At 40.0% G+C, this 67,614-nt stretch overlaps 9 protein-coding genes across 19 annotated transcripts in view; 4 read left to right on the plus strand and 5 right to left on the minus strand.

Moving 5' to 3' along the window:
- The window catches only part of LOC127776488 (uncharacterized), a 10,908-nt gene extending 8,583 nt beyond the window's left edge, over positions 1 to 2,325 (minus strand). For 2 of the 3 annotated variants that reach the window (XM_052302876.1, XM_052302875.1), the window contains exons 1-3: positions 1,370 to 2,325; positions 587 to 625; positions 1 to 225 (exon numbers count right to left, since the gene is read on the minus strand). The exon at positions 1 to 225 is cut by the window's left edge and continues 276 nt beyond it. In XM_052302876.1, the coding sequence (XP_052158836.1) occupies positions 1 to 225; positions 587 to 625; positions 1,370 to 2,242 (1,137 nt within the window). In that variant the 5' untranslated portion in view covers positions 2,243 to 2,325. The remainder of the gene's footprint in view (positions 226 to 586; positions 626 to 1,369) is intronic. The other variant, XM_052302877.1, reaches the window with a different exon arrangement.
- Positions 2,326 to 4,323: 1,998 nt separating this feature from the next.
- On the minus strand, positions 4,324 to 7,943 carry LOC127776350 (ATP-dependent zinc metalloprotease FTSH 2, chloroplastic). Its single transcript, XM_052302707.1, has 5 exons — positions 7,738 to 7,943; positions 6,056 to 7,198; positions 5,414 to 5,727; positions 5,073 to 5,313; positions 4,324 to 4,828 (listed from the first exon to the last, which is right to left on the minus strand). The coding sequence occupies exons 2-5, from the start codon at positions 7,187 to 7,189 to the stop codon at positions 4,487 to 4,489; spliced, it is 2,031 nt and encodes a 676-aa protein (XP_052158667.1). The 5' UTR covers positions 7,190 to 7,198; positions 7,738 to 7,943; the 3' UTR covers positions 4,324 to 4,486.
- A 294-nt stretch (positions 7,944 to 8,237) lies between these two features.
- Positions 8,238 to 13,565, minus strand: LOC127776349 (conserved oligomeric Golgi complex subunit 7). The gene is made up of 10 exons (XM_052302705.1): positions 13,031 to 13,565; positions 11,996 to 12,085; positions 11,771 to 11,890; positions 11,580 to 11,681; positions 11,242 to 11,492; positions 10,941 to 11,086; positions 10,575 to 10,773; positions 9,796 to 10,462; positions 9,138 to 9,470; positions 8,238 to 8,869 (listed from the first exon to the last, which is right to left on the minus strand). The coding sequence occupies exons 1-10, from the start codon at positions 13,316 to 13,318 to the stop codon at positions 8,588 to 8,590; spliced, it is 2,478 nt and encodes an 825-aa protein (XP_052158665.1). The 5' UTR covers positions 13,319 to 13,565; the 3' UTR covers positions 8,238 to 8,587.
- A 308-nt stretch (positions 13,566 to 13,873) lies between these two features.
- On the minus strand, positions 13,874 to 19,939 carry LOC127776351 (protein REVEILLE 6-like). Of its 4 annotated transcripts, none has more exons than XM_052302711.1 (9): positions 19,526 to 19,939; positions 17,599 to 17,656; positions 16,878 to 17,001; positions 16,624 to 16,782; positions 16,427 to 16,531; positions 15,878 to 15,987; positions 15,306 to 15,365; positions 14,626 to 14,723; positions 13,874 to 14,542 (listed from the first exon to the last, which is right to left on the minus strand). In XM_052302711.1, the coding sequence occupies exons 1-9, from the start codon at positions 19,816 to 19,818 to the stop codon at positions 14,527 to 14,529; spliced, it is 1,023 nt and encodes a 340-aa protein (XP_052158671.1). In that variant the 5' UTR covers positions 19,819 to 19,939; the 3' UTR covers positions 13,874 to 14,526. The 4 variants fall into 4 exon arrangements, with proteins under 4 accessions (XP_052158671.1, XP_052158670.1, XP_052158669.1 ...); XM_052302710.1 differs by having other exon boundaries at positions 16,427 to 16,537; XM_052302709.1 differs by having other exon boundaries at positions 16,624 to 16,791.
- A 2,295-nt stretch (positions 19,940 to 22,234) lies between these two features.
- LOC127776352 (OVARIAN TUMOR DOMAIN-containing deubiquitinating enzyme 11-like) lies at positions 22,235 to 26,101 on the plus strand. Of its 3 annotated transcripts, none has more exons than XM_052302713.1 (10): positions 22,235 to 22,453; positions 23,557 to 23,761; positions 24,031 to 24,104; positions 24,200 to 24,254; positions 24,555 to 24,629; positions 24,702 to 24,775; positions 24,853 to 24,901; positions 25,324 to 25,408; positions 25,516 to 25,572; positions 25,705 to 26,101. In XM_052302713.1, exons 2-10 carry the CDS (start codon positions 23,591 to 23,593, stop codon positions 25,746 to 25,748), a joined length of 684 nt encoding a protein of 227 aa, XP_052158673.1. In that variant the 5' UTR covers positions 22,235 to 22,453; positions 23,557 to 23,590; the 3' UTR covers positions 25,749 to 26,101. The 3 variants fall into 3 exon arrangements, with proteins under 3 accessions (XP_052158673.1, XP_052158674.1, XP_052158672.1); XM_052302714.1 differs by having other exon boundaries at positions 23,590 to 23,761; XM_052302712.1 differs by having other exon boundaries at positions 22,238 to 22,453; positions 23,546 to 23,761.
- Positions 26,102 to 28,350: 2,249 nt separating this feature from the next.
- On the plus strand, positions 28,351 to 35,569 carry LOC127776748 (molybdenum cofactor sulfurase). Of its 2 annotated transcripts, XM_052303280.1 has the most exons (22): positions 28,351 to 28,852; positions 29,274 to 29,372; positions 29,479 to 29,537; positions 29,895 to 30,055; positions 30,363 to 30,538; positions 30,939 to 31,050; positions 31,143 to 31,245; positions 31,326 to 31,371; positions 31,573 to 31,611; positions 31,706 to 31,862; positions 31,934 to 32,036; positions 32,240 to 32,356; positions 32,783 to 32,860; positions 32,947 to 33,048; positions 33,155 to 33,248; positions 33,335 to 33,445; positions 33,546 to 33,610; positions 33,852 to 34,000; positions 34,236 to 34,468; positions 34,665 to 34,795; positions 34,903 to 35,013; positions 35,097 to 35,569. In XM_052303280.1, exons 1-22 carry the CDS (start codon positions 28,741 to 28,743, stop codon positions 35,211 to 35,213), a joined length of 2,475 nt encoding a protein of 824 aa, XP_052159240.1. In that variant the 5' UTR covers positions 28,351 to 28,740; the 3' UTR covers positions 35,214 to 35,569. The 2 variants fall into 2 exon arrangements, with proteins under 2 accessions (XP_052159240.1, XP_052159241.1); XM_052303281.1 differs by lacking the exons at positions 28,351 to 28,852; positions 29,274 to 29,372 and adding an exon at positions 29,752 to 29,837 and having other exon boundaries at positions 29,494 to 29,537; positions 29,924 to 30,055; positions 35,097 to 35,567.
- A 16-nt stretch (positions 35,570 to 35,585) lies between these two features.
- Positions 35,586 to 39,312, minus strand: LOC127776749 (protein JASON-like). Its single transcript, XM_052303282.1, has 8 exons — positions 39,101 to 39,312; positions 38,905 to 38,962; positions 38,744 to 38,817; positions 37,524 to 37,616; positions 37,382 to 37,452; positions 36,608 to 37,286; positions 36,431 to 36,513; positions 35,586 to 36,193 (listed from the first exon to the last, which is right to left on the minus strand). The coding sequence occupies exons 1-8, from the start codon at positions 39,236 to 39,238 to the stop codon at positions 36,148 to 36,150; spliced, it is 1,242 nt and encodes a 413-aa protein (XP_052159242.1). The 5' UTR covers positions 39,239 to 39,312; the 3' UTR covers positions 35,586 to 36,147.
- An 11,594-nt stretch (positions 39,313 to 50,906) lies between these two features.
- Positions 50,907 to 54,000, plus strand: LOC127775909 (myb family transcription factor MPH1). Its single transcript, XM_052302221.1, has 5 exons — positions 50,907 to 51,234; positions 52,216 to 52,292; positions 52,456 to 52,649; positions 52,766 to 52,853; positions 53,303 to 54,000. The coding sequence occupies exons 1-5, from the start codon at positions 51,111 to 51,113 to the stop codon at positions 53,540 to 53,542; spliced, it is 723 nt and encodes a 240-aa protein (XP_052158181.1). The 5' UTR covers positions 50,907 to 51,110; the 3' UTR covers positions 53,543 to 54,000.
- Positions 54,001 to 56,167: 2,167 nt separating this feature from the next.
- Positions 56,168 to 67,614, plus strand: part of LOC127777135 (peptidyl-prolyl cis-trans isomerase CYP59) — a 15,675-nt gene continuing 4,228 nt past the window's right edge. Inside the window, exons 1-14 of one of the 3 annotated variants that reach the window (XM_052303665.1) lie at positions 56,168 to 56,342; positions 58,472 to 58,576; positions 58,710 to 58,827; positions 58,950 to 59,000; positions 59,104 to 59,195; positions 59,327 to 59,426; positions 59,732 to 59,851; positions 59,944 to 60,021; positions 60,266 to 60,312; positions 60,395 to 60,450; positions 61,726 to 61,766; positions 62,121 to 62,226; positions 63,692 to 63,824; positions 63,901 to 64,713. In XM_052303665.1, the coding sequence (XP_052159625.1) occupies positions 56,245 to 56,342; positions 58,472 to 58,576; positions 58,710 to 58,827; positions 58,950 to 59,000; positions 59,104 to 59,195; positions 59,327 to 59,426; positions 59,732 to 59,851; positions 59,944 to 60,021; positions 60,266 to 60,312; positions 60,395 to 60,450; positions 61,726 to 61,766; positions 62,121 to 62,226; positions 63,692 to 63,824; positions 63,901 to 64,321 (1,566 nt within the window). In that variant the 5' untranslated portion in view covers positions 56,168 to 56,244 and the 3' untranslated portion in view covers positions 64,322 to 64,713. Of the gene's footprint in view, positions 56,343 to 58,471; positions 58,577 to 58,709; positions 58,828 to 58,949; positions 59,001 to 59,103; positions 59,196 to 59,326; positions 59,427 to 59,731; positions 59,852 to 59,943; positions 60,022 to 60,265; positions 60,313 to 60,394; positions 60,451 to 61,725; positions 61,767 to 62,120; positions 62,227 to 63,691; positions 63,825 to 63,900; positions 64,714 to 65,837; positions 66,197 to 66,722; positions 66,828 to 66,906; positions 67,025 to 67,171; positions 67,223 to 67,319; positions 67,412 to 67,549 lie in introns of those variants that run through there. The other 2 variants (XM_052303664.1, XM_052303663.1) reach the window with 2 other exon arrangements.

A 67,614-nucleotide genomic window follows, 5' to 3' on the forward strand; every position in this document is an offset into this window, starting at 1 on the left:
TATCTCCTGAACCAGCATCAGCCTTTGCAATTCTTTCACGAAAATGGGATTCTTCTTACAAGACAGTGTGCTTGGAACATCAAGACAACAAGGTCGATTCCTTCTGAAAAAAGACTGCCGTGTGCTTTCATAATAAGTCTCTGCAACAAATGACCCTGGTTCACCTAAGCAGAAACTGAATTTCTCGCTAGAAGCAATATATGTTCCTTCAATGATCTCATTAGCCTGCAAACTTAAGCTATTAGCATATTAGGTGTGCCTAAGCCATAGCAACTTAACCAACTTAACTACTACCAACTTATGTGATTTTCTTGCCAAATTATAATCAGTATGTAAAACAAGCCTGAACACCAATACACCACATCAAATGGCTAGGTCAACAACAAAGTTCATATAGTAACTAACAATTGTTTGATTCATTAGTTATAACAAGTCTAGTAAGGGCACATTTGTTGCAAAAAGGAAGATTAATTATCAATCCACGTGTATAATGGAACAGAATAAGTCCAAAAGGTTTCAACTAGTTATGCTATATCTAGGTGAGAATTGTGGGTACATCAAGTCATACAGGCCAAAAGTAACTTACTTGTGTTAGCTTGGTAGTAACTATCACATAAAAGCAATCCTATAAAGACAAACAAAATATCTGACTCAACAAAACTTCAAAATCATCTTTATCAGAAACAAACACCAATAAGACGTCATTATTTGATATGATTTTTAGAGCCCAACCTTGTTGGGGAAAAAATGATAGAGTTGAGCAAAAGAGTTATTCTTTTCTTCTATGTACGTAAAGTACATAACAACAAGAATTCCGTATATCATTTCCAACGCCAGTAAAGCATAACTAATGCTTAGTTTGATCACCCATTCTTTAGATGATAGCAAAACCTTGAAATCTTTCCATGGAAAGATTCATAGATTTTCCCTTCTATTCAATAGCCCATTAAATCTTCTTACTGACTTAAAATCAAACCTACATTGTAAAAGTTAGCATTAACAGTTTAACACAAACCAAATCATCACTTCTTTCTTTCCCATGATTCCATGAAAACTAGGAAGCACACGTTTCTACAGAGTTGTGGAGCGCATATTCAGCTTGTTTTCCAACAACTGATTTTAGAATAGCATAACTATGCATCAGTATCTTTGCAAATGTTACTTTGATCACATATTTGCTTTATTTCCGCACCACCTTTCTCACAATCGTTCCTTTTACACACAAAAAATGGCAAAGCTAACTACCCAAAATACAAGCATCGATGCTTTCGACTTCCATAGAAGATACAACTGAGAAATGGAAGCACTGCAGTATTCTAAATCCATGAATGCAAATTATTTCAAAATGCAGTACAAGTAAGCATATTACCAGTGCTGTAGTGCCCTTCCCAAAGAATGCTCCCATGATCCTTGCTCTCACCCTCGGCTCCAGCCTCATCCACCAATCCACATACCCTTTCTCCCTCCAGAACGCATTTGCTGCCAATCCAGCTTTCTCCTTGACACCCTTCCCAACCCTCACCGCCTTCCTCCCCCCACCTCCACCTCCACCACCTCCCCCCGCCGCCGCCCACGACATCCGCAGCGCGATCTCCACCCAATTTGCCACGAACTCCTCGATCACGTAGTACCCCTTGGCCTTCAGCCAGGGCAGCTCGGGGAACTCCTCCCCCGCCATTGCCACCAGGTCCACCTCCCCGTCACCGCATAGGAACCTCCCACCCGAGATCTCGTCCATGGCCGCGACGAAACCGTCGAGGTCGCCGAGGAGTTCCTCCGCGACCGTGATCGCGTCGAGGCGCGACGACGACGCGGGGGAGGAAGGGAAGAGGAGGAGGTGGTCGAAGACGAGCCCCTGCCCGCGGGATGCCTCCGCGGCGCGGGCGAGGAGGCCGCGGGAGAGCCGCGAGAGGACGGTGGGCGCCGCCGCCCCCTCCTCGGCCACCGCCGCGGAAGAAGGGGAAGGAGGATGCAGCACGAAGAAGGAGGAGTGGCCGCGAGCGCGGAGGCGGCGGAGCATGGAGAGGAGCGCGGCGGCCGCGGCGGGGGTGAGGAGGGAGGTCGCGGCCGCGGCGCGGCAGGGCGGGGAGAGGGAGGCGAACCACCGGAGGATCGCGGCGCGCGGGGAGGAGGAGGAGGGAGGGGGAGGGGTCGCGGTGTGGTAGAGGGAGAGGTGCGCGGTGAGGGCGTCGGCGAGCTGCCGCGCGGTGCGCGGCGAGGCGGAGGCGGAGGCGGAGGCCATGGTGGTCGCGTGGTCGGAAGTGGGGAGGTGTGCGGCTTCGCCTCCGGTGGGGTTGGTCGGGACCTGGGAATTGGGGGAGGAGGGAGGAGTATGGCCAGTGTGGGCTGGGCCTGCGTCCGTAGACGGGGGAGAGACATGTGAAGCTGTGTGGCTGGCAGGTGGGGCCAGTGGGGACGTGAGGCAAAATTCTTTTGCATTTTTCACCTGTTGTTCGTTATTCCTTTTTCTAGACTTGGATTGATGGTTCCAAATATTTTGCACTTATTTTGTTTTTTTACTAGGTGAAACCCCGCGCATTGCTGCGGGAATTTAGTATGATAAAAAAAAATAACGTGTAAAATAGCTAGATAACATCAGATTAAGTAAATTAATGTGGTTTATGATAATTTAAATTTAAATAGTATGTGGAATGGTGATTCAAATGTAAAAGGTAAGGTGGTATGATTTTATGGAAGAAGAAAAATAGGAAGATAGTTTGGACTGTAGATTAATCATCTAAAGGCTAAAAACAATTGATGTGATATGACTTAATTAGAGGAAAAAAAGGAGAAAGATAATTTGGACCGTAGATTAATCATTTAAGCACTAACTAAATAAGAATAAACTATATAAGTATATAGGATATCATAAAACATAATAAATATATACATTGAAACATTATGTTAATTATGTTGGACGATAATTTAACATGTTTGTATTTGAAAAGCTCTTAAATTATAAAAACTATAAAAATATAGCATGTTTGCACGATGTTTAAATGTGATGATTGTTAGTGGATGATGATGTGGCATTTTGTTAATTAGTGGATAATGATGCGGCATCTTGTTAGTGAAAGATGATGTGGCATCTTTGCATGTTAAGCTTAAGAAGTTAGTGGGGGATAACTTTATAGTAAGATAGGATTAGAAACACGGTACAAACATAGACGCTTAGGGCCCCTTTGATTTGGAGGAAAATCATAGAAATTTTGGAGGATTTTAATCCTATAGGAAAATTTCATATGAAGCCCTTTGAAACAAAGGATTGAATCCAATCCAATCCTTTGAAATTCCTATGGAATGGACAATCCTATAGAGATTTTGGAAGAAATTTAGCAAGAGCTTTAATCTCTTGGTAACTTTCCTTTGAGTCTATCTCTCTCATCCAATTCCTACGTTTTTCCTGCGGTTCAATCAAACGTTCATTCCTGTGTTTTTCCTATGTTTTGCAATCCTCTGTTTTACACTTACATTCCTATCAAAATCCTGCGTTTTTCCTATTCCTACGTTTTCTCAATCCTGCAATTCAAAGGGGCCCTTATAGCGCACACACACTTACCTTACCCTTATTAAATGTAGAATTTGAATCCAAGTGGACTGGTTTCGTCAAAAAAAACCTAACTAGTTGAGCTACGCTAACTTCGCTTTTACTTTTTGTTTTTTTTGTTCCTTTTCTAGAAGATTGGTGGTTCCAAATTCCAAATCTAGAATTGGCACCGTGACCGTCCACTAATCTGGTAACCTAGTCCTTGTGAACTTCTCTCTTATATTAAGATGGGTGATCAACTAATTGTTAGATGCCAGACTTGAGTAATTTGTGGCTCAGGCCACGATTTTCATTGTTTGTGGTTCAGGCTTGAAGAGTGATCAAAACCAACGAAGTTGCAGGTTTGATAGTGTTGACAGGTTTTGGTACATTTTTGGTAGAACGAATGCACGATCAACTAACCAATATAAATTTAACGCCAACATTAATCACATCAAAACTGTGATCACAGCTCAGATATGATCCGTTGGACAAAATTTGTCGTTGCATGCAAAATATATCAGGGACACAAGCACAGGAAACCAAACATGATCATTTTGTCCCTGCATAGTTGATATATTAAATGAAGTTGCATTGACAATAATTGCTGATGATGTAGGAGTACTATAAATGTGATAAATTGTCGAATTTACTAAGGTCAGATTGGAACATCAAAAAAGTAGTAATTCCATCCAAGCCATTAAAAAGCACGCACAGGATTGCCTGTGAAAGGCACACCCTTTGTATTCTACCATTGTACGAGTCCATCACCATGAATTTTCCCGGTTAAGAAGTGATTGCAAGAAACCTTTTTCAGCTAATTACATTTTATAATTAACCAAGAGTAAGTTACATGTAGTATGCCAAAAAATCCGGCCGGCAAAGTAAAGTTAGTGTACACCAAGAATCGAAAATATGAACATCTTACAACATGTTCCATTCCTACAAAACTAGTGGGATTTAGGCAGGGAGAGCTGCTGGCGTGGCTGGGGGAACCCGGTTCTCGACAGGGATCTCCGTGAACTCGGAGAGAATCGCCCTGAACTCGTCACCACTCAATGTCTCCTTCTCAAGGAGCACCTCCACGATCTTGTCCATGGCCTCCCGGTTGCTCCTGATCTGGCTCAAAGCGATCTCGTAGGCCTCATCGGACAACCGCTTCACAGCGGTATCGATGTCCTCCGCGAGCTTCTCCGACATGGAGTTCCTTGCCATCATCCTCATGATGACATCGCCGCTCTGAGCTCCTGAGTCCATTAGCGACCACGGACCGATGTCCGACATACCGAATGTAACCACCATCTGCAGAAGCATTGTGACCCCAGGTGTAATTAGCAAAAGAAAGAAAGGGGAAGGACTAAGAACAGATGTTTAATATATATGTAAATGCTGTCAGTTTTTCTAGCATGTTATTTTGCAGCAAATTTATCCTCCAGACTGGTTTGTAAGTTATAAAAGGTGCAGAAGCAGAACAGATTACATAGTCTACTGCTTCAAAGTTTCTGTAGATCAATTAGCAAAGTTCTAGAATAGAAATATAGCGTACCTGCTTGGCTAGGCCAGTAATTTGCTGCAAGTCACCAGCAGCTCCTGTGGTCACCTCAGGCTCCCCAAAAATGATCTCCTCAGCAGCACGACCGCCAAGGCCACCAACAATTCTGGCGAACAGTTGTTGCCTGGAGATGAGCGTTGGGTCGTCCATTGGAATGAACCATGTGAGACCACGAGCTTGACCCCTCGGGATCAAAGTAACCTTTTGGACAGGGTCGTGGCCAGGCGTCAAAGTTCTACAAAGAATACATTTCCAGATATGAATAGTTGCACGAAATTTTGATATGCAAGTAATAAACAAAAGCACAGTTAGCAAATATGCAGATTATCTCTTACCCACAAATTGCATGCCCAACTTCATGGTAAGCAACAAGACTTTTGCTCTTCCCATCTGTCATCACAGTTCCTTCCATACCAGCCACTATTCTGTCAATTGAATCATCAATCTCCTTTGAGGAAATTGCTGTCCGACCACGTCGGCCCGCTAATATGGCTGCTTCATTTAGAAGATTTGCCAAGTCTGCTCCACTAAAGCCAGGTGTTCTCATTGCTATGACTTCAAGAGAGACATCAGTATCGAACTTCTTGTTGCTACCGTGCACCTTAAGAATCTCTGTCCTTCCGCGTACATCAGGAACATCAACACTTACCTGTGCAACAAGTTAAAAGGTATATCCATAATGTTAGCAAGGTTTTGGACATATGAGGATAACAAAATTCTAACTTTGAGAACACTCAAAGATAACTCAAGCTCGAAACCAAAAGCATCCAAACTGATTGCGTGAGTAAGCTACAACCAAGAACGAGTATTTATTGGACTTCTAGCCTAAAACCACGTGAGAACTTCAATAATACAGAACAAAGGTAAACGCTATAGCTGAAACATTTTTACTTAATTGTGTCACAATTGAATGAGTTAAAAACTAGAATACAACAGATGTTCACATCCAAAAGAATGTTCAGTGGATAAAAACTAACCTGTCTGTCAAAACGTCCAGGTCTGAGTAAAGCAGAATCCAGGATATCAGCCCTGTTGGTGGCAGCAATAACAATGATTCCAGTGTTCCCCTCAAAACCATCCATCTCAGTCAGCAACTGATTCAAAGTCTGCTCCCTTTCATCATTTCCACCACCAATACCTGTCCCTCTTTGCCTCCCAACAGCATCAATTTCATCAACAAATACTATGCAAGGAGCATTCTCCTTTGCCTTCTTGAAGAGATCACGAACCCGGGAGGCACCAACTCCGACAAACATCTCCACAAACTCAGATCCTGATATCGAGAAAAACGGCACACCAGCTTCCCCTGCAATAGCCTTGGCAAGCAAAGTCTTACCAGTTCCAGGAGGACCAACAAGCAGAACACCCTTAGGGATGCGAGCACCAACAGCGGTGAACCTTTCTGGTTTCTTCAAGAACTCAACCACTTCCATGAAGTCTTGCTTTGCTTCATCGACACCAGCAACATCATCAAATGTAACACCAGTGTTGGGTTCCATCTGAAACTTGGCCCTAGATTGACCAAAACCAAGAGGAAAGCCAGGACCGTTAGGTCCACCAAGGCCACCTTGTGCTCTTCTTGACAGCAAAAATAGACCACCAATAAGGATAAGTGGGAAAGCCAAGTTTCCGATCAGGTTGAACAGAAGAGAACCAGAGTCCTCCTGGTTGCTGTGTGCAGCAAAATCGATATTCTTTTCCCTCAACTTCTGGAGAAGCTCCTGGCTTAGACCAGGAAGCTGCACACGAACTCTCTGCACACGGTTGCCGAGCTCAGGAGAAATAGCCTCTACAATGGCAATCGTGCCATTCTCAAACAAATCAACCTTCTTCACTCTGTCCTTGTCTAGATACTCAAGGAACCTCGAGTAAGACATTCTCGACGACGAGACACCTTGCTCTTCAGCAAGAGCTCTCTTAGCACCCAACAAGGTGGGAAGCCCGACCCCGAGGTTCCCAAGCGCGAGCTTTAGGAACTTCCTTCTGGCATCATTAGTCTTGTGCTCGAGGGAGGCAGTCACAGAAACTGGCCTCTGTGCAACGCCACTCGAAGGAAGTGTCGAGAAGGGAAGCGGCGTCTTTGCAGCAAGGCTCATGGATGTTGGAGCCATCTTCGCTCACTGTTAAAAGTAATGAAAGGGAGATCTTGTCAAAGTGTTGTATGGCAGAAATTGCTTCATCCGATACTTCAACTAAGCTAATCACTTCATATCAATCCAACTTAGCTGTAACTAGCAAGCTGTCCTACCGTAAGTATTCAAGAACAAAGGTAAAGCATCTCTTCACAATCACCCCTACAAGTAGAAGCTATTGTAATCCCTTCTCGAACTACAAACAGCTACAACCATCATCCCCAAACCAGTATGAAACCCGAATTCAGTAGCTCACCGTAGCTTCTACTTGCTGATTAACCTATCGATTGGAACGAACACGCTAACGATCTCAGTCCCACCATCTTTACCAGTAAAAAGCTAGACCAGTACTCGAAATTCCGAAAAGCATACTGGCTAACAAACAGAACATCCGCATCGCATCAGAGACCAAACGCCACACACCTACACACTGGATTCAAGCTAGAAACAGAACCAGACGCACGCACCCACGCACGCAAGCGAAATCGTAAAGGGAAGCACTGAATCCAAAGCAAACGAGCACGCACCTGAGTGGATCGGAGCGGGGCGTGGAGGGGAGAGGGGGGGGGGGGGGGAGTGGGCCGAACTAGGAAGGGGAGGGAGGAGGGAGTGGAGTGTATAAATAGCCCGACACCGACGAGGAGGGTAGCGGCAGATTGATTTTTCCTCCTCCGCTCGCTTGGCCTCTCTCTCTCTCTCCGGTGCGCAGTTGCGTGGGGATTTGGGGAGGAAGAGGAGGAGAGGGGGATGGGGGCGACGTGGCCGCCTCCGTGCCCACAGCGTCGATAAGGAAGAGATGAGCCCACATAGACGGATGCCAAAGCCCATGGAGACGAAGTGAAATATCTCTCCGTCCTGGTGAAATTGGCAAATGGCTCGTATTTTTTGCGTGCCATTTTCGTAGCCAGTGGGGTTTTCCTCCGATGGCTTGTAGTGTCGTGGCTGCTGGACTCACGGCTCACGCAAGATTGGACTGCTTGGAATCCTGGAGATGTGAAGGCGACACACTGGTCAGAGCATGGCAATATGACATACTAAGTTGCTGCCAACATTAGTTATTGGGTAAACAAAGCCAGAGCCGTCCATTTCCCTTGCACGACCTGCCGACTGAATTTTTTTCCTCGTCGAATTTACACATAGTGTAGAATTTTCTTCTATGATGATATACTAATGATTATTCTCTATCTGTAAGGAATACGATTACACAGGCAAAACTCTGTAGCCAAGATGCAGAATGGTAAAGAATTACAAGCACATGTCAAACTGTCAACCACTCGTCGGCAGGATCAGTTTGCTCAGGATGTGGGAAAACGGTGGAGGGATGGATGCACACGATGTTACAGGGCGTGAACAAACCAAGGCAACCTTTGTGTTTCACTAATCTGATGACGAGATGCGCCGGATCTTGCAGACCAGATGAGCGGTGGGGAGGTCGAGCTGGCTGCCGCCGTCAGACTTGATGAGGTCGCGGACCTGGTCTCTCGGGGTGGAGATGCAGGTGTGGAAGGTGGCGAGGAAGGGTGGGATCGGCATGGACAGCGCCGAGAGGACGTTGCTCAGGTACTCTATGTCCGCCGCCAGCTGCTGCGCGCCTCGGTCGGTGATGTAATGGATCCCTCGCAGCTGCTCCATGAACAACGCGGTGGCGCCTTCGGCGACCTGGTTCATCATGGAAACAGAGATCAGAAACAGTTCTAGATTAATTCATCAAAAGATTGGGTTTGGTGTTTGTGTTGTGATCAGATTATTGGGGTTTTATGTAATGTTCTATTCAGTTGCAATGCATGTAATTCTAAATGGTTGACTCTTCTGTACAGAATTTGCGAAAGTTGCACAATGTGAAGTATGAATATGGTTTTGTTGATGGCATGTTGCGACTTGCGAATGTACGCAGCATGATGAAAAAAAAATGCTTTGAATATATTACCTTAAATATCCATTCAGTAGCGAAGAACTGAGCCTCCTCGTTGCCAGCCTCACCGCCTGAGATACCTTCTGCAAGTGGCTCCAACTGCTGGGGTAAAGTTAGGAGATACTCCCCGACACTGGTCACATATGCCTGCGGGTAGGCACTGAAGCTTGGAAGGGGAAGGCCACCCTGTTCCTCCACCGATGACCAAATTGGGAGGCGAGCAACCTCATTGAGACGCTGTCGGACTTTAGATATGAGCACATCATAGACGAGTTCATTTACTGTGTCTGAGAAGGCCGCAACTCTTTGTGATGTCAGAGGTAGAGCATGGAACCTTGGATCTTTTGACTGTATAACAGAAATGTTATCTTTAAATTAGCCATGAAGACAAACAAAGAGTTACTTGTGGTACTTGGGAAATTGTAGGCCAAAAAATAGGTTCTATGCCACATATGAGTAGCTTAAAAAAATGCATAATAGAAAAGGAAAGCTAAAAAAGATCTCCGAATTTCCTATAAACCCAGATAATCTAGCTTAATACTACCACCTAAGTTTGCAATCAGGCTGTTCAAACAAATCATGGACTTGCTAAAAGACCTAGAACAATCAGAGAAACATTTGATAACTCTAGTGTTGTGACACTAGCAAGATAATTTAAAAATATATAACTTGCCTGTTCTAGTACAGTGAAGAGCTTCTTAGACTTGTCTGGTAGATCGGTGAGGCGAATAGCTGCAATATCAAGTGCTGCCCTCCCTGTGATAGGCACTTCTGCATTCTCATCACCATTTGCTGCAGTTGATTTATCTAGGCTAGAACCAAAACCAGAAATAGAAAAGTTGGTTCCAATCCTGGCAAGAGTAGCCCTTAAAGAAGCTTCAAAAACGGAGGTTCTGCTAGTTAGGCAATCAGCAACTGTAAGAATCTGCAAAGCACCCTGGACAATAGACCATTCTTCCTCTTCAGAGACATCGACCAATCGTTGTGCTTCTTTTTTCTCTAGTCCTGCTTCCTTTTTAGAGGAATCACTATGTGCAGTATTATCCACCCCACATACAATCCTAAGGGATTTTAAAGTTTCTTGTAGGTTCGATATGTACTGCAGCATAATGTCATCTAGAGCCAATACCAGTTCATCTGCCTCTGAACCACCAGTAAGACTAATGCATCTCTCGACAGCTGCTTCAAGAAGCACTATAATTTGTGGGATGGATTCCTCCATTCTACGAACAGTTTCACTCAGCTCTATACCCTGTGCACCCACACCACGAGCAATGGCCCCACGGATATCTATACCAGCCATCTCAGCAGAAAGTAAAGCACGCTCCATTTGTCCATACCTACATAGCATGAAACACCACTGGCTGAGTACTACAGCAATAGCAACAAAAAAAAAATCTCACCAATGCAGTTAACTGCATGCAACAGAATTTTTCACAAGTTTTTTTTTACCTTGCTTTAAAAGTCTCATATGGGGAGTAAATAGCTTTCAATGTATTCAGCAGAACTACAAGATCTGACTCTGAAAATAAATGTTGGATGTTCCGAGCAAAAGTGCCCGTCATGTTGTGCAGGTCGATCAGTGCTCCAAGATGCTTATTCTGCAATTTGGTACTTTTTGGCAAGTCACCTGATAGAACATCTAGTATACCTGGGTACAGAGGACATAAAATCAATTTATTGTTACGAAAGTACTCATATGTGGCAAACAAGTAATATCCTTTTTTAATTGAACAGAGAAAAATAAAACATGTAATTCAATCATGAAATTAGTATAGACATACAAAAATTAAATAATACGAGAAGTTTATGCATTACCTTTTGCAACAGATCTAGTTTCAGGAACAGCATCTCCAGTTGCTAGGTTGACACGAGAGACAAAGCTTGAATTCAACTCACTCATGGTTTCAACAAGTACTTTTGGGACTAGTGATTTGTATTCTTCAGGGAAAGCAGTCAGGCACCTTCAGCATTAGCATTGTAGGACATCCATTAATTTTTGGTGGAGCAAAAATATTGTCCGAATACAGCTAAAAGATGCTGCCAAAAACTGGCTTCTGTTTACAAGGGCAAACATTGCTGATTCAGAACAAAAGACAACAGGGTACAATGAACATACCACTTCCATTCTTGTTCAAGGTAAAGTAGTGTCTCATCATAGAAATTTGGAAGCCAGCTAGCAAATGAGAGACTGTTTATGCTTTCTCCACCATACTTCTCCATCTCTACCCGCTTAGCTCTCTGTTTTAGATCAAAATCTTCCCAAAGTTTCTTTAGAGGCTTGACATGGATCTTAGTATATTGCACCTCCAGTGACTTGAATCTGCCAATACGTATCAGTATTCCACGAAGATCTTGCACAGCATCGACCTTCCAACCGAAATTTGTAGGCTTTAGATGAAATAGAGATGCCTGTACTACTGTTTGACAAATATAAATGAGATTAGTAAGAAAAACCTTGCAGTTAGAAAGTGCATCCACCAAACGAGGTTGAACCATGTCATCTAGCCGTTCTTCCAATACTTCAAGCTGCTTTCTCACATTAGCGAACTCTGCAACCTGAAAGCAACTTTTACATAAGCAAAACAAATAGCTTCTGTATATAAATTACAGTGTACTGTGCATGTTTGTGTGAGAGAGTACAATACCTCACCAACTGCCGACAAGCAATGTCTCATGGTTGCCAGGGTTTCTGCAGCTTTTGGAAGATCACCACTAGAAAATACATCCTCGACACTTTGGCTCAACTGAGCTAGTCCAGCCGCATCCTGCCATTCCAACCAACAAGCTGTTAAATCTATTAAAAGATAACCTACCACTGTGAGTGAAGCATTCACTTCAGTAACATGCACCATAGTCCACATACAACTTACCTGTAATGTTGCATACGCCGCTTCCATGCGTTGTTTCACAGTATCAATTCGTGCTAGCGCAGTTATTGACTCTGCAGATGAGCCCTCAGCCTGATTGAAGAAATCATCATCATCAGTACTTAGCTACCTACAGAATTTATGAAATGTAGATGGGACTGAATACCTAGTTAGTTGATCATACATGCATATGTATGTCATATTTCATTCAGTAACACCCAGTATTCAGCATTGGCCATTAGAAAGAAGGAATCACTCAGTCCAAAAAAAAAGTTCTAGTGCTAGCAATTCATTCCAGTTTATTCTACGAAATGTCAAGCTAAATGCTATGAGAATATAACGCTACAAGTAACAAGAAGTACATGCTACAGGAGAAAATGTTTTGCTTGCAATTTGATGTAGCATCCTGACCTATCACCTATATGAACTAAACGATATAAGCGACGGTATTCCATTATAATGGTATAGGCATAGTTTTATGGGCATCACTGAGCTGCTGGATTTGAATGTCCTCTACAGCAAACTAAAAGTTTACATGCACATGACTGCATTGCATAAGTACACAGCATTATAACATCCCGACACATGCAAGGATTTTGCCAACAGAGCTCCAGCTTGGTTTTGCCAAGCCCACGCAAATTCTGACATCAGTTTCAGTCAACAGAGATGATCAAATTAACGTCTCATTTGATAAAAGCGTACAACGATAAAATTGACATGACTAAATACAGTTCTAGCTGTACGCACTGTTCAATGCAAAGCGTACAAGGATAAAATTGACATGACCAAATACAGTACGTGAGATCCAGATCCAAGTGAAAAAGAGGGGTACTAAAAGCGGCCAGAGGCTGAATCATACGCATAAATGAATCAAACTAAAACCTATTGTGCCAAATTGCTTCATCATTTGATCATTCGCACCAACTATTATCGCAAGTTCGTAATCCTCAATGATCTGGGTTTCGCGTGATACACGTACAATTATGCACGAATGAACTGTGAGATCTAGATCCAACTAGCAGGCGAGCGGGGGCGCACCTGGGAGAGCGACTGGAGGACGGAGGCGAGATGGGACCGGAGCGAGACGGCGTCGTCGCGGAGGCGGAGCGCGTCGCGGCAGGCGAGCGGGACGCGGCGGAGCGCGTCGGCGCTGTCCCGCTCGAGCGCTGCCGCGGCGTCGTCGGCGGCCGAGCGGAGGCGCTCCTCGGCGTCGGCGAGGAAGCGGTCGAGCGGCTCCGACGGGTGGCGCGCGTCCAGCGCCGCGTTGATCCACCGCTTCGGGTCGAACCCCTCCGCCCCGAACTCCGACGCGTCCACCACCACCATTTTCCGCCTCCCCTCCCACTCGCTGCGCCTCCTCCTCCGCCGCCGCCGCTGCGGCTCGCCGTGGACTTGGGCGAGGGAGACGAGGAGGAGTGGCTTTGAGTTCGCTGGATTGCTACTAGTACTCCTTTTGCTAGGTGGGAGAGTCTTCCGTCTCCGCGGCTACTCGTAGCTAACGGCCGCCATGGGAGGGATCACCTCGTTGGAGTTCAGAGGGGAAAACGCCTGCCAAAATGGCGTGTTCTCTTGTGGGGGACGGAGTGTATTTTACAGTGGTTTTTCCTCCAAAATTTATGCCTGCCTTTGTTTCTACTAGCTGGAGTATCATGTTTATTATCAACCAAAATATAATTTATATGTAAAACTTTTATATCAGTTCTAGTGATGAAAATATGATTTTAGAGCAGAATTTTATATTTCTAATTTTAGCAGCTTAAAGGCAAGGTCGAAGAAAGAAGATGATGAAAAAGACGCCTTAAATAATTTAAAATGAAGTTTAGAAATTTCAATTTTTAACCGCAACTTGTAAACTAAAGAGCAAAATGATGAGGGTAGAAATGAAGATGCACTTCAGTTTCAGATAAAATGAAAATACACTTCAATTCAGTTTTCGGATACAAACAGGTGTCGAAAATGTACATTGGGGATGGGTAGTACAAGTGTGCAACAGCAGATCTGTGAGCCATAGTTGTTTACTTAACTGAGCACACCCGCAATACCAGCTGCAAACTCAAATTTACTTGGGGATGAACACATATCTCGACTAAGTCATAGCTTTGAAGATAGTCCACAACTTCAGAGCTCACATTTCACAACAGTGGGGCGCACTAGAGACTACACCCGAGTGCCCCACTGGATTATTGTATTATTACCTCAAATCAGTCACAGTATCTTTAAGCATTACATGATCACACATATTTACATACATGTATACATAGATGTACACATACAAAAACATTTCGAGCCATGCCCCACCCCGAGGGAAAAAGAATTGCTGAGCACACAAAACTGGCTATCTACATGAACATGATTGATGAGCAAAACTAGCCTAGGGTTAGAGCATTATTGGAAGCTATACAGATGCCACGGCCACAACACGTGCTAGCGTTGGTAAACTGCCGGATCAGCCGTCCACAACTCCAGTACAAAGAGAACACAAGAACGTCTTGTGGAAACAACTGAAGCTTCGTCCGCATACAGGCAGTTCTTCCTCACTCACTTGTTACCCTGGAGTGAGAAAAGTTGCTTCAGCAAGATGGGATAAAATCATGTTATAAGCACCTAGAAAGTGAGAGTAACTGAAGTATTACATGAAAGGGAGATGGCAACTCTGTGGAGATCCAAGATTTTCCATGCCTTCAGACTTAATTTGGTCCCCACCAGAATTACATGATGACAGTAAGCTCAGCTGCAATCAGGTAGAGTCAAAATGTCAGGGCATTGCACTATAACAAATCCAAGTCAAATGCAAGTGTTGTGTAGAACATAAAATATGCCCTTATTGACATAGCTAATGCATTTCATATCTGTAGAAACTATATACCGCGAAACCATGATAATAATATCCTATTTAGTTATTCAGGAAAAAGAAATGTTCCGTATAAAGTTTCTATGGCTGTTGTAGCCAGCCCAATCAGGATCAAATCCTCAGTGCAAAGTAAGTTTGAGAGGACATGGATGCGGTCAACTTGACACTAGATATCCAGAAGAACACAGGTGGATGAGAGTAAGCATGTGGTAGGCAACTGATGCAATCTGATCACAGTAATCATGAAAGTAGCCAGTCAATTGTTTGTTATTTAAAACATTATTAGCTACCCCAAACTTCGAACACAAATTCAGCTAACAAGAACCCTAACCACAATAACTAGCCAAAATGGCAAACCTTAACGCTAGTACAGTTCAAACTCTAAATTACTCATAACATGTTTAGATAGCTACAAGATGCATAATATCAGTGGAGAACAAATACAGAAACAGAACAACTTACATGTGCCGCAAAGTTGGGGCTAGTTAAGTTCATGGACAGATTTCTCATCAGCAGTAGTACCTGTCAATTTGTCAGATCAACCAGTGTTCATTGCAAGTGAAATAAAATAGTTATGTGAAGAAAAACTAGAAGTAACAATGGTACGGTTGTCCATAAAATAGAAGAACATGAATTGATCAAAACCAATGCAGTAGAATGGTGAGACAACCTATATATATATTGATACAATGAATTCCTACTGTGTTTAGCATAAAATATACGAATAACTTCTTTCAAATGTGGAAAGTTGCAGCAGATGATTTTTTAGTTAAGGGTAAGAGCTATGAATGGAAGAGAATGCAAAGTCTTATTTTGGCCTTACTGAACAAAGAAAGGCTTCTAAGAACAACAATAGTGAAGTGAAATGTTAGTATCACTGAAACTTTTACAGCTGTTCTACAACTGGGGCCCCATAAATGCACATCTGTCTAACATTTCCACTACTTCAAAATTAAGAATATCTGTGTTGGGAAAAGGATACGATATAATCATAGAACATTCAGAAACTATATCTCAAATCTCAAGAAACATACCGTTTCAACATCAATTGGATCCATCGCCTTTAAAGTCTGCAAATGCCCACTAGTATCTGGATCAAATATGCTTCCCAGAAAGCTGTATACTTGTGCAAAATCTGGCATAGCTGCATGTGTAACCAGAGAGGAACAAAATTGTAAGAATTAGTGGAATAAAGCACTGAAGCCTACCTCAAGGAATATTTAACAACTTAAATATGATATAATATTTCACAATAAGTAAGTCAAGGACTTGTTGCATGACAAAATAACATTTTTCAAATTTCAATACACGTGAAACTATACGTATGTGAGTAGTCAGGCCTCAAAGGTAGATGATTACTTGCAACCATGCAAACAACATGAGAAACTTAGTTTCCATTGACTATAGAAGACTAGTCTAAACCCCCCATCAGGGATCATCAATTATGAAATGTGATGCCTTTGTGGAACCAAATCATTAACTAAGTTCCAACACCATTGGTCCAACATACAAACTAAGCTGTTGATCAACATGCATTTGCCAAGATAGGTCTGCGAACCGTATACTAAATAAAGGAAACTCACCACGTAGTGGTCGAAGCATATTTTCTTGTTCAACTGCTTCAGAAGTTGGCCAAGTAGTAGAAGGACTCTCTATGCTACTAGAGCAGTTATTTGTAGCAACAGCACCTGTACCTGCCAAATATAGTTCGTCAATGGCATTTGTTGGATTTTCTCATTAATTTTGGGCAGAGGTTTATGAGCATAGTAGGTAAACATACCTTGCGTGCGACTTGCACTTAAAGGTTGAGCAATAGAATTGTCCCAGGAGGGTACTACAGCACTGGGATTTGTATTTCTGATGACAGGAGATGTATCCATGGACATAACACAACCTTGCTCCCCCAGAGGAGGGGGTTGTGATATAGCAGCTGGCGAAACTGCACAAGCTAAATAATTCCGATTACTACTTCCCAACTAGAAATAGTTGATGGCAAAAAATATTACAAGACTGAGGCTGCTGAGCAGTACAAACCATTTTTAGAGGCCTTCTGTGGATATGGATGAGCTGCCTTCCGCTTTGGCCTGGGTGGAGGCAGATGTTCACCTGTACCATTTTTCTGAACCTTCAAAAAGTATTTTTGTGCATGGCTCCTTATCTGTCAAAAGAACAGCTTTTTAGATTTTGCAGAGAGAAACCAAAATGGTGTAGGAGCATTTCATTTTAATTGGCACAAAAAAAAACATCTTTTAAACTTGTAGGATACTAATATGCATTTTGAACTTCCAGAATATGGTCATACTCCCAACCGTTCAGCATAGGGTAGTAGTGCCTGCTAATGAGCACTTACTATATTTCAAGTTTGCAAATGTAATTTAACTTCGCGCTCGAGAAGTGTAATCCAAGTTGATTTGACTTGAAACTATATTTGAACTAGGTGCATAGCTTACAGTTGCACAGAAATGCCTGTTTCTTTTTTAAAAAAGAAGGAAAGTGAAATTCCAAGGCTTCAAGCATAGCGCTTCAATTTTCATATCAGGCATAAGATTCTATAAGCCAATAAAATGACAACAATTAACAGACAGAATACAATGGTGTGTTTCAAATAATATGTGGCGTGCATAAATTTCAAATGATGTGTGACACTGCCAACCAGATACATATAGAACGCCTCAAATCAAACATCAACACGCCACTCCAAAGGCTAGCAGAGAAGAATGAAAACGTTAACTAGAAAGGTAGCTATGAACCATACCTGTATCACAGTTTTTGAGCCAACGTATGCTTCAATCTTTTTCCAATCACGATCAAACCTAAATCAAACAAAAGAAAAGGAAGCACATTTAAGAGTTGTGTACACAACATTGACCACCCTAATTACAATTAATCGACAAGAAAATTTTAGCGATCAAATAAATTATACAGAAAAGTCACCCTAACAGCCATGTGTATGATATGTAGCTAGTTAAGTTCGAAAAGTTTAGCAGTAACCAGCAACATTAAGAGATATAAGTCTTATAAAATAAACAGGCCCACGTTAATTCAAATTACAAGTTCAATAAGATTACCACTACTGTTGTATGTTCCCACACTGTCAATATCTGTCAATCCTCTAATAATAATGTTAGATCTCAAAGGTCGATAGTGATAACAAACCAGCACATCCACATTTTAGAACTATTTTTTCTCTGAATTATTCCAAGATGCACCCTTTACCGTGTCCAATCCTACCATGCAAAAACAACCAACAAGAGACATTAACAGAAACCTTTCTACTGAAAACATCTCGATCCAACCTATCCCCATTACTGTCATGTTTTCCTTTGGCTAGCCTATAGAGATCAGCCTAGTGCAAAGGAAAACTGGTCTGAATGAATACCCACACTGTCCAGCGTTTCAAATAACTGGTTACATAATAGTAATACTAAGATGCAAGACTGCTGGAAGCCTATGGCACAAACTTGGTATGCTCGAGAAAGCTAACAGTTCAGGTAACCTATTAGAATTCCTGACAAGTATGATATTGGAAGTTCAAAGCTTGCAACAACTCGGGCCAATCTGCTTCACATAAAGGACTGTTTCAGGATGAAAACTGTTATCTGTCGCCTGCTAACAAAATTCATCAAGTGATCCCTTGCATTTGGATCTATTGAGCAAAACAACCACACTATATGCTTATTAACAGGTGGGTATTCTAACATTTGATATCATTGCATATTGCTCTTTCCCTTATTTATAACCTTTTCAATTTCTGTACAGGTTGTACCACCTATATCCCTTTATTTCTTTTTTGGTTTAGCCCTACATGGCATTTTGTAGCACATTTTAACTTCCATTAATACAATGTTTATCAGGTAGAGCGACCTCTATCATCCCACATAAAAAAGGAAGCAATGAAATGCTTGTTTTAAACTACCATCAGATGCTAATTGAGTTCAGGAAAAATAAATATTGTAACCCTAACATGCAGGAAATTCTATAACCACTGGTACTTTTAGATAATACCAACAGCACTCTTCCCAACATTAAACCCAGCAACTTGGTTCACAAATCCAAGGATCAGAATATCATAAACCTCCCTACTCCTACAGCTACAACGAGATTGTACTTCCTCCGTCCGAAAATAAACCAACTTTATTCCAAAAATAAACCAACTTTTGTAAATGAATATAGACATAGCCTATGTCCATATTCACATACAAAAGTTGGTTTATTTTCGGACGGAGGGAGTAGGCATGAAAGAAGCACGCCTGTCAAGCTACTGGCCCCTACTGACCGCATGAATTCTAGCACCGTAATTCAGTTGAAAGATCAATCCAAAATCAAAACATCATAGTCTACCCAAAATGTGAGACCTAGAAGGTAGTGCCTCCCAACCACGAGTGCTCAGTTCAACAGATTCGACCACCCAATTCGACCCAGCAGGCTAAACCTATCCTCAATTGAACACCTCCTCCAAAAAGGCCGTCTTTCAAACTACCCAGGGTTAGCATTCGCAGGAGGAGCAGATGCACAATCGCATCCAAACTCCACAACGACACAGACGCCACCATACAAGATTATATAAAAAAAAAACAGCAGCACGAAAGCCGCCAAACTATCCCCAACCACGGGGGGCGCGCCGCGCGCGCGCAGAGATAAGAGGGAGAGCGAGAGACGGGGGCAGAATTGGGGGCACTCACAGCTGCAGCGCCTCGAGGAACTTGTCGTGCTCGGGCTCCGTCCAGCTCTCCCTCGACTTGGTGATGGTGTACGGCTTCCTCACCTTCCTCGCCTCCTCCCCCATCGCCGCCGCCGCCGCCGGTGCCGGCACGGCCATCGGCGGCTGCAGCGGCGCAGCCACCACCTGCTTCTCCTTCTCCTTCCCTCCTCCTCCCCCTCCCCCATCCCCACCTCCCCCGCCGCCCGCGACGGCGGCGGCCGCGGAGACGACGGAGGCATCGATCGGATTGGGCGTCGTGCTCATCGAAACCATCAGCCGGGGTCTCGCTCCCTCTGTCTCGCGCGCGCAGGATTCGCCGCGGCCGCGAGCTAGGGTTTGGGTGCTTGTGCGTGCGTGTCGATGCGGGGGGACGAAGCGAAGAGAAAATAAAATGCGAAATGCGACGCTGTGCTGTGCGCGATGTGGATGTTTCTTTATACTTCGGGGCGCTTCGTTGCTGGCCACAAGAGGGGGGGCTGAGGCTGACGTGGAGGGCCCACGTGTCAGTGAGAGGGAGGGGTGGAGTTGGTTGGGTTTGGGTTGGGTTTTGTGCAGGCCTGGCACGTCCCACGCAGTGTCACACGGAATGATTAGTTTGTGCTGCTGCGGTGGAACGTGTCCTGTGTGGTACTACTGTACACGAGTGCAGGGCAGTATTGGTTGACTACTCTGTGTAGCTTTTTTTTTTTCTCTTCCCTCGGAGGCAGGCCTAAGCTGTTTATGGGCCGAACAGGAGCAGGCCAGATTTGGGCCTAAATTTTGAGCCCAAAACTAAACTAAACACACAAATATTAGGTAGTGTTCTTTTTCTCATTAACATTTTACTACGGTTTCCATTAGCACGCTTTTCAAACTAATAAACAACATGTTTCGTACAAAAAGTTTTATATGAAGGTTACTTTAAAATATCAAATGTATTTATTTTCAAGTTTATAGTTTTCTCGTTTTACATGCCCGCTTTTAATCTTAATCCAAAGCAGAAACGAACGGGATATTAGATTGGTTGAAGTTTGAGAAGTTTGCGAGAAATGATTTTTCTCTGTGACCCTGTCGTTTGGTATTGCTCCAAGTTTACGACATTCTTACCAGGAACGAATTTATATATGAAATAAAAGTTATTTTTATCTATGGTATAAACAAAATGTCTTGTCTCTAACAAAACAAATTTCTCAATTACTTTGATCTACCATCGGCTCAACTTTTAAGGATTTCTAGCGTTAACGTTCTCTTTGTTTAAGTTTATAATAAACCATAAAATTTAAGCATGAACGAAAAACAGGTTTTTCATTTGGTTTTTCAAAGCCATAAATCACTTTTACACCATTAAGCCACAAACTAAGTTAGATAAGCATTTTTTTAATGTAAAGTAGATGTATGACTTCACCCTTAAACTCAAAACTTTATTCACCAGTTTATAAATCATACAAGAAAAAAGATAACTTAAAAACCTAAACCCAAAAAAAGGCCATAAGAATTGAAGCTATGCCAATGTCAAACAAAACACGCTGCCTCTGTTTGGAGCAGTACTAGTACAAATAGCTTACTACAAAGTATTCCCTCTGTTCTGTAAAAACCCAACCTAATACTAGATAGTACAACATATTTTAGTACTACGAATCTGGACATATCTCTGTTCAGATTTGTTGTACTAGAATGTGTCACATTCAGTTCTGGATTCGTTTTTTATGAAGGGAGTAGTAAACTGTAATTCGCCATTACTTTCTCTTCAAACTGTCAACAAAACACGCTGCCTCTTATCAATTCAGAACTACTCTGTATAAGCTGGTACAAATGGGTCTCGATTGCCTGCTAGTTTAACTTTTTCCTATTCCCAGAAGGTTGACATGGGAGATTGGAGATGATGTGACTAAAAAGTTGTGTGTGTATGACAGTCTGATGTGATGGAAAAGGATTGAAGTTTGTATCCAAATTTTGAATCTAAACACAGTCATAGAAAGTTGCTGTCGGTCACCCGCACCGTCCTCTACTCCTCTCAATGTCAGATACTCAGATTCAGACATGTGGTTGTTGCATGAACAGTACTACTTTGAACACAGCAGAATTGCAGAAAGTTTCAGTGGCATTCCTGTTGTTGCAGAAAGTTTAAGCCTGCAGCTTCTTCTCCCCACACAAAATCAATGCGGTTGATAGCACAGCTCGATCAGTCTGAAAGCGTTTATGTCCCATTGATGACTCAGCAATTCTGAATCACCTGAAATCCTGAATATACATTTTCCTGTGAGCTCACTGCTGAAATTGCTGATGTACCGAGTACGACAGTAGTAGAAGGGAAGGGGCATGGAGACAGACCGGTAGATGCAAGTGGGTGATGAGCATTGAAGATCTTCAGAACAGTGAAAGGACAAAATACACCAAAACCGCCGCTCAAACTCAAATCTGTGTTTAGATTAGGTATCACAAATTATCTTATTACTGAATTTTTTAACCGCAAAAAAAGAATCTAATTAGTACTCCGTACAGTACTAAGCAGATTTTATAAAAAAGAGAGAGAGAGAGAGAGAGAAAGGTGATGGTGCTTGTGCGGTGAGTGAGATAAGCACTGGGGAAGAAAAATCCTGTGCCTGCCTGACAATAACTCAACTCCAAGGAGGCAGTGATATTTTTGGATTTTTTTAAAATATAGTCATCAGTTTGGTGGTCGACCCACGGAAATAGTCATAGAAAAACAGCAAAAAGGCAACTTTTGCTGGGTTTGGTTACAATTTCTTCTTCCAATTTAAAAACCAAAAGAAAAGGGAAGAGGAAAGGGTAGGAAAGATGGCCTTTCTCTCTCTCCTTCGCTCTCATCAGCTCGAGCCCCGACAGCAAGTGTGAGCTACTGAACTCGGAGACCCTCCTGTCGCGCGGCGCGGCGCGGCGAGAGTGGCCTTTTGATCCGACGAAGCTAGTAAGTTTCCTCGCTCATCCGATCATCTCGTCCGATCTGTGAGCTGGGTTGCTGATTGATCGTAGTTGGGCTCCATGAGCATCAGGGTTTGGCCGACCTGATTGATGAGGTTTTACTTGTTTCCTGGTTCTTGGGTGGCTTCTTGCTTTTGATTGGATTGATTTTTTCTTTCTAGATTGATATATCCAATCTGATAGATATCTCTTGGGTTCAATTTTCACTGATGAGTAAAGATCCCCAGGTGGTCGTGTTCTGAGTTAGGACTGGGTAGGAAAAAAAAAGCCCCTTTAGATGGATTCATCCAAGATCCGATTAGTTGATTGGCTAAATCTGTTTTTGGAATCTGTTGGTTACCCAGGTGAGGTTATTGGCAAAAAAAAAAGACGGTTACTTTGGTCCCCAAATGGCAGGGCATGTAAAAGTTTAGCTTATCTGCGACTAATCAGCTATGTGGTGTGTTCCTTTGTTTCTTTATTGACTGGTCGATCAGTTCGATTCCTTAGAAAGCACTCATTCTGAGTACCGTTCTACCAAGTACCAACGGATCACCTCGATTCGATGAAAAGCAGTTTATATTTTTCGGATTCTAATATGGAGTTAAAGAGGTTATAGGAGTTGGGAACTTTTAGAGGCAGATCAATTACACTGAAAGATACACACTGATGATTGTGTTGGAGGGACCCTCCTTTGGTTTGCAGTTGTGAAAACACACTGCTGCTTGCTTCTTATCCAGTCCATTATCGGTAGTCACTTTCATAAGTCATTTGCTGATTGGAATTGGAATCCGTGTCCAGAAGATCCTAGTTTTTAGGCATTAATTGTGATGAGATGTAAGGAATTCAAACGTGATCGAAATATATCCTTACAGGGGTTGTTAAGATCTGTATACATTTGCTGTCCAAAAATTTTAAAACATAACTGCATGTTTCCATCTTAGAACATGTGATGCAGCTCTTAATATCAATCAGGCAAGAAGTGCAATGTTTTTATCATCTTGTTGGTTGCTACAAGTTGTTTTGAATTTTTTCTTATCATGCGAATGCATGTTGCTGGACTCCTACAATAATTTTCTGCTACTTGTTTTCTTTGAAGCCTTTTATCAGTCTAAGACCCTGCCAATGTCCATTTGGAGATAGGATGTCGGAACAGCAGGATAGTACTAGTAAAAGCTCTAGCTCAAGCATCAGCAGCAGTACACAGGAGAGCGAGGAGGAGGTATCTATAACTATAGGTAGCCTCCTCGCCCAAGCAAAGAACAACAGTGGGCATAGTCTTGGAAGGCGCCTGTCTCAATTGGGTTCAATCCCGGTAATATACAGTCATCAATATTTTTCTTTGTCCCCCCCTTGGCATTTGTTCCCTTGAACTCATCTTGAGCTGTACCATGATTAAATATAGGAATTCTCTCTCAATTGTACATAAATATTGCAATACAGTACTCAATATAATAACTAATACGATAATTATTACAGTTTTTAACTGCAGATTGTTAAATAAAAAAATAAAGTTCTTAATTTACAATAGTGTGCCTTCGGCTAAGTTTTATGACAAGTTACTAATGCCCTCATGTATGGCAGCACACTCCTCGAGTTAATGGAAAAATCCCTAATCTTGATAATGCAACTTTGGATCATGAAAGATTGTCGGAAAGGTAAAAAAAACAGACCTCCCCCTCTCTCTCTCTCTAGAACAGTATGGCCATTGCGCTTTCTTATACTTCTCATTTGTCCTGATCCTTCTTGACAGGTTGGGAAATTATGGTTTGGCCGAGTTTCAAATAGAGGGTGATGGAAATTGTCAGGTTTGTTTTACCATTGAACCTAAATCATCATTTCATTTATAGATACGGTGCCACATCATCTACACTATTTCAGAGTAACATTTTGAAGCAGCTGATATTTTTTTTATTTACTGTTTTAAGGCTGCTGCCATTATCTTATACTGAATAGTGAATAATAGATTGGCCTACATTCTTTTGAAGATTAAGTGGTCTGTGTTGTTTGATCTTTATAGCTGATACTATGAGGTGTTTAGTAGAACTACACCTTCACCAGTCTGTACTTAAACCTGTTCCCTTTTCACTTGATGCCATATGTCACAGTTCCGAGCTTTGGCAGACCAGATATTTCGCAACCCCGATTATCACAAACATGTGAGAAAGTTAGTCATGAAACAGGTGGATTTCTTGCCTCAATCATGCACTGTCATGAATATGCAACTGTGCTGAAACACTATCCCTGTTTTTCAGCTCAAGGAATTCAGAAAACAGTATGAAAGCTATGTACCTATGGAATATAAAGTCTACTTGAAGAAAATGAAAAGGTTCTAATCCACCATCTGGAGAGTTTTTCCATTACTTTTGGCCTACTTACTCATACTTCATAACCATCACCTTGCAGATCTGGGGAATGGGGGGATCATCTGACTTTACAAGCAGCTGCAGACAGGGTAATGTTAGCTGTTGTGGTGTTATGATGGTTGAATAGTTTGTGCGAATACATCTTTTTTTATGCAGATCTTTCTGATTGTTGAACTTGTTCATCGTTTATACCTTAAATCCTACTTCAGGACATCAAATGAAACTGATAAATGCATATATTTATTATCATTGGCTTATTGCTGGCTAACATCCATTATAATGTCCTTAGGAAGATACCTGCAGTTTACCTGTTTGATAACATGTCATTGTTTCATACTGTTTGGTTGAACCATATAAAGAAGAAGTGACCAGTCAGATTTTAATTTGTATTGATATTCATATACCCCCATTTGAACTGTCATTCAAGATGAACGCATAGTCTGTCACCTTGGACATCCTACCGTTGTTTCTAGATCATCTAACACCCTTTTATATCTCCAATTGTACACAGTTTGGTGCCAAAATTTGTTTGCTGACGTCATTCAGAGACACCTGCTTAATTGAGATAGTCCCCAGGGATGTGACTCCCACAAGGGGTGAGAACTGGGATGCTGTATTGCTCCGATCATCACATACTTAGTTCCATGCGACGCTTTTTATCTCACCGATGGTATCTGATTCTTGCATGACCCGCATTTTGTAGAGCTGTGGCTAAGCTTCTGGTGTGAAGTGCACTACAATTCCTTGTACGCAACTGACGGTGAGTGTCTTTCTTAGACTTTGTGAACATCGAATTTGCTCTTATGATTCTTACATCATTAAATTTTAACAATCACTACCATGATATTTTGCATTGTTAGTTCTGAATGTGCTCCTGTTATGTACAATGCAGATCTCTTAACCCGCAAAACCAAGAAGAAGCATTGGTTGTTCTAGGGCGTCTCACCTCGAGCTTCCTTGAGCTTCTGCTGCTGCAGTTCTTTTCCCTTCAAGTTAGCAGCATCTGTGGTGCTTACTAGTTTTACTACCATGGCAACCCAGCCGGCACTGCAATTCCCTAACCTGAAAGAAGAGCTTATGTACAGTTTAACTTTCAGTAGTATGTTTCGCAAGGTACAACACCTGGAACTGTGCAACTTTCAGATCCATGAGTCCCATGTTCTACCCGGCGAGATGTAGTTTTGTTTTTGCATAGTATATTGTGATCTATCCAGGTGCTTGCTTTGTAAAATCATCATGTGAGCTGGCTAGATTTTTTACCATATATAAGCTTCAGTTGAATTCTCGAATTCCAAAGATCGTTTTGCTAAACTGAAGTCTGAATTTCTCAGTGGTAAAAACAAGCACAGATTCAACACCATTGGCAAGCGTTTTGTGGGATCTCTAAGGTAGTGTTTGGTTGATGGGATGGGATGGGATGGGATGAACCCACTTTTAGAGGTGTTTGGTTGAGGGGCGAGTGGGATGGGTTGGTCCCTAGAGAGGAATATTCCTCCCAGATCCGGGACAAACCCATCCGGCAAAATCGGGCGGACGAGCTCGTCCCACTTGGACGGAGCACACGGCGTCTCCTCGGCGACCGCCGGCGCTCGTCCGCGCCCGCGCCCGCCGCCTCCTCCGTGACCGCCGGCGCTCCGCCACGACCGCCTGCCACCACCTCTGCGACCGCTGGCGCTCCTCCACAACCCCTTGCCTCAACACCGGTCGCCGCCGCGAGCGAGATGCTCGGCGCCATCCCGCCACTCATCGTGATGCTCGACGAGAGCGGTTTGCGGCAGCTGTGGTGATGTCGACGCGGCGGGCTCGAGTGGCGGCAAAGCTTGGAGGTAGGGAGGGCGGCGGCGGCGGATCCAGAGACGGGGGACTCGGCGGCGGCGAAACTTGGAGGTAGGGAGAGCGGCGGCGGCGGATCCGGCGCAGGGGATCTCCCGATCCAGCCGTGGCGACGACGGTGGGCCAGCGGGTTGGGTGCTCCGGCGGTGGTGGCCGTCCTGCTGCTGCTGCTGTGCTTGATCCGGTTGTTCCACTCATGGATGCAGGTGGCGCAGTCGATGGTCATTGACGGTGATGGCAAACGGCGTCCATCCCATCTCTCCCTCATCCCTTCAACCAAACAAAAAATTGGGATTGTCCCATCCTACAAACCAAATATGTGAGTGGAATCATCCCAACCCCAAAATCAGGGATGGTTTCATCTCATCCCACCTAGTCCCGAAACCAAACACATGCTAATGGGTCACACACGATGGCAGGGTTTTACCAAAATGAAGGGAGTTGTGGTAAATAGTTTATTTACATCAAACCTTGACAAAAATTGGTAGAGAAAACAATAGAGGGGCTCTAATACTGGTAGAACATTCATGGAGTTGGGGGAATCAAACCCGTCCTAGCTAGCTTCTAATGCGAAAACTTGAAAGAATTCAAATGTTTAACATAACTTGTCTAATTTCACCGATTTTCATCGGTTCGAATACCGATCGTAGCTGTAAGAAAAATTTTATCATAAGACACATTTTTTTTCGTTGACATTAATCAGATCAAAATTAAATTACTAGTTTTCTGGCATTTACGATAGAACGCTGCGAAATCACGTCACTGCCAACGGGACAAATGGGGCGTGCGTGTCCTTGAATGTTGCAAATCAATTTTGACGCACTTGATAAGCATATGTGTGAGACGTGCACGCAGCACGCCGTAGGTGGCGCATGTGGCATACGTGTTTGCATGTCCTTTTACATGTTTAAGAAACAGTTTCAACGTCATTAATCTACGGAAGCGTCCTGTAGGTGGTCAGAAATAAACCGAAAAACTATAAGGAATAATAATTGAACATTTTTTTTCGTTTATTTAGTTTTCTTTCTTAAGTGCTCCCTTCGTTTATAATTAATACTATAAAACACTTAACTTTTTTTAACGAATAAGATGTTAAATATTTTTAACGTAGTTTCTTTTCAAGTATTGACTTTTAATAATTTTTAATAAATTATTTTTATTTTCTAGTAAACCATTTTGATTTATTACAGAATATGAGCAATCGATGATGATGACCTAAATTTTAGTCAAGCCTAAAATTTAATTAAAGAAAAAAAATTAAAGTGTATAGTACTCCACGCTGTGTTCGGAGTCTAGTGATGGGAGCTAATCCCTCCCGCACGGAAAACGGAGTAGTCCATTAGCGCGTGATTAATTTGATTTTTTTAAGTAACTTTCGTATAGAAACTTTTTAAAAAAACATATCATTTAGTAGTTTGAAAAGCGTGCGCACGGAAAACGAGGGAGATGGGCTGGGAACATAGAGATGCAAACACAGCCTATGAAATGGAGAGAGTACTCAAGGGAAAAAAAACTAGATAAACTCAGGTTGTAGACTTTTCGTACTTCACCTTGGCCGTTCCCAACTTCCATCTTTTACTTCCATCCCCTTCCCTCTGCACTGCAGCAACGCCTGCGTGGTTTTTCTTTGTTTTTTCCAACAGAAATTAATCCGGCTTATATTTTTCTCCTGTGAATAAAAAAAAAAACAGAATCTCGAAGAACCGAAGAAAACCAAACCGAACCGAAGAGTGCGTGAGCCATTACGTCGTCTACCTCGCGCCGCTCACCTCTCGCCGTCGTCGAAGCCACACGCGCGCCACAATTTCTTTTAATCCTCGGTGAGACGAGAGCACGAGACCCATCCCCATCGATCCCACATCCACGGCGCTGACTTCTCCAGCTCCACTCCACGTCTCCCAGCACGAGGGGAGGAGAAGAATCAAATCAAATCAATCAGTCGCAATCGAGGGGAATCCCACAATTCTGGACAACCCGAGACCCTCCCGCTCCGCTGGATTCCCCGCCTCCCCTTCTTGGATTGGGCTCAGCTGGGATGATTGGATTGCCGGTCGCGGTTTGAGCTGAGGAGATTCTTGCAGTCGAGGGGGGAGGAATGGAGGTGAGCAAGGAGGAGTTCTTGAGGCAGTTCGGTGGCGACTATGGCTACCCGGGCGCGCCCAAGGGCGTCGACGAGATGCGCGCCGCCGAGTTCAAGCGGCTTGAAGGTGCGCCTAATCTCGACCTTGTCGATTCCCTTTTTGCCAAATTCTGGGAGGAAAAATGGAATTCTATTAGTGTTTTGTGAGAACAAAAGGATGGATAGGAACTTGTGGCGTTCGGTCAGATGACCGCGTTTCTTGCTGTAACTCACTGTTGTATCGATAAATCTATTAGGTTTGTTGTTGCGGAGAGTGAAGAATCTAGCATCCTACCGAATTTTGCTACATAAGCTTCAACAAATGTGCTTGTTTTGATGTTTGGAACTGCAGTAGTGTGAGCTGCAAACTATGTAATAAGAATTGGCTATAGCTTCTATGAAGCAAATCCGGGTTGATTTCCATTATATATAAAAAAAACAAATGTGCTTGTATTTGTAGCAGGTTTCTAGATTTTTAATTTTCTTTCTTTCTTGATCTTGAGGAGCAGGGATGGCTTACCTGGACCATGCCGGTGCGACGCTGTATTCAGAGGCGCAGATGGCGGATGTCTTGAAAGACCTTGCATCCAATGTATATGGGAACCCACGTATCCTTAGACTTTGAGACAGTGTTCTGGACACTTCATTGTTGTTACCTTGGTAGAACATTGCACTGCAGATTCTTGGGGATGTGTTCTTTGACATGCTTATTAGATAGTCAGAGTGATTCAAGCATGGCTGCGAGTGACCTCGTTACTGCTGCACGCCATCAGGTATTGTGTGCTAGTTTTCCAGAACAGTTACTTCGGGAGAATAGTGAATTTAGGCTGCCTCATGGCAATAGTATTTAAGCTCTATCAGTCTATGCCAATGCTCAGCATTGGCACATTGCATGATGAGTCATCCTGCATCCATTTTTTTTCCATTTTACGCCCTAGTTATTGCTACTTTCTTATCTACTACTACGTACAATGATTTGTGCCCCAGGAAGTTGCATGAATTGTTTTGATTCCAAGGTACTACAACAGGGTGCCTGCACAGCTACATCTTTACTATATCCAGTTATGCGCATGGTACAAGTTTTGCCATCTGCTAATTTCTTTGTAGTGATGTTGACCTGTTTTTCACAGGTTTTAAAATACTTCAATGCATCTCCCAGAGAATACAAGTGCATATTTACCTCTGGGGCAACAGCAGCTCTGAAACTTGTTGGTGAATGTTTTCCATGGAGTAGAGAAAGCTGTTACATGTACACGATGGAGAATCACAATAGTGTGCTTGGGATAAGAGAGTATCCTACCACAAAACGTTTCTCAGATCATTAAACTCTATTATCTGACTAGTCAAAGCATACAGAACTATGCACATACATGCAAAACTAGTGGGATATACAGCTGGTTTATGTACATAGCTTGATATCTTGATACCTTCATCAGTATGCTCGGTAATGTGTTCTGCATTCAAACATGAGGCAATGAATTTCTCCTGGGCAGTTTCTCAAAATTCCATTTATTCCTGTCAGTCTATGTGTAGGATCATGAAATTCACATTGGCACATAGTATCTTGTAAATTTTGTCTTCCCTTAGCAAATTTCTAGATATGCTCTGAGTAAAGGAGCTACTGTGTTGGCCGTTGATGTTGAGGAGGGTGCTGATCTGGCAAAAGACAATGGAAGTTATAGTTTGTATAAGATTTCAAGACGCACAAACCAAAGAAGAAGCAAAGATGTGCTTTCACACAATTGTCAGAACGGAAGTCTTTCAGATATTTCAGGTCAGTCCCTTATGATTTTTATTTTTGTCCTTTACAATTGCTGAATAACATATTCTTGATCAGGTTCAATTATTGATCAATATTGTAGAATTTACACAGAGAATTTGATTGTCTTATTTCCAATCTGTTAACGATGTTTTCAGTTTTCTCTAGCTTTCTTTTATTCTTTATGAGGGAGTTAACTGGGAACACATTTATCATTCCTGGATTTTTCCTTAAGAAGTTTGTTTATTTGGTTTATTGGTTTGACATGGTCATATTGTATGACCATGCAATGTGGAATGAACATGGATAACTAGAAATATTGATAGCAAAACTTTTGGTTTGCTCTCATTTGGAAGATTAATTCCAGTGCGATGCTTAATATTTATGCTCACTCCCCCATTCATTTCTTCTGTAGGGAACAATTGGAATATATTTGCATTCCCGTCAGAATGCAATTTTTCAGGACAAAAGTTCAGTCTGAGCTTGGTTAAGCTCATCAAGGAAGGAAAAATCCCATTGCAGCAGCAGTAAGATGCATTGAATTTGTCTTGCAGGATCATTGCCTTGTTTTCCTTGGACTCTAGTGTCTTTAGCATGCTTATTAAATGCATTAATATAGGGGTAAATGGATGGTTCTGATAGATGCTGCAAAAGGATGTGCCACTGAACCACCGAATTTAACTGTGTATCCTGCTGATTTTGTCGTATGTTCCTTCTACAAGGTAATCCACATGCACCTGTTGTGTTTTGAAATGCTTGGTCCTACAGAAGTCACCAATTGATATCTTTGGCAAACCTGCAGATATTTGGCTATCCAACTGGCCTTGGTGCTCTAATTGTAAAAAATGGTATGCAACTAGCAATTATCACTTAACTTAGCATGATAGTTTTTTTTTTTCTTTTTACACATATTATAATCTAAGCTACATTGGATAGGATAAGATAAATTAACTAACAACAGCAATCTGTAAATCGTTGCCATCATTATTCTTTGCAAGGGAATGATAACCTTTCTAATGACCTTTTCTATATTTTCCATTTTATGGCAGAGGCTGCTAATCTGTTGAACAAGACATATTTTAGTGGAGGTTTGTGGTCACAGCTCGTTATACTTGGTTTTGAGTAATCTATTTTCTATATCCTGGTTTTTAACTTACCTCCGGAATTGTTATTAAACTCCAGGAACCGTAGCTGCTTCAATTGCTGACATCGACTTTGTTCAAAAAAGAAAGAATATCGAACAGGTTCTAGAGGATGGAACAATCTCGTTCTTGAACATAGCTTCTCTCCGACATGGGTTTAAGATCATTGAAATGCTCACTACCTCTGCAATTGAACGGTACGTAAGACAGTTTGGGTCCTAGCACCCTATCCATGATGTATAGTTAACACCCTGATGTTCTTTTGTAGGCATACTACATCCCTTGCTACTTATGTGAGAAACAAAATGCTGGACCTGAAGCACAGTAATGAGATAAATGTTTGCACAATATATGGACAACAGTATTCCAAGGTTCCATAACTAAGTTATATCTCATTATATTTCTATCTTCTTATTAAGAATTACTGCTGCTTTATTTACTTTTCTTCCATTGGTTTGGATTATTTGTCATCCATATAAGAACAAGCCATTATGAATAAGATATTCTGAAGTGCCCACTTGAATTCTGCTAGCTCTCTGCACTTATCTATTCTTTTCTATGTATTATGTTTTAGGTGGAAGGTCTGAAAATGGGCCCTACAATCACATTCAATTTGAAAAGAGAAGATGGCTCTTGGTTTGGATACCGTGAGGTGGAGAAGCTTGCTTCCTTGTTTGGAATACATTTGCGTGTAAGAGCACAAAAAATCATCCTTCCCCTTTCCTAAGTCTCTGTTTTAACATCTCTATTGGGGCATCTTCATGTGGTGAAATTTTACCCACGCATTACATGATAAATTAGAGCTATGAAAATCAAGGTTCTAAAATATGAGAATCCAATTACGTTTTTATGAATGACAATATTTCTTTATGAGTTCCATCCATAGTTAATGCAACAGCAGCACTTGTAGATTTATGAACAAGCAGCTACATGTGCTGTGCAAGTCCTGTGACAGGTGATGGATTATGCATTGTGGCGATTAGCTTGTACAGATCAATGTATATCTTATCTCAATCATATATCTTTCCACACAAGAAAACTGATCATAACTTCTGCCCAATCAACTCCAGAGTATTCAATTGCTCAGTCTAATTTTTTTGCCTCTATTGTTTTCCAGACTGGCTGCTTCTGTAACCCTGGCGCTTGTGCTAAGTATCTTGGACTGTCCCATTCAGATTTAGTTTCTAATTTTGAGGTACTACACAACACAACAATAAGCATACCATTATACCTTCAGATGTTTCACGTCTTAATAAAGCGAATGCACTGTATACATATCAGGCTGGGCATGTTTGCTGGGATGATAATGACATAATAAATGGAAAGCCAACTGGTGCTGTCAGGATATCATTTGGGTACATGTCCACATTTGAAGATGCAGAGGTGCGAAATTAGTCCATTTTATTTGTTAAGGGCATATCTAAATTTCCATGCAAACTTAACTTTAAGTAGCTATCAGCTATCGCTAATCTCACCTTTCCCCCCGTAGAAATTCCTGAAGTTCCTGCAGTCCTCTTTTGTATCCCTACCAGTACAATTCAACAACGGGTACATGTTGAATCTGAACAGTCTTAACTTAATAGGTAATTGCCTTATAATATGAAGCCAGTGATGTATTTCTTTTTTTATGCATGTACCAGTAACATTAATATATTTTTGTAAGTTGCAGATAATTCGAGTCAAAAGGCTGTTTCAGATATTCACTTAAAATCCATAACTATTTATCCTGTGAAATCATGCCAAGGATTTAGTGTAAAGAGTTGGCCACTAACCACTGGTGGTATGCCTAAATTCTGCACCTTTGACTTGTTCTTTCATTTGTAACTTATTTTGGTTACCTTATATGCATAGTTCATAAGTTATTATGTGTTTTGTTTTAGGCCTAATGTATGATAGAGAATGGCTTCTCCAAGGGTCAGGAGGTGAAATTTTGACACAGAAAAAGGTAAATTAGCGATTCCTATTTTGTGTATCTGTTAAGCCTTATGAGTTATGAGGGCGCGACATGTATGCATTTATATGGTGTTTTTATACTGACACTGCAAATCTGCAAGCTTTCTTTTATTTATTAGATGTCTTATTCCCTTAGTAAAACATTTAATATATGGTGAAGGATAATCTGTTTAAAATTGTGGAGCCAATGTGTCCTCAGGTTTTCCCTTTAATGAATTGACTATATTCTACAGGTGCCAGAGTTGGGCTCAATCCGCACATTGATAGACCTGGAACTTGGGAAACTCTTCATAGAGTCTCCCACACGCAGGGATAAATTGCAACTCTCTCTTCTTGAGAGTTTGGCTGATCTAAGTGAAGAAGTAGATGTATTTGGTCAGAGGTATGATTGGATAATTGGATGCATGTTGAGCAACCTTACGAATCACCCATTTGAGTATTTGATTGATCCACCATCTTTTGTTCTTCGCAAACTTCCTTTGGCACTCATTGTACTTTGATCACAAAAATGTAAACCATATAAAAGTGGTGGGTGGATTCCTACAACATTGGGCATTATATTTGGTAGTATTACTCTAGAATGGTCATTAATGATCGCTTCCTGCAAAATGCTTTAGGTATGAGGTGCAAAGTTACGATGATAGGGTAAACACATGGTTCAGTGAAGCTATTGGACGTCCTTGTACCTTGGTGAGATGCTCAAGCTCCAAGTACCGTTCCTGCACATATACTGGCTTGAGAGATCGTCCATGTAGAGATACTCAAAGCAAACTTAATTTTGTTAATGAAGGACAACTACTACTAATATCAGAAGAAAGCATCTCTGACCTCAATAGTCGGCTAAATTCAGGTATCCAACCTCCTTCATTTTCCGCTCTTTTCATTTTTACCGCAAAAGGTCCTCTACTCAATCATAGAACTAATTGAACTTTATCATTCCTTGTTGGCTATGATCCAACATAGTCAGTATGCAATGTATAGCTGCACATTCTTTTCTTGGGATAACCTTGTTATGGGAACTTATTCTGTAGTTACATATTTTGCAGGCAAAGGGGACTGTAAGCAAAAGTTGCCTGTTGATGCAATGAGATTCCGTCCCAACCTTGTTATCTCTGGGTCGAGTCCATACAGTGAGGATAACTGGAAAAAACTTCGTATCGGAGAGGCCTGTTTTACGGTATACATTTTATAACCCTTAAGATCCCATTGCTACAAGACCATAATTTGGCTTTTTTGCAATTGCTGAGTTACTGATTTCATTCATTCTGGATGGCTTATGTGCAGTCCATGGGAGGATGCAATCGCTGTCAGATGATCAATCTACACCAGGACTCCGGGCAGGTGCTCAAATCAAAGGAACCATTGGCCACTTTAGCGTCATACAGACGAAAAAAGGTAAGTTGGCATGCAAAATTTTCATCAGTGGCCAACCTGCAGTTGTTCTTCAGTCATGTGATCCACATTTTATACGTGACCAGGGCAAGATTTTGTTCGGCATCCTATTAAACTATGAAGACATTATGGAAGGGGAAAATGAGACCATTGCAGGGAGATGGCTCCAAGTGGGGCAACAAGTGTACCCTTCGACAGAATGACTTGATGATGAAGTAGCTGCGGACATATCACTTGAGTACATATATGGAATTGCAAGTTGCATCAGCAGCGACCTTGGTGATGATGAAGTGATGATTGTTACGTATACAAAACACGTCGGCATACAAAGCATTTTCGTAATTTTCCAATACGCATAAGATGAAACAAGTTTAGTTAGGTGAAAACAGAATATACCTTCACATGTATCACATATATACTATAGTTCTCAAAATGCTTTTATATAACACACAAGGGGCTCTAAGCCTAAGCCCTAGCTCAAACAAAACGAAATGATTGTAAAGAAAAATGTACAGACGGAAATGGTTCATATTTCAGAGTTCTCATGATTACGGTTTCTGTGCACAGGGTATCAGTCATATTAGCAATCTTGGTACACTATTGAATACTATTTGAAAACCAGGTGTGGTATCAGGACTTAAGAATTACGCAAATGATTACATATTAAGTGGATATGACAGTATCTATTAACAAGGAGAGGTGAGGGCATGTTGCATACACGATGAAATGCCTTAACTAGAAGGTCAGATTGCTCTATGCTATACGACGCCATTTGAGTTTGATCCCTTGTACCTGAAGGGGAAATGGCTCTAGAAACTAGAGGACAGCTAAGTAAAAACACTTACATTGTCAACCTAAAGGTCTAGAAGTAGAAGCAGTTAAGAAATCATAGCAGGTATAGCCCATACCATATGTACAGAGCATCACGTCTCGTAACGACAGGGAGCAAGCAAAAGCACAGTGGCAGGTATATGATGATGATGCAAGAGAAAACGCAGTACTGTAAGTTGTGTTTCAGTCCACTTTGTGCAATGACATATGCTGGTCCACATTTGAGAGTGCACAACTTCAGAGTTCGATGATACGATTTCATCCACGTTTGAACTCAAATATCGCCACAACACTCTTTCTTCAGGCTCAAACTCTTTCCTCAAGATAGAGAAGCCTTCCAGGGACAAGTTTCCTGTGTTGAAACATATGATTTCACAATTAGTACCATGTATGACAGGTTCTGTAAAAGATGGGTAGACAAATTTCCTATTCCATCCGTTTCACAATGTAAGACTTTCTAACATTGCCCACATACATATAGATGTTAATGAATCTAAACACATACATATGTCTAGATTCATTAACATCTAAATGAATATGGACAATGCTAAAAAGTCTTATATTGTAAAACGGAGGAAGTATAAGTTACCTTGTAGGGGGCACCTCCTCGTCAGACAAAACCTTTATCAACCTTTCCTCAAAGGGTGTGGAATGCCAGCTGACATGTTGATCCTAACAACAGTAAACCATCAGAAGTTCAGAACAAGTTGTGAATTTACATATAAGCCCAGCTTAAGAAAATCACTAGATGAGTCAGTGATAATACCTCTCCATATTTTCTAGTTGTGTTTGGAATACAGTGGCAATCCCAAGCCTTGGACAACCTCGGAGTATGATTGTCCACATCCACATTATCCTCAGAAGTCATAAAGGCATGTCCCTCTTCGATAAGATTGTTCTCATCGTACATTTGGTTCGTGTTTCCTGCGGGTGAAGATTTAAGCCAGCGTGATAGACTGCACACCTCAATATTTTCATCTGAATTGGACTTTGATCTCTCTCCAGCATCCAATAGCCTTTGGCGGTCGAGCTGATACTTAGACACCTCAAGAGGGAAATGTGAAGAATTGAGTGATTCTCCTTTAACCACTGAATCTGAAGAGATCTGCTGTGTCATCTTGGCAGAATCTGAAAGTTGCATCTTCTGAAGCTTGTTCTCTGTTGGTCTAAAGATGGGATATGCGAATTGTTTGCGGGTCTGCACACGCTTTCCAGACGATCCTTTATGTGAAGTATAAACAGTTCTGGGGGTCTGCATATCATCTCTCAATACTAGAGGAGTATGAAAGGGTGAATCACTGGAACCATCGTTGATGCTTTTGATGTTCTGGAAGGGGGAGTTGCCTCGGATAGCTGATTGATAAACTGATTTAACTAGTGGAAGATGTTCAGTATCTTCAGTGTTAAGTTGAGGCGTCAAGATATGATCCTCCCCATATTCAAAGCTGCATAGTATGAAAATGAAGCATCAATTAAATATCTCACCATGATAGTATATTAAAAAACTTCAGACACTAATGGAAATTAGGGCAGTTCTTACCCTCCAGATGATTTAGATTCAAATGCTGGAGTTGCTTCCACTGCCAGTACATTTGTGGGAATTTTATCATGCTACATATCAGAAGTGAAGGTATCAGAGAATGAATATTGATAAACAAATTATTCAGAAATGCTCTTCTCACCTCAATGTAACTTTCCATATTGATTTGATAGGATATGTTATGGAGTTCAGCTGGTGTTTCAGATAGTGTGCCACATAACTTGAGGAAATTTGCCTGTGTAGAGTTAAAAAGTGCAATGAAAAATTCAACTTCACAGTAAAGTACTAGTAGACTATATGTATAAAGAGTATATCTCAACAGCTCAGTACTCAACAATTTACCATCTTAAACAAGGTCTAAACAAAAAGGGTACTGGATAAGAGCGTGACTTCGAGAGCAAAAGGAAAAACTGCAGAAGATAAAAAAATATGTAGATAACACATGTACACCAATATAATCAAAACAGGAGTAGCATCACTGAGCTTTCCAATCCTATATATGATGGAAATTCTGGACAAAATCTTATGCCCAAAGCATATAACATAAACATATTATCTACAAATGCAATGCTCATAAGCCCATAAAAACATTTACTGAACTACAGTACAAAAAATAAAACTCTTTTTTACAGGACAGATCTTACTACAGTTCATTTAAAAACTGATTCAACCATACACCGTAACTCCAAGAAATTCCACAACCATCCGATTATTGTTATAACATAATTGTGAGGTGATGTGGCCTAGTTATAGAACATAAGGTGGTGGCTGTCAAGACCATGAATCCAAATCTCCATTCTCCTTCCAAAAACAGTAGTCCTTGTGATTTCTCTCTATTTTCTCACCAATATAAAAGATATATCCAGCCAGCAATACTGAGTGTTTAAGAACATGTCTACTAGGACATATACAAGGAACGGGTTCCCAGGTCATATAATTGCCGGTTAGGACATATATAGCTCCTAATTCACTGATCACTACTAGGTGCACGACCAAACAAATATGGATAAACGTTCTGCAGAATCTTGCAACAAACTCTCTAGGTGCTCACTCTAGTACTTTACAATAGAACTTAGCTTAGCACTTTTCATGGAACTTATGCAATAGTTGTTACTGCCAGTAAATCGAGTGAAGGCACGGTATAAAGCTAATTCTATCAGCCAAACAGTAGAAAAACACAAGAAGGGATCAAAAACACTTGAGATCTAGTTTCTGGTAAGCTGAAGGTTGCACATACACAATCAGACTGTCAACCTCAAACTAGAACGCGACACTGACAATAGCCATCCGAAGAAGTAAATAATCAGACAATAGATTACATCGCACTTGATTACGGGGAAAAGAAAATTCATTCGAGCATACCTCGGATCGAAGCTCCTCATCGCTGCCACAATCATCAGCCAAATCCTCATGAGATCCTCCCCTCCCTCCCAATCCTAAACAATGCCACAAACACACAGATGGGGACAACGTACGCGCTTACCCCCACACGAAACCACACAACGAAATCGATCGAATCAGACCTAGCTCATCGTCGTCCGAGAGCAGCTCCCCGAGCCGATCCTTGTGCGCGAGCGAATCCTGCATCGGAAACGCCAGAGAACAATCACCACCTCAATCCAAATCCCCTCCCAAAACCAAACGATCCAACACGAGGTCCCGCAACGAAGCGGGAGGGATATGTGTACGGGAGGCTAGGGTTTAGGGGGGTTCCCTTACGCGGCGGCCGGAGCCGGGGCTGTCGTCGCGGTCGCGGTCGCGGGGGTGGGGGCCGAAGAAGGAGAGGAAGAAGCCGACGAGGACGGCGTCGAGGAACTCCACCACCGCCCTCGCGATCGCCGCCGCGCACCGGCACATCGTCGTCGCGTCGCGGCCCTTCCCGCCGACTAGGAGAGAGGCGGAGGGGAGGAGGCGAGGAGAGGGGATATGGTTTGAAATGGGAAGCGAAGCTGCGAAGAGGAGGGAAGCATTATTATTATTTTTTTATTATTTTGGGGAAGCGAGAAGGATAGTTGATGGGCCAGGCCTTCGCGACTTCAGCCCAACTATTAATAGTTTGGGCCTCTTCTGTTTTAGTCAGATTTGTCAACGCACCGGGCCGTAGAAAAAAAATCTGTTTGGGCTTCAGCCTTTCTGCTCTCTCTGCTTCTTTCTCTTTTTTTTTTCTGGGAACATATATGCTGTTTGGACTTTCGAGCAGATTGTAAAAAAAAACAAAAAAGATTTCTGGGTTCCTTTTCTGTAAATAGAAGATCAATATCTAAGGAAACTATTTAAAAAATATTTTCTCGATTTATGTCTCTGTACACGTACTTACCTCCTGAATATTCCTACTAAAACATACCTCATACCACTATATATATATATATATATATATATATATATATATATATATATATATATATATATATATATATATATATTGACGAACCCAAAACATAAATTACCGAGGATCCTATATAACTAATTATTTAATTATCGACTGATATTACTAATTAATATGGTATAATTTAGTTAGAAGTGAACAATCTACTCGTGAATTCGTGATCCTATGACCTCGCGGAAAGTTGCATGTCACTATATATGTACCCATGTGTATATAATAAATGTAGACAAAGGGATTCGACCATTAAGCTCGCTCCATCGGCGCAGTTAGTGTCGGGCCCTCCACAGAGTCGCGATCTCCAACAGTAGCAGCTTGGATTATTGGAGATCGATCGATCGATCAGATCACCGCGTCTATGGACACAACACCTGCATCCATCTCTCCGCGGTCGAGAAAGTTTCCAAGAAATGACTTTTCGCCTCAATGATTCCCAACAAAATCGTCTCGATCGTCTCCGCGACAAAAGCATGGCCGCCGGCGACTAAACGCGAGGCTCTATGCACAGTGCACACACATGCTTTGTTGTTGGCACCGCCACATTGACATTTGTGGCGATCGATTTGATGCTGATTCCTCCCTTCCGCTGCATTTACATGTGTAGCACGCGGTTTTCACCCATGGATCATATCGACACGCTATGACGTTTGTACGTACGCTAACTGCCTGCACTGTTTGATTTCCAAAGTGATTTTGCCGCTGTGTGGTAATTAATTCGTGTACGGCTTTGCGCTGATTCATTGAATCTCTCACACACTGATCAATCACTCAAGGTCTCTACAACTCAACCAAAATTAACCCGTGTCAAAATCATCGAGCTGTACTAGAGAAAAAAATATATATATTTCACATTCCTAGCGCGTTGCAAATAATATGAAATTTTCATCGTTATATTTTGTGCTATTATTAATTAGGAGGGACACATGATAGAGTTCACCAACCGACGGAAACGGCATGTTTTTCATGAAATATCAGGTTTTGAGTTGGCTCAGGCTGATAATTCCGCTCGGTAATTTTTTTTAAAAAAATCATAGTAAATCTTTTCTAAATTTCACAAATTGTTTTCAACCTTTTTCATGAAAATCGAGAATCTACTAATAAGGTGTGGTTCTCGATCTAGTAACGACTCTCTACACAACCCTACAAAGGAAATATATTTAGGGTTAAACGTGCATCTAGGTACACCATACATATAGAGAGTCGTTTTAGCTTACTTTTTAATTGAATTGAAAATTATACCATATGGTCAGATCTAGTGAGGCCAAGAGAATGAAGATCAGTTCCAATCGCTATCACAAATTAAAGGTAGAAAAGAATTGGAGCTTGGATGCATTCTACGCAGCTAATTAAGCAGCTAGAGCGCCATGAATGCGCACACAGTTGACGGAGCTTGCAGAGAACTTTCCAAACCGGAGAAAGAATTCTTCCAACTTCGAAAAGGTACATGCAAATTAGACAACCAACAAAGCATGCAATAGTAGCCGCGATCCCTTTCACATGCCATGGAACTGATGAAAATTGGAGGAAGAATTCGACAGCAAAATTAATTAGCTTCGGCTGTACGTCTGGTTGACTTGCTCATAGCTTGTCCACTCAATCAAATGTTCAAATTGGGTTTGACATTTTTGTACTTGATTGATCAGTCGTTTTGACCAAGGAATAGCAAATGGTGTAGCTGTAGGTTTGAAGAAATAACTGGCCCTGAGGTGAATAGTCTCTGAAAGGATTAATTGGACTGTTGCTGCTGTTCAGGGAAACTGTCTTAACAGGCCGTTGAAAATGTAGCAAGCTGCTTAGCTGCAGGTAATTAATTTGCCGTACGCCCTGGTTAGCACTGTGTACACACATTTCACACATGGTTAATTAGCAAATAAGTTTACATAATGATATTAGGAGATAAACCCAGAAAATGAATGGTACTAATTAATTTGAATGCCAACTTTAATTTCTGGAAAAACATTTAAAAAAAAAGGCATCTATCGAGTCACTTAAACACTTCTGGTCATTCTCTATAGCAAAACGTACTAAAAATATCTCTGAATTCCAGACAAAAAAATTACATCTAGATCTATCAGGGTTCACATAAATTGATCTATATCTATCAACACGTAATCCTCTATACTACATGGGAAATGAAGCTTGTTGTTGTTGCTGTTGCTACTACCACCATAGGATCTAATAGGTGATCCTGGGACCACCAAAAAAAAAATCCTATCCCAATGTATATTTACATATGTGAAATATATTTTTGCAAAAATAAAAAACACTGTCTTATTAATATATTATGATGCAATCAATTTATATTTCTAACCTTATTATATTTAGGGTATTTTAAAAAATATATAAGTTGGATCACCCATATAAAAATTCTAGATACGCCAACTACTATTATGGGAGTGAATATTATTTGTTTGCTCACCTAAAATAGTTGATTTCTCTCCATGTCTAGAATAAATATAAGTCAAAGTTGAAAAGTTACATTTTGGTTTAGAATTGGAAAAATCTTACAGATATGAAAGAATATCGAAATTGAATATATACTAGAAAAAAAACTCCAAAGAAAATTAATGCAATCGATATACCAATAATTAATTTAATATTACTTCTAGTCAATGTAGTGTGCATTTCTAAAATAAAAAATAGCCGCGCCTAGTTTTTGTAACAAACCAAGTACCAAAATATTACACGAGTGCAAAAGCACCTTATTCACACGTACGGCATATGTACACGTGTATCACACGATCGATTGAAAACCGAATGTGATTAATCAAGCATCATTTTAAGTTTTTAACGCATGCACGCACACGGAAAATATGCACACTGCATGTGTAATACAGCGTCGAATAAGAGCAACTTTAATAGTAGAGCTCACTACTTACTATAAGTCAATGTTAAAGCTAACATGTACAGTAGATTGGCTATAAGTTTATTCTTATTTTCTTCATCCTCTCTCTTTCTCTCACCATGAATTTAATACATATTTCTTGGAGTTTGTGTGCAGTTAGCTCTTGCATGAGAGCCAACACTCCTCACTTTTGTTTATCTCTCTCTTCCACATAAGTATATTATATAGCTGGCTTATAGCCTACTATTATCCATGCGCTAAGCTTAAACTTAATTGGAGTTTAGCTAAGCTTAATTGGAGTAGTCATCGTTCGTGCAAGATGCCGGTACGGCACTACGACCTTTTTGGCTTAGCTATAGACTATAGTCTCTAGGTAGCTAGCTGCCACTTTTGCCTTTTGGACCCTGCAATTGCACGCTTGCACTATTCCCTATAGTTTCTCCTCGTAAAATAAGTCGTTTAAAATAATATTTAAGTAAAATCTTAAAACTATAAATTATGAATAATTCTCAAGTTGTTAAATTTAAAAATGTAAAAATTATATGAATAGATTTGTCTTGAAAACTATTTTTTTAAAAGTATACATATATCACTTTTTAATAAATATTTTATAGAAATAAGAAGTTAAAGTTATGTTTTGGAGACCGTATCGCTGTCCAAAACGATTTTATTTACGTGTACGGAGGGAGTACATTTTTCCATTCGATTTGGCAGTTAGGATAAAAGTCACACGGGTTGGTGAGATCAATTTGACAAATATACTGCAAATATATTGCCACACGTGCACGTGCAAATCGAGAAGTTTGTGAGCAAGATATAATTAACCCGATCAAATGCAAGTTACGTGTTTGCACGAGCAACTAGTTAACTTGATGATTAGATTTAGAATCTAGATTAGTCTAATGAGTTCAGTGCAAGTGTGTTACTGGTTTCTGTAAGTAGATTAATTTAATTAGATGGACTAGTAATTGAAAGAGGAAAAAGGTAGTACAAGGGCATATATAAATATATGATGTCTAATCATCGGTGGATCGATCGATCGCCCGTCGAATTGATCATGCAGCTCGAGAGAATTGCGGTACACGTTTAGACTTTGGGGACTTGTAGAAATTAAAGCGCATGACAGCCGAAAAGCTAGCAAACAGCTAGCGGCCATTGTCACACTAAAACCATGTGAGGTTAATTAATTTATTAGTTATATGCACTCCTCGCATCTCATCTCATCTTATAGTCGTTTGATTTTTCTATTAGTAAAATTATTTTAAATTCGATCAAAACTTTATAGAAAATATAGTATTATTTAAAAAACATATTATTAAAATATAATAATATTATATTTAATAAAACTAATTAAATATTTTAGGTGATTCTAAATTTTTCTATAAATTTGGATAAACTTAATAAAGTTAACGAAGGGAGTATAATACTAGCATGACAAGCTAACTAGCTAGTTAGGGCACGTATAGTCTACAGACTGCCCTGATACTGGTTAAGTTATCTGATTAACATATTTATATAACATTCTACCTACTTTCTTTGTCTTAATTGGATAGATTAACCTATCTAGTACTATTGTTAGTCCATTCACTTACGTCTTTTGGGCATTGGGTTTATGATGTAGCTATATGGATTAATTAATATTAGATCTCTTCTGAAAGGAATTAATATTAATTCTCATGTGACCATATGGTCCTGTTTGAAAATATGACATAATATATACATATATATAGAGATAGAGCAGTGGCGGAGCTAGAAAATTTTTTAAGCCTGGGCAAACTCAAATATATCTAGTATTTGTTACAATATTTTTAACTTTAATAATTTCAAAATAATAAAAATTCAATGGTGTATTTGCCGGCGAGCCCGGGCGGCTGCCCGTGTGCAACCCGGGCGGTGGCTCCGCCCCTGAGACAGAGAGATCAAGAGAGCATTTGCTGAGTATTATCTGTCACCTATTAATTACCCCTGGAAGCACGCTTTAGAATGTAATGCTGAACTTTATTTATAGGATTTTTGTAATAATTAGTATTCAGTTCAATTCCCATATACCCCCCCCAAAAAAAAAAAATCCACTAGACACGCACACGTTTAAAAGGGGTGCACTTAGTAAGTACTTCCTATAGATATGGATAACGCTAGAAAGCTTTAAAACATAAAACGGGGGGAGTATCTTTAATATGTGGTGTGTATATATGTACGTGGTTTTTAAAAAATGAAAATAATTAATTACGATCAATAATTCTTAAATTAATGGACCAACACTAAAGTGGTACATATTGAATTGGGAGTGCAGGTCTTTGAAGCGATTGTATATATCATTTTGATATAATAATCGTGTGAAATGTAAAGCTTTCCTTTATTAAAAAAAAGGGTACATATCCGAGTTTAGCCTTTTTCAGCTCATGCATATATGCAACTTTGAAGGGGTATACGTCATACACTACTTATTTGGAGAAACTTTAATTTTGCGACGTGTGATGAGCGTGCTAATTTAAGTTTGCGTGCATTTAGGCTCAGGAAAGGTGGAACGTTGGAATTGAAGTCTCTCCTTTTAATTAGCTAGGCTAGGGGTGTGTATCTATCAATCAGAAAAATAGATTTGGGTGAAGTGAACGTAACTCAACTAGTTAGGTTTTTTGTGACGTAACCAATCCACTTGGATGCTCATATTTACGGCTAACTATTTTTTTCAGTGGTAGGCGATGTATCACTCGATAACGAGACGTTTGTAGTGACTTCGTCAATCTCTAGATATGCTGACCCATTATTCTTTCAGTACTAGACGACATACATGTCAACAGCGAGACCGAGACGTCCGTGGTGACTTCGTTAATCTCAAGATATATCAGCCCAGTCTTTCGGAGGTGCTCATAGAGGTAGGGTGCAAGTGTATGTATTTATAGGGGTGAGTGTGCGCGTGTTATGGGTGCTTGCATTTATATTGTGTTTCTAAATAAAAGAAATGAATTAATTAGGATGCATGCATTGTTTTTACTCTCCGTCAACTGCATGTAAATAACTCAAAGAAAATATTATTTTAGAGTGGTCTCAATTAGTAGTAATCTACTATCAGTATAAACAATTACTCAGTTTTTGATAGTTAAAAAATTAAGATACTTAGTTCTACTACTACTACTACTATTTGAGGTACAAATATTAATACATATATACTCCTGTTAATAGAGACCATATATACTACTACTACTATTTAAGGTACAAATATTAATACATATATACTCCTGTTAATAGACACCATAGTAAAATAGCTATGAAAGAGAATATGGTACATATACTGGCAGTTTCATGTCATATCATCACTGGCCCGGGCACACAGTGATTTAATTGTTTTATTTCAGATAATGAATGGGACAAACTATTTTCTAATTATAATGTATATATGCCATATCTTTTTCGTGGAGGGGGATTTACCACGTCTCGAGATATATGCTTTCATGTGTGTGACTATGTTCGTGTGTGTGTGTATATAGAATGAAGAATTTGTCTTAGTGTAGAGAACACGGCAGGCATGCAGTAGCATATATAGATGAGCGCTAAGTCCATACGATTTTAAGAGGTCGGCACCGTCTTAAATTAGCATGAGGGCGACAGCAACAGTACATAAGAGCGAGTTTAATAGTATAGCCATCTACTAGCTTCAATTTATCTATAACCAACCTAATAGCTCATTCATACAATAGTTACATACTACACTATTAATACCTGGTCCACTTATCATACACATCGTGTGTCTTGAAGTACAAATCTGTAGCCCGCTGCTCTTCTCTTTCCTTATTTATCTTTTTAAAATATATTTGCAGCGAGCTTATAGCACCTGTTCTAATGGAGATATCAATTAAAATATCTAGCTTATAATTAAGCCTTGACTTACGATTCCCTAGCTCCTTCATCCTGGCTTCCTGGAATATATATTCTCATGGCATTATTTCCGTTGTTCCATATGCATGGGCTGCCAAGCCTTTGAATTTTTAGTATAGCAAGATAGCTATAACTTAACCTAGCTAGCTTAATTTTGATTAGCTATAGCTAATCTCTATAGGGAAAGAAGAAAAACAAAAAGGAGGAGAAGAAGAGTACTACACGTGCATATGTGTTTCTGCGTTTTTGCCAAATGTACATTTTGGTTTAGTCGCGCACGAATGCTTTTATAAGTAACGTAATTACTCCCTCCGTTTCACAATGTAAGTCATTCTATCATTTCTCACATTCATGTTGATATCAATGAATCTAGATAGATATATATATCTAGATTCATTAACATCAATATAAATGTGGAAAATGCTAGAATAATTTACATTGTGAAACGGAGGAAGTAATTTTTCAATAGAAATGTATTCAATAGAAATGCATCTGTCTTCTAACAACCAACGTCTCGGTCTTGCTTGCTTTTGAGAGTGGTCCTGCTAGCTGATCATATAGTTTTCTTGGAACAGTTTATAGATTTAAAAGCTGAATAATCTGATCTTGCGTAGGAATGCTACTACGTACATGCATGTGCATGGAAATTCAAACTGTCATTGCTAACGCGACAAGTGTACATGCAATATAGTACTACATGTCGACCATTTCGGCAACAAATTCAGTGGCGAAGCTTCTCACGGCATGCGTGGTTTAATATATTGTCCATCGATCAACGTCGAATGTAAAGGGCCAACACCAAACACGCATGATGGCTAGCTTCCTTTTTGATCTTTTCCTGATTGTTGTGGGGATAGATGAATTCTTATATAAATTCTCTCCGTCTCAAAATATAATAAGTGATTTTGGTTGAATGTGACATATCTAGAATCATGAATCTATTCACCTAAAATTTTTTATATTTTAGAACGGAGGGAGTATATGTGTATCTAAGTATGTTATCATATATATATATATATATATATATATATATATATATATATATATATATATATATATATATATATATATATATATATATATATATATATATATATATATATATATATATATATATATATGGAGAAGAGTAAATAAAATAAAATAAAATATACTCATTTTCCTTTGCAGTTTTAGTACAATTCTCTGGAAAGCCACATAACATGAAGAGTTTATAGTCAAATCAGTGTGCTAATATTTCTTTTTTTATCGTAACGGAAATATTGTGTTTTGCAATGCTTCGAGTCAAAGTACTTAGAATGATCTTTAAACGTAAACATGTTTTAATTATTTATATTTTTAAGGCATGAAAATAACCTTTGGGCCCCTTATAATGGGAAAATTTAAGTATTTAACGTTGCAGTTATTGGTGTATGAAAGTTTATTAGAAAATAATTAATCCGCTGGTGAAAGTATTTTTCTTAAAAAAAATTATATACATACTCCCTCTGTTCCTTATTATTAGTCATTTTGATTTTTTTAATAAATTTATTTAGGTTGATCAAGTTTATAGAAAATATTGGTATTTTCAACGCAAAACACAAATATATTATCAAATACATATATATTCAATCTAAATTTAACGAGATTAAATTAACAGTGTTGTTTTTTTTTATAAACTTAGTTAAACCTATAAAAGTCGAAAAAAGAATCAAAATAACTTATAATATAATGTGTAACGTAGGGAGTAGTTTACAAATCAAGTACTCCTGCAAATTCAAACATCAAAGCTGGATTGTCGCCTTTCGTCTGCATGCTTGGACCATCTGATTTAATCGGTGAGTGCTTTGCTATGCATGTTCTTTTTTTTTATCATTCCTTGAACACCAAAGGGGCCACATTTATTAATTAGCTAATTTGCTTCCTGATAAGTTTAATTACTTTGTACGTACTTAATTATTAACCATGTTTTGGGGAATATATATCAAAAAAATGGAAGGAATTAATAGTATAAGGTCTCATTCTTTTCTCCAATAAGAGTTGGATGAATATTAAGATTTTCATGGCACGCTTTTCAAACTGCTAAACTGTGCATTTCGTACGAAAACTTTCTATATAAAAATTGCTCTAAAATATTATATTAATCTATTTTTCAAGTTTGTAATAATTAAAACTCAATCAATCATACGTTAATACCACCTCGTTTTGCGTAAAAAGCTTAATCTTCATCTTCAGGAGAAAAGTACACCACCTAAATAAATAATTGATCTGTAGTTAAATATATACCTCCTCTTCTTCATGTGTATCTTTGGTTTTATGAAACCTCTGATATAGTTCTGAAATATTTTCCTTGTGATGGTAAAGTATGGAAATTATATTAATGTTAATACTTCCATATACACAAACTTCACCCCTTTTCAACCTTGCTGGCATTCATGTATGATGCACGTACGAGTGGGTTTGATCTTGAAAATTTTCTGAATAGATATTTTTTACTGTCGTCTCTATATATGCCTATATCTATTGTTCTTCTGGCTCATTTCTTTGGTAAGTTTCTACGCAATTTCCAGCACACAGGTAATTAAAGAGATGGAGTTAGATGTATAGTACGTATTAGATATTCCACATTCAAAAAAAAAAATGTTGAAAAGACAATTTCAAGATTTTGATGTGTAGAGAACTTCCATTAATATTTTTTCTTATGCATATGATATGTACAACGAAAATTTCTAGATGAAAAACTTTAATTTCTGGAGGAAACTTTCTTGCAACTTAACTATATATACAATTTGATACATGTCTTTCATCTGGATTAAAAATGTCCAAGCTTCTAGCTAGCTGAAATTAATGGTACACGGGAGAGAATTTCAAAAGACCGTGTCTACGTCCCTATCCATGACCAAGTTAAAGTGAACTACTGAGGATGCATCCATGAAATTGGATTGGTTGGGATAGGATCGATATGTTGATAGAGAGATGCATCTTTTTCTCACCTTTTTTTATATTTTTCCCTTTAATTTGCACATCCGATCCCTGGACACAAGAATGTGATCCAAAAGTCCACAATTCATTTCCCATACGTACCGAATGCTTGGCTTTTGTTCGTCCTTTCATTTTCCCCGTGATGTCACTGTTGTAATCTTGATAGGTAATTGCAAACTACTACCTTGACTTAGAAAGCATTTTATCACGCAAGGTACCTATGCCAGCCACAGAATTCTTCTTCTGTACCCTGATCAAACACGCATTTATCAATTTATCACCAGCGACATGTGCATATCCAAGAGGAGAAATTTTGAGCATCTCTTTGAAGATTTCAAATAAATAATTCACGCAATGTGATTTAATCTGTTGCCAAAGTCGTCATATATATCAAGCTAAGTAGGAACTTAAACTCTCTGGCTATATTAATAAACGGTCGAGAAAATTCTTTACCTAGCTTGCTATATAGATACTTCCCTAGCCATATCTCTCTTCCTAATTTCTAATGCAAGGTACATATAATATATGAAGCTATCAATTTGAACTCAATCACTAGCTAACAAGTGACTAGCTAGGAATGGAATTTTTAAGGAATATATATAAATATGCTCAAGCCGATCTTTAAGTTCATGCTTTCACATATGCTTTTGATCACATGCTGCCGGTGCTAGCTAGTTATATATACTGTCGTCAGACATAAGTCATGATATTGAGATATATATTCATATATATGCAGCTAATTAGTAAGTCGATCGCTGCATATCCCTTTCCCATTTTATTGGGGAAAATCCAGAGGAGAGAGAGTTGAATTGACCTCAAATATATAATTTACTTTTGCATGAAGTCTACCTTTGTGAATTCAAACCAATATATATACAATTAACCCGTACATATCAAGTTGAAAACGTACGTAGACACACTAGTACATTAGTACTAGTATAGTATATCTTGAATAATTTTGTCAAACACATACTAGCCAGACAAATAAGATGGCTAATTAATGTTCCCGTTGAACAATGTAATAATTCAAAGAAATATCAATATCTCATTTTCAGTTTGTCAAAGAGAGAACTATTCACACTAGTAATAGTCATTGTATGCAGACCCAGACAAACCTATCAATGAACAGTACATGTCGATCCCAATGGGAAATGCATGAGCTACTTGAACTCATACTTCGCTGTCTCGTGAACAGGGACAGCCCCCAAACTCTTCACAAAACTGGGGTTCCTATACTTATTTTAAAACCTTTTTTTTCTTATCTGTGTTCAGTAAAGTAGCAAGTGAGCATGAATGTTTGACCGGACTTGGTCAGAAAATTCAGCCTTCTCTCTCGATCTCTCTCCTCTCCACACATTCGATTTGGTACGTTTCTGCACGGTAGGCAACAAACAAGTACTTGAATATATATATACTTCTTGGGGGTGTTCTCCTTCTTCTTCTTCATATATCATCATTACCATCTTTATCTCCCTCTCTCTCTCTCTCCCTCTCTGCATATATATAGCTACTTCTCTTTGTGGCAACCATCAGTTAGCTAGCTAGCTTGAGGTAGCTAGCGCTTGTATTTATCAGAAGCTTAGAGATAATTTTCAGAAGCTTAGAGAGCTATCTTAGCTACAAGGAATTACCGGCCGATCGACGGCGAGATCGATCGATTGATCATGGGAGGGTTTGAGAGGAGAGGAGTTCGGCAGTACAACCGGTCCGAGGTGCCACGGATGCGGTGGACGGAGGAGCTGCACCGGCAGTTCGTCGAGGCCGTCGAGTGCCTCGGCGGCCAGGACGGTGAGTTTGAAACACCAACCATGGATATGCATGTTTGGTATTGATCAATTCAAGCTATATGAGCAGATTGATCATGCAATTGCTTAATTATTGCATGGACATGGAGTTCGCTTTGATGATCAAATTAATTGGGATTTTAATTTGCTAGGTATAGATCGAGCTATCATGTTTTTCAAGGGAACTGATTAAACGAAGTGCTTTCTTGTTATTTTTGTTTTTTGGTTTAGAAAGTTTGGTCTCCTTAATTATTAGTTGGTGTCGGTTAGGCAGGAGTTTGAAAACGAACACAGCGTAGCAGGAGTATAGTTAAAGAAAAATAAAGACACGTGATATTATATGTGCATATGCACGATGAACACCCACGGCCCGTTCTCTTTTGGATTTTCTACGGATAATTAAGACTGAATTAAGCATACAATTTAATAAGAGTTAATTAGTTAGATGGAATATCATTAGCACAATAATTTATCAATTGGAGCCACTTTCATCCTCGACTAGCTAGATATATATCTTTTTCCAAAATTAAATTAATATATGTTCTTCTTGACGATTTTTTATTTTTAGTTTTCATCTGAAAGTAATTTAGATCAAGTACTTTAGATATTTTTACACTCTTTTTCTACCTTTAATCGTGCATATATTTGTACCTTGAGTACTAACAGCCATTTTCGTATGTACTCAGCCTGAAGTACTGATCAGTTATTATCATTTGCAAACTAAAATATTTCAAAAGTTTCAAGTACTATCTCATTTGAACATTACCGTAATTAATTATTGTGTGCTTTATCCAGCACGGTCCGGCCATACGAAGCTGAACGTACTATCGATTTTCTCTATCCTTGAGGGAGACATAATATAATTTTTGGTCTCATGATACATGCATGGACCATGGAATAACAGTACTGCATCATGATGATATTTGTTTGTAGATCATTCTTCAGAAGTGCTGATAATTTATCTCCTCTCGCTTTTGTCTGACAGAAGCAACACCGAAGCGAATTCTTCAGTTGATGGGCGTGAAGGGAGTTAGCATCTCTCATATCAAGAGCCATCTTCAGGTAATTTTGTAGACCCAGGACTTACCTTTTCAGATTTGTATGCTAATAATATACATGCATATGTATATATGCAGGATATGCTCTTTAGATTTGTATGCTAATATTAGCTAGAGATTTGATCCGTGGCTCAACCTCTTTTTTCTCTCTCTTAAATAATGGTCAGATGTACAGATCAGGCTCTAGCAACAGCAATCATCCTGTCAGCCTCCAGAAGTTGACATCAGCTACTGTTAACAACATTAGCAAACGTGAGTTTGTGAATAGTGAAGATCGCTGCATTTACGCGTCAGGGGATAGAAACACTGCATCTTCAGACAAGAATACTTACACCATACTCCGCTGCGGCCGCTCATCAATGTGAGTGTGAGAGAGAGTTAATTAGTCATTTTTCAATTAATGTTAATTCCAAGTACATATGTGTGTTATGAATATTTCATTTTATTCAATATATTGATTTTTATACCCACTTGCAGGCCATCAATAGAAGAAATATTCAGAAACTGGGAACAAACCAGAGGGCGTCTTCTTCCATGGAACTCCAACGTGATTACAACAGAACAGGTGCCTTTCCCCTCACTGGAAGCTACGCCTCAAATAATATCACTTAATTGCATATATATAATTTGCATTTTCGTTGGACATCTGTCTGAATTTTTAGCATGTATACATCTTGGTGTATATCCTGTATTCCATTCATGTAGAGAGATAGGAAAAAGCTATGGACAAATGCAGACGTATTTTACTTAAAGAATCCATCTTCCATATATGTACTATTCCCTAGAAGTTTTTGTTTTGGAAACATGCATTAGGTGGCAGGCTACCAAACTAGCAAACCATACTGCCGTCTATTGACTGTTCATTCCTGCTTCTGCATGCATGGTCGAAACCATGAACTATCTAGACTATCTCTGAAACACTTAATTACAAATTTGCAATCCATATATACATTTTTCAGCAAGCTTATTAACACTGAAACGTAGATTAATTAACATATGTATATATCTTTGCAGGCAACGACTAGAGCAAGTCGTCAGACTACTAACTACAGTAAGCCTCTGAAGCAGCTGACAGACTGCGACCTGACGCTGTCGATCGGGCAGCTGTGGGACGACGCCGCCGGCAGCGACGCCGACGGCTCCAGCACGATCAGCGAGGAGGTCGCCGCGCCGTCGAGGGACGAAGCGTTCGTCTCTTCGGCCGATGACCACTTCGCCGCGCCGCCGCCGCGAAGAAGGAGAGCAATATGCTGACCACTGATCTGAACCTGGACCTGACCATTTCATCTTCTTGGCTGTCCTGATCATATGATCATTCAGTTGATGGGCCTGTGTATAGCTGCATTATATTTGTGCATATATGTAGTAGTATGTGTACAAAAATAACGCGGAGAGAGAGAGAGCGTCAGGCTAGTAGTATTTGCAGGTTACCTGATGAGATGATCTTAGAGAGTGTAGTAATATTTTGGAGATTTCTTTAGGATTATTTTCGTATCGTCAGACACGGCATTTTATTAGGTTTTTCAGTAGCGCATGCACGCGTTTATCTGTATAGTTTTCTTTCTATTATTAATTGTTCGTTCGATTAGAGACCGGGGACTTCAGACGAAGACGGGTGAGAAATTTTGACAGTTTTTGCTTCTCTCGGGTAGACTTCTCTGTTGAATTTCTCACCTTTCATCATCTGGGCAGTTCCCCTATTTCTGATCGAATTGTTTGCGCACCACTATCTATACTGATTGAGAACTACTCCCTCAATTTCAAAATATAAGGGATTTTGATCGGATGTGACACATCCGATTCGTAGTACTAGGATATTTTACATCCAGCAAAAGTCCCTTATATTTGGGAACGGAGGGAGTAATGGCGTTACTTGCTAGCCATTTTACCCTTGGCTTTCATAGTGTCAATCTGGATTTGTAGCTAGCTACTCTTTGTCCCAAAATAAATCAACCTCGTACGGAATGTGACACATCCTAGTACGATGAATCTGGACATGTCTCGTACGAAGTTGGTTTATTTTGGTAGAGGTAGCTATGTATCTTGGTATTCGCAAATTTTTTTTCCTATAGAACATGTCATCAGTTCTCTTCTTCAGAGTACTTCCTCCGTTTCACAATGTAAGTCATTCTAGCATTTTTCACATTCATATTGATGTTAATGAATCTAGACAGATAGATATATGATATTTCATATATCTATCTGTCTAGATTCATTAACATCAATATGAATGTGGGAAATGCTAGAATGACTTACATTGTGAAACGGAGGAAATACTATATATTGTTCTGCATGCAGTATACTTCAAACTTCACCATATATCTCAACGGGACATTTAGTGCAAATTATGGATACAGCAATCATCAGTTCAGATCCAAATTTTGAATTCAAAAGCCGGTCGTTATCGATGTTTAGGGCAAAATGGTCGGAAACGATATCATTTCTCTATTAATTTTAGATTATGGAATAGTCTCGATCGGTACGGTAAATTTTTTCCGTATTTATAAATTTAACTATTTAGTGATGACGACTTCAATATGATGCTGATAAAAATATAAAAAAGAAAATTTTATATATAGTTAGAAATGAAAGTGATCGGAAACAATATTATTTTTACCGTTCGATCGGGAATTTCTGTACCATTTTCAGCCCAAACTCCCACTGCGTACATCATATCATAGTACTACTATGTTTGTCATGGGACATATAGAACTAAACACTTTGTCTCTTAATTATATATATCATATTACTTCCTCTATTTTTTTAATATATGACGCTGTTAATATTTTTATATATGTTTGATTATTCGTATTATTTGAAAATTTTATGTAAATTTAAAAACATGTTAGTCCTTTTTAACATGTTGAATGATAAAACAATGCATAAAAAAACTAAAAACAAATGATAATTACGTACTTTTGTAATTAAATAACAGAAAGTTGAATAAATGGTTTTAAACAGTTTATAGGAAATGTTTATGAAGGACATTTTTTTAAAATAAATATAGTATTTGGATGCTTGGGAAGCGTACTCGTGATAATGGGTCATCTATTAGCTAAAAAATATGTCCTAAAAAAAATCTTCGAGGTGGCTTATAATAATAATAAAGGCCTTTTCTACTACGGAATTTGAGAATTTGCCACTCCTAATTTCAATCTTGATTTTGCCCTTTTCGATCAGTTGGGAGATTTGAGGATTTACCACTTCTATTGCAATCTAGAGTTTTCTATCTCTATGTGTCTATGTTATATAGCATCAGGACCATGCTTAAGGTGATAAGTTGTGAAGCGAGTGTAGCTCTTAACGCAAGTACAAATCTCAAATTAACTTCGTACGGGTGCTCATATTTACAACTTTTTTTTCAATAATAAATAATAAATCCATCAACAACGAGATGTATATGATGGCTTCATCAATCTGAAGATGTGCTGACCCGATACGGAAGATGATTATATAGTACTATGATATAGTACATGTATATGTTGATAGAAATGAGTATGCACCTCACATGCGGATCTAATCAACGCTTGTGTCTAAAGTGTGTTTGGAAAAAAAAAGAAAGTATTAAATTTTCCATTTTTTCTGTTGTGTCGATAAAATGCTTATGCCTCCCTATTCGCTGGCACCATCCATATGCTTGACAATTGACGCACGTCAGCATACATCAATGGGCAGATGAAACGGACTGTACCAGGGTCAGCCCAGAAAGGCCCCCAAAGCACTATCAAACGGGCCTGATCGACACTACTGGGCTGGCCCTCTACACGGCCCATTTAGCCACCTCCAGATTCCAGTTCGTTCCCGATCCGTCCACGCAACGCAAATTCCCACAAAAGAAAGCCCAGAAGCAGAAACAAATCGAACGCTCATCTTTTTTCGAAGAAAAAAGAGAAAAAAAAACCTCGTCGGCGATCCGCCGTGCGCCTGCCGCCGGCGGGAGGGGAACTCCGCCGGAGATGTCGGTTCTCATAGTGACCAGCGTGGGGGACATCGAGGTGGACCTCCACACCGACATGTGCCCCCTCACCACCAAGAACTTCCTCAAGCTCTGCAAGTAAGCTTTTAGTTTACCCGCACCTAGGGCTTGTTCTATGTGTGAATTTTCGCGGGATCATCTGGCTACTAGAGGTAACGAGGGTCTCGTGGCGGGTGGGTTAGCCTTCAGGAAGCAGTTGAGCGGGCAATTTTGGCGTTGTAGAGCGGGTGCTACTGGGTCTGGATTCGATGTGAAGGGTGCGTGTAGTGTAGTGTGTTGGATTGATTGATTACAGTTGAAGCTGCTGCCATACCAGTGTGTCGTGAATCATTGTGAATGCTCTTGTTCCCGTGTTACTTCGAGTTTCGATTGCGTTTAACTTGTTAGTGTAGTGCTGTTAAGTTGATAGCATCTTACAAGTGCTGTTGGTAGCACTTGTCTGTGGCGCTCCTCATATGACAATCTGTATTAACCATCTCTGTACATGTCTCTTGGATATTTTCAACGTTATTCACCCAGTGTTTGCATGATTTTTCTTTTTGTTGCAACATGGCGACATGCTTCATCAGATTTTGCTGTAGGACTTTTTTTTTTCTTGCAACGGTTTTGATGCTTCTGCCTGTCATGTATTTGTTGCGGCCGTAGCCCATAGTAGGAAATTGTGGCATTTGTAGTGGAAAATTGTTTCAGCGGAGTGGACAAATAAACTGGAGCAGACAATTGTTTCAGCTAGAACATGCCATTGTTGCGATTGTAGCGAGAAATCGTTTCAGCTGCAACAAGGAAATTGCTTCAATTCTTCTTTTGGAATTGTTGCTACGTGAGTAGAATATCATTGCTAGCTAAGCCACCAATATTTATATCTAATCGTTGATTTGATTTGTGAGGGATGTTGATATTGTGGTAGACATTTTATTTTCTTTATGATTAGTGATAAATGAAAGCAGCTGTGGTACAATTTAGAAGAGCCAGAAGTTGACTTCCGAAGCAAAAGATTACGGCCTCCGTGGAGTCCATGAATTGGTTGATTTAATGGTTGCTTATATAGTAGCGAGGATCACTTATTTCAGAAACGTCTGACAATAGCTCTCGGATTGAACATCCGAGCACTAGTTGTTATCATTAGTATTTGGTTCTAGGGATGAGGTGGGATGAAACAGGATGGTTCTACATTTTTGGGATGAGGTGGAATAGAATTGTTTCGTTTAGTTGTTTGGTTGAGAATGGGATGATTCAATATTTTGTTTGGTTTAAGCGAGATGGGATGGAATGGTCCAATCCAGAGTTTGGTTTGGAGAATAGAATTAGATTTTCTTTTTAGAAAATGGGATAAACCCGGCCTCTACATCCAACTGGATTTACGCAGCCAAGAATAAGATAGGATTGACTCAGGTAACCTGCACCTTAGACTGGTGAGAATAAACCTTTTTTTTTAAATTTCCCTTATTTCCTTTTCCCCTTCTTAATTTTTCTCTCTCCCTTATCATCTGTAGCAATGAGCTTTCCTGGCTACAGCTTCTTCCTTGTCTTCCTCTCTCTTCATTATTTTGTTCACATCCAAAACTATTTGTTCTCCAGATTCCTGAGTGGTGCTATGGCTAGTGAGTGGAGGAAGCGGAGTGGATGACTCCACTTTGCTGCACAAGCCGGCGACTCTCATGAGCGCGTCAAGGCAGTGATCCACTAGCGGCATCAATGGTCGAGTGCAAGAAACCTTTTAACCTCATGGAGGTGGTAGCCCACTGCTTCTCAGCTTGAGGAGAGTGGTGGCTGCTCGCAGTCTCGCAGATGGGCGGTGAACAAATCCAGCGAGAAGCTCTCCCCCGCACTGCTGAACATTCTTGCATGAGTTCATCTGGGCAAAAGAGTGGTATCATCTCATCCTGAATCTTGTTGGAATATTCGTCAAAATGAAACCACCTCGTCCTGAAATGTTTCGTCCCATCCCAAGAACAGAACACATGGGCTCATCCCAGGACCATAACCATTCGTTCTATCCCACTTGATCTCAGGAACCAAACACATAGAGGATTGTTCTTTGATTCTTAGTGTCGTTGTCTGAACTAAAATTATGTAAATATGTTTGTCTACTTATCTTGCAAAAGTTAAATACTGCAAAATAGCAGGCTATGAAATATGACTGAGTTGACTACTTATGGCAATTGGAGTAATCATTCTCTCGCTGTTCCTATGATTTTACTTACCAGGATGAAGTATTATAACGGGTGCCTGTTCCACAAGATAGAGAAGGATTTCTTGGCACAAACTGGGGACTCAACTGGAACAGGAGCTGGAGGCGACTCTGTATACAAGTAATCAATTAATATAGCGCAATAGGAGCCTCTCCTTCTGTTTCCTGTAAAAAAATAATCAATTGCTCAGATGTCTCACTGCCACCGATTGTCAAATACATGCCTGAAAACGGATTCATTTTTTTTCCTGTAGATTCCTTTATGGTGACCAAGCACGATTTTTTGATGATGAGATCCGTCCGGAGCTTAGGCATTTTAAAATGGGAACTATTGCTATGGCAAGTGCTGGTGAAAATTGCAACGCCTCGCAGGTGTGATACTTAGTCCCTAAACTTCCTACCGAACCCAAATGTTTTGATTACCAGTAATTAGTCCATTTTGATGTCCTCACTGCTGTTTTTAACCTTTCGTTTATGTTTGTGTGACTTATTAGTTCTACATCACCTTGCGGGATGGCGTGGACTACCTCGATGATAAACACACTGTGAGTAGCACCTTACTATTATTACATTGACTTAGAGATTTTTTTTCTTGAAAAACCCTACTTTATCTGCAGTGACTCACAAGTATATCTTCATCAATTGTAGGTGTTTGGCATGGTTGCTGAAGGCTTTGACACGATTACAAAGATTAATGAAACATATGTTGATGATAAAGGGAGACCATTTAAGGATATCAGGTAAAATACCTTTGAAAAGTACTAAACTGCATAGTTAGAACATGCTTGCCAATATTTACTTACTTTCTGGTCTTTCTGTTGTTTCTGCTTTATTTCCATTGCTGACCTTCTGCAAAATACTTAATGAACAGGATTAGACATACATATGTCTTGGATGACCCTTTTGATGATCCTCCTCAGCTCAGTAAACTTATTCCTGAGAATTCTCCTGTAGGGAAACCACAGGATGAGGTAATATGAGTTCTGCTATTGTGCTCATGTTGGAAAGACAATAATCAAAATTGACTGATCAGAATCACAGGCTGTCTTACATTTGTTTAATTCGTTTTACCTTCCACATTGTTGAAAACTTTATAACTATTTATTTGGGCACATACCTGTTTAAGAGTATGTATGGATTTTAGTTGAGGCAGCCACTGGGTGTACATGTAATTTATTTTCCCTGTTCTGTCTGTACCAAATTATGCTAAAAGTTCCTATGCAATGTCCTGCTAATGTACTATGTTATATATTTTCTTTTCACCGTCAATGTACAGATTGCAGAAGAGCGCTTAGAGGATAACTGGGTCCCTCCAGATGAAACAGTGGCTCCTGAAGAACTCGAGGATACTATCCGCTCCAAAGAAGCACATACAAATGCTGTTATTCTTCAGAGCGTAAGTCCTGGTGCCAAATTAAAATCCAAAACTACGCTTATTAATTATTAATCATGTTATAACTTGTGACTCATAAAACTTGTCTTATTCAGTTAGGAGATATTCCAGACGCTGAGATCAAACCACAAGACAATGTTTTATTTGTTCGTGAACTCAACAAAGTAACACAAGTTAGTATCGGCTCTTAATTGATTAACTCTGTTCGCCAGTTCCACTAATTTTTTTGCTTATCCATCCTGCTTTGGTAGTAGCACTACGTACAGATTCTTATGTATAGACATTTCATTCATTTAATGCTCCTGTGATTATATCACAGATTATTTTGGACATCATAAATATCGGATTGATATCCCATAGCTTATGAAATATTTTTTGGTAAGAGAAGCTAAAGGGCTAATATTCATTGTTTTGTAGGATGAAGATTTATATACAATTTTTTCTCGTTTTGGCTCTGTGACGTCGTAAGTGCCTTTTCCTAAGCTCAAATAATTTGCTTATCTTCCTGTTGCTTCTCTTGTTAATTTTTTTAATTGTTCCTTGCAGAGCTGAAATAATTCGTGACTATAAGACTGGTGATAGCTTATGCTTTGCTTTTATTGGTAAGTTTCATTCCTCAAAAGCTGGGGTGCATTGACATACTTCGATCAAGCATTGGATTTAGACAGAGTCCTGCTATTTTTCTGGAGTACCCTGAGCCCAGTTTGTTCATCGAATACTTGCCTGAGCTATATCACTAGATTTCCTAGGCATTCATCATCCAGTTATTCAGTTGTGTTGTACATCAGCCTCTTAGATCTGTTATCCTAACAGGGCTCCAACTGAATTACCTATGCAATAACTGTTGGTGTTTATTGAAAGGCATATACTTTAGTTGCAGCATGTAAACACACCTTTTATTTTGTTACTATATACCCGTGCATTGCAAATGGTCCCATACTACTGAAAATGGGCTAGGGGCTAATATATGGATCTAACATAAAGTGAGAATATATTTTTATCCAACAACTATTCCCTTTTTTTCCCATCTTTCTTAGCGATTTCTTTTTGTGTGTAACAATTTTTCTCTAGTGATTTTTTTTATGGTTCCAAAAAAAGAAGGTTTCTGCTACTGTTGCTAGATTTTCTAAAATAGTTTTTTTTGTGCGGAACCTTTTTCTCCAGCGATTTTTTTTCCATGAGCGAGGGGGAGGGGGTGGGAAGGAGGACAACTGTGCTTTTATAGTAGTAGAGATAGCTAGTAATATACCCATGCATTGGAACGGGTCCGTACTACTGAAAATGGGCTAGGGACTATTAATATGGATTTAACATAAAGTGAGAATTTTTTTTATCTAACAACTTTTCCTTTATTTTTTCTTTATTTCTTAGCGATTTATTTTCTTTTTGTGCAGAACAATTTTGCTCTAGCGATTTTTTTTCTGGTTCAAAAAATTAAACGATTTCTACTACTGTTGCTAGATTTCCTAATTTTTTTTGTGTGGAACCTTTTTTTCTAGCGATTTTTTTCCATGAGCAAGGGGGAGGGGGTGGGAAGGAGGATGAGTGTGCTTTTATAGTAGTAGAGATAAACTCGCAAATGGATAAAATACATGAATTGTCAAAGAAGACTAACGGTGTTTTCTCCTAAAAAACAAACCTAATGATTTAAGAAAACAAACTGAGTGACTCCATTGCACACTTCTGAGGTATTAAACCATAGAAGTTAACTGATAGCTCAACTGTTCTCAGGGTTACAATGTCAGTGCAACATATTTGGTGCAGACTCAAGTAGCCAGTAGATGGCCTAAGAAAGAATCTCTCTTGTTCCACCTGGATTAATTGGCAAGATCAGAATGTTGTTACAAAATACTAAAAATTATCTTGGTCTTTTGTAGAATTTGAGAAAAAGGAGGCATGTGAGCGCGCATTCTTCATGGTTAGTTGCCTAAATTCCTGTTTCCAGTGGCAGATAAAATTTCTTCTCTTATATAATTATACTCTATAATTCCTTCTGCCACCTACTCCCTCCGTTTTATATTATAAGACTTTCTAGCATTACCCACATTCATATATAGATTCATTAACATCTATATGAATATGGGTAATGCTAGAAAGTCTTATAATATGAAACGGAGGAAGTAGCATTCTAGCATATTTTTTATATATTTATTTATGCTTGACTAGTGAATGTTACCTAGTTTCTGCATTGACAGTTCAGCAGTCTATGTTTTTGTAACTATATTAGAGTGTTTTCATGGGAGCATTTGCTTACTCAATGATATGCTTATAGATGGACAATTGTTTGATTGATGATCGAAGAATACGTGTTGACTTCAGCCAAAGTGTTTCAAAACAGTGGCGTCAGTTCAGACAAAGCAAAAGTAATGCAAATAAAGGTAAGATAAGTCATGTATTCTTATTTCCATGGCTTATCGTTGCAATTCCAGCTTCTTTTTTATTTAAGCTAACTGCAAAATCAGTAGGGGAGGTGCTCTACTGTTGGTTTTTTCCTTTAAGGAAAAGAACTAAACAAATCTATTCCTCATCAATATTCTTTTCATCTAGACTTACTTTGGTGGCACTCAAATATGCATATTCTCATTTCAAACCATAGTTGTAGCATTCTGTGTTCATTAGAAATTCTTGAATCCTATAAGGAATTTTACCATTTTGTACCATGGTGAAGATGTCGAGTCAGTAGCTAGTACCTTTAAATATTTTCAAGTGAAAAGATGGCAACAATGTTCCCAATAAGTTGGGGGCAAAGAAGAAAGAACACGTCGATCTGAGTAAGACTTCAACATGTATTTTATCCTTAGCATTTCTTACTTAAATCTCTTGCTTGAACATGCATTTGTTCTTTGGAGTTCATCTGTAAATAGGAGAAGTGTGATATGAATACCTCGTCTTAGTATATCAGTGAGTGTGAAGATCCCCAAACAGAATCTAATTGTTACATGAGTCTTTATTTTTTCAGTTTTTGGCAAAACTCTGAAGCACTTGCTGCATACAGTTCGTATTTTCATCATTTGCTAGGCATTCTGATACTCGGATTGTTGGTTTCTTTGTATATGTAATATATGCGATCCATGTAGATAGCCCTGCACTGAACTTAACCATAAATTCTTCCAGAATCAACGGGACCATGTTTTGTTCTTTACAACACGAGCTGGGCAACGGACTTGAATGATAATTAGATGCTTTAAGAACATTCCTCTACTAGAGTAACTTGTATAACTGGTGACTGGTGAGAGTTCTCGTAACATCTCTGCCAGAGAATATTAAGCCATGAAATTTCTATCTCTGTAGAAAAAGTTGTTTTCGGGAATACGCGAGACGCGCATTTTTATATTAAGAAGGAATAAATGAAATTACAGGGGGGCCAAACAATTTAAAAAAGAAGGGGACAGGGTACAGGGGTGGGGGGGAAACAGAAATCCTAATCTCCTAAGGAATTTGGCGACCCATGAACAAATGTAGGAACTACCATGGCCGGTATGGCTGCCTAAGCCATCCGCCAAACTGTAGAAAAAGTTGTGATTTATGAAATGATTTTTGACAAGCAACATCTCAGTCTAGGTTAACCACATCGAACCCATTGATCTCTAGGTACTAGGAACTACCTCAGTATGTTCATTGCCGAGTTTAACATTCTCAACTAGGACCCTGAATTCTGGTATTAAGTCGAGTTAGTTGTGAGACCTTATGCTTATTTTATCATGTGGGAGTTTTTAATTCCTGCATAGTTGATTGCTTCTAATGTATTTTTTTGAATTGCTGTGCAACAAAATGTCCTTTTAATCTCTTCCACAAACATACTTTAAAGTGAAAAATACATGATGCATTTCTTTCTCTTTGCAGATGGGTGCTTCAAGTGTGGTGCACTTGATCTCATAGCCAGAGACTGTGACCAGAGGGCTGAGCAGAAAAACAAAGGGCCAAATTATATCCTGAAAGACGAAAACACTCAGCGCAGTGGGAACAAGCGTCGAAGGTGATTTTCCCATCCGCCATCACTCATATTTTCTGATTGTTTCGCTTTTTGATAATATGTTATTATTATTTTGTAGCTACGATCTTGTCTTTGAAGATGGTGAAAACTATAATGGTCAGCAAGATCTCCGAAGCGCTGACCGAAGAAAGATCCATAAGATAGATGATCGAAGATCAGGGTTGCCACCTCGGGGTGACCGTGATAGGATTAGCCGGGAGAGAACGCACATTGATGAGAATGATAAAGAAGGTAATAGGGACCGAGGGAATCAGAAGCATGAGGACTACAACCGTTATTGTAAACCTGGTGAACGAAGCTCCAGTAGACATGATGATCGTGGCTACAGCAAGCACGAGAGCAGAAGCAAATATAGGGATGGCGATGACGATTACAGACGACAATCAGGAGGCAGTCGATATGGCAGGGATAAGTGCGATGGTGAACGACGCTACAGAGGAGATGATGGCCATGGAAGGAGCAACCGCCACACGAGATGAAAGTGATAACAGGAAAAGAAGCCCAGACACTGGTAGTAGGCATAGAAGATAAGATAGGGAGCACCGTGAGTGAGACGAGCAAACACAGGGAAAGAAGTCAGAGTGATGATAGTATATTGCTAAGGTAGCTCACGTATATTTTGTATAGTTCTTTTTCTGTTACTTTACATACGAGGATTTCAGACGGAAGACGGGTGAGAGAGATTTTGACAGTTTTTTGCTCTCGTGTGTAAACTTCTCAGCTGAATCTCACATTTCATCATCTGGAGTCTGATTACACCTTTCATCTCTGATCGAATTGTCTGCGAACTAATTGCGAATGGCGTGCATGCATGCATGAGCTGTAATTTGCTAGCCATTTTACTTTGGTTATCAGAGAGATCTGAATTACTTGCTAGCTACCTATTATAGAACATACTTCACATCCGTTACAACATATAAGCATTCACCTAGCCAGAAATGCTTATATTTTGATATTTTGAAATAGATGGAGTATCAGTTCCTAGTACTGCTGATTTGCAAAATGTCCAAAATTATTAGTTACGTGTACTTCATATTCATACATGCGAGTATAGGTTGAAGAAATGCTGCTGCCAGCGCTATGCTCGACGATTGATAGTTTTTTTTATTTCCTCTATGACCTATGATAATAATTACCATAAAATTTACACCAAGTTGTTAAGATGAAAATTACGATCTTTACTACAACAGCATTTCGTGGATTGGATTTCACATATCATCAACGCACCACGGATGAAGCCATGTAGATATGTAGGTCCTGTTTAGAGAAGCTTCTAACAAATGCGGTCTCTCTTGGAATCTCTATAACCAAATAGTTCGGATTCTCACCCAGATTCTGATAATGTAGTTATAGAATGAAAAATAAAAGAAAATAAGTCAAGAGCGCAACCAACTGTTTCTTAGAATGTTAACTCCCAGAAACATAGCCGTAATATGCGGTTGTGGGCCTGGACAGTTTGGAAGAGCTTCTGATTCTGGGAGAAGATACAACTGGTAGAAGCTCCCCAAAACTATCTAGCTTTTCATCGAATTCTGAGAAGCTATAGTTATAGAATCTATAAAATGAGTCTTAGGGCCTGTTTGGGGGAGTTTCTAACTGCTACAGCTTCTTCTAGAATCAGAAGCTCCCCCAAACAGTCTAGCTTTTGGTCCAGATTCTGAGAAGCTGTAGTTATAGAATCCAAAAAATGAACTAGAAACTAGAAGCTGGAAAACCCAGCCTTTCCAAATTTTCAAAAGCTGGTTACCAACTAGCTGCTTCTCAGAATTTTAAGCTCCCTCAAACAGACTATAAGCTACCCAAAAGACCCCTGTGCAACAGTGCAGGGTTGGACGAAAAGCATAGCATGACCAAATTGGGCCATATACGCGGGCAAGGCCCAGATATTTCTTGGTCATGGTTTTCTGGCCCAGGCCGAGAATTCAGGGTCGGCCCTTACATCTCCGTAGCACGCAGCCTAGTGCGGTAGACGGTTTAAGCGCTCAGAAATCACCAATTTTTCATAAAAAACAAATAAGAAAAAAAATAGAAACACCTCGTCGGCGTTTAGAAAGGCGGTTGGGGTTCGGCGGCGGCGGCGGCGGCGGCGGAGGCCGGTGAGTATCCGCGGCCGCGCGAACCAGTCGCCTGAGCTCCCAGAAGCATCCGGCGCTGCGGCTCCTCCGTGATTTGTGTATTTTTCCCCTTGAATCCCGCGCCGTCGCGGCCGCCGTGTGCTCTTGCCGCCGGCGAGAAGGGGGGAAAACGCCCGCGGAGATGTCGGTCCTCATCGTGACCAGCGTGGGGGACATCGAGGTGGACCTCCACACCGACATGTGCCCCCTCACCACCAAGAACTTCCTCAAGCTCTGCAAGTAAGCTTTCAGTTTACCCGCATCTAGGGCTTGTTCTATCTGTAAGTGCGCGGGATCATCTGGCTAGTACCAGGGGTAACGCTGTCTCGCGGTTGAGGGGTTAGCCCTCACGAAGCAGTTTAGCGGCCAATTTTGGCGTTGCAGAGGGTGCTACTTGGTGTGGATTTGGTGTTGTATTCTAGAACCGCGAAGGGTGTATGGACTATGGAGTCTGCTGGGTTAAGATTAATTATAATTTAAGCTGCTGCTGATGTGTCGTGAATCATTGTGAATGAATTTACCTTCTTAGTGTAGTCATTAAAATGTAGGATGGAAAGATTGGGTCAATTAGGGGATCGCTCTTTGATTATTAGGGTTGTTATCTGAATTGAAAAAAAAAGTATGCTTACTGATATTGCAAAATAATGCACAATAGCAGTATTATGGATATGAAATAGTAATTTTGTGGTTATGAAATATAGCTGAGTTGACTATTTATAGCAATGGGAGTAATCATCCTCATTCCTCCTATGATTTGACTTACCAGGATGAAGTATTACAATGGGTGCCTGTTCCACAAGGTGGAGAAGGATTTCTTGGCACAAACTGGGGACCCAACTGGAACAGGAGCTGGAGGCGATTCTGTATACAAGTAAACAATTGCTCAGATGTTTTACTGCCACTGATTGTCGAATACATGCCTGAAAAGGGATTCATTTGTTTTTCTGTAGGTTCCTTTATGGTGATCAAGCTCGATTTTTTGATGATGAGATCCGACCGGAGCTTAGGCATTCAAAAAAGGGAACTATTGCTATGGCGAGTGCTGGTGAAAATTGCAATGCCTCGCAGGTGTGATACCATATTCCTAGCCTTCCTACCGAACTTAGCTCAGCTGTTTTGATAACCAGTACTTGATAATCCATTTTGAGGTCCTTAACTCCTTGCTGCTAACCTGCTATTTCTAACCTTTGATTTATGTTTCTGTGACTTTATTAGTTCTATATCACCTTGCGGGATGACGTAGACTACCTTGATGATAAACACACAGTGAGTAGTACCTTATTATATTGACTCACAGAATATTTTCTTTGGAAAAATCCACTTTATCTACAGTGATTCATATGTATGTCCTTATCAATTATAGGTGTTCGGCATGGTTGCTGAAGGCTTTGACACGCTGACAAAGATTAGTGAAACATATGTTGATGATAAAGGGAGACCATTTAAGGACATCAGGTAAAATACCTTTTTTAAAAAGTCTAAACTGAATAATTAGAACATGCTTGCTAATATTTACTTACTTTCTGGTGTTACTTTCTGTTGTTTCTGCTTTATTTCCAACTGCTGACCTTCTGCAAAATGTTCAATGGACAGGATTAAACATACGTATGTCTTGGATGATCCTTTTGACGATCCTCCTCAGCTCAGTGAACTTATTC

Source organism: Oryza glaberrima, chromosome 6, assembly GCF_000147395.1.
Source record: "Oryza glaberrima chromosome 6, OglaRS2, whole genome shotgun sequence".
In the NCBI taxonomy this organism is placed as follows: Eukaryota; Viridiplantae; Streptophyta; class Magnoliopsida; order Poales; family Poaceae; genus Oryza; species Oryza glaberrima.

Excerpts from the sequence above, each read along its gene's own strand:
- LOC127776350 (XM_052302707.1), bottom strand. The coding sequence starts at position 7,189 with ATGGCTCCAACATCCATGAGCCTTGCTGCAAAGACGCCGCTTCCCTTC. Across the intron at positions 5,314-5,413 it reads GTTGGGCATGCAATTTGTGG|AACTTTGACGCCTGGCCACG; the intron begins GTAAGAGATAAT and ends TATTCTTTGTAG. Across the intron at positions 4,829-5,072 it reads TTACTGGCCTAGCCAAGCAG|ATGGTGGTTACATTCGGTAT; the intron begins GTACGCTATATT and ends ATGCTTCTGCAG.
- LOC127776349 (XM_052302705.1), bottom strand. The coding sequence starts at position 13,318 with ATGGTGGTGGTGGACGCGTCGGAGTTCGGGGCGGAGGGGTTCGACCCG. Across the intron at positions 12,086-13,030 it reads TCCTCCAGTCGCTCTCCCAG|GCTGAGGGCTCATCTGCAGA; the intron begins GTGCGCCCCCGC and ends TTCTTCAATCAG. Across the intron at positions 11,891-11,995 it reads CGGCGTATGCAACATTACAG|GATGCGGCTGGACTAGCTCA; the intron begins GTAAGTTGTATG and ends TTGGAATGGCAG.
- LOC127776351 (XM_052302708.1), bottom strand. The coding sequence starts at position 19,818 with ATGGTTTCGATGAGCACGACGCCCAATCCGATCGATGCCTCCGTCGTC. Across the intron at positions 16,538-16,623 it reads AAGTGCAAGTCGCACGCAAG|GTACAGGTGCTGTTGCTACA; the intron begins GTATGTTTACCT and ends TATATTTGGCAG. Across the intron at positions 15,988-16,426 it reads TATGCTTCGACCACTACGTG|CTATGCCAGATTTTGCACAA; the intron begins GTGAGTTTCCTT and ends TTACACATGCAG.
- LOC127776352 (XM_052302713.1), top strand. The coding sequence starts at position 23,591 with ATGTCGGAACAGCAGGATAGTACTAGTAAAAGCTCTAGCTCAAGCATC. Across the intron at positions 24,776-24,852 it reads TACTTGAAGAAAATGAAAAG|ATCTGGGGAATGGGGGGATC; the intron begins GTTCTAATCCAC and ends ATCACCTTGCAG. Across the intron at positions 24,902-25,323 it reads TACAAGCAGCTGCAGACAGG|TTTGGTGCCAAAATTTGTTT; the intron begins GTAATGTTAGCT and ends AATTGTACACAG.
- LOC127776748 (XM_052303280.1), top strand. The coding sequence starts at position 28,741 with ATGGAGGTGAGCAAGGAGGAGTTCTTGAGGCAGTTCGGTGGCGACTAT. Across the intron at positions 31,863-31,933 it reads ACTACCTCTGCAATTGAACG|GCATACTACATCCCTTGCTA; the intron begins GTACGTAAGACA and ends GTTCTTTTGTAG. Across the intron at positions 32,357-32,782 it reads TGTTTGGAATACATTTGCGT|ACTGGCTGCTTCTGTAACCC; the intron begins GTAAGAGCACAA and ends ATTGTTTTCCAG.
- LOC127776749 (XM_052303282.1), bottom strand. The coding sequence starts at position 39,238 with ATGTGCCGGTGCGCGGCGGCGATCGCGAGGGCGGTGGTGGAGTTCCTC. Across the intron at positions 37,617-38,743 it reads ATGAGGAGCTTCGATCCGAG|GCAAATTTCCTCAAGTTATG; the intron begins GTATGCTCGAAT and ends AACTCTACACAG. Across the intron at positions 37,453-37,523 it reads ATATGGAAAGTTACATTGAG|CATGATAAAATTCCCACAAA; the intron begins GTGAGAAGAGCA and ends TCTGATATGTAG.
- LOC127775909 (XM_052302221.1), top strand. The coding sequence starts at position 51,111 with ATGGGAGGGTTTGAGAGGAGAGGAGTTCGGCAGTACAACCGGTCCGAG. Across the intron at positions 51,235-52,215 it reads GTGCCTCGGCGGCCAGGACG|AAGCAACACCGAAGCGAATT; the intron begins GTGAGTTTGAAA and ends TTTGTCTGACAG. Across the intron at positions 52,854-53,302 it reads ACGTGATTACAACAGAACAG|GCAACGACTAGAGCAAGTCG; the intron begins GTGCCTTTCCCC and ends ATATCTTTGCAG.